General features: G+C 37.3%; 1 protein-coding gene across 1 annotated transcript; it reads left to right on the top strand.

Moving 5' to 3' along the window:
• The first annotated feature begins 27,174 nt into the window (after positions 1 to 27,174).
• Positions 27,175 to 65,280, top strand: SLC27A6 (solute carrier family 27 member 6). The gene is made up of 10 exons (XM_027714437.2): positions 27,175 to 28,189; positions 36,880 to 37,086; positions 38,722 to 38,880; positions 39,883 to 40,007; positions 50,532 to 50,726; positions 56,632 to 56,722; positions 58,310 to 58,508; positions 59,075 to 59,172; positions 61,158 to 61,288; positions 64,164 to 65,280. The coding sequence occupies exons 1-10, from the start codon at positions 27,676 to 27,678 to the stop codon at positions 64,338 to 64,340; spliced, it is 1,896 nt and encodes a 631-aa protein (XP_027570238.1). The 5' UTR covers positions 27,175 to 27,675; the 3' UTR covers positions 64,341 to 65,280.
• The last annotated feature ends 1,572 nt before the right edge of the window (positions 65,281 to 66,852 follow it).

Below are 66,852 nucleotides of genomic sequence, written 5' to 3'. Positions count from 1 at the left end.
CTTTGCTAGTGGTTTAACTTCATGAGCGTGATGCTATGCAAACAGCCAGTGGGCCAGAGTACCAGTAAATATGTCATTTCAGAGTTATTGGAAACTGCTAAGGAAGGGTTTGGAAGATACAGGAGCGATCATGGCTGAGGACTAGTGGAGAGATTACTTATACAGGACATAGTGTCGACATTCACTGTGGATGTTGTGAAAGGATGAAATATTTCTCTTGTGTTTTAGCAATCAAATGTAATCTAAGTAGTAAAAGGTTATAAAAATTCAGGGAGAATTTGTCCATGGAAGGGGCTTTTAAACACTGGAATGGACTGCTCAGGGAGCTGGTGGAGTCACCATCTCTGAAGTGTTCAAGAAGTGACTAGATGTGGCACTTAGTGCCAGCTGATCATCAGCCAAAGGTTGGACTTGATGATCTTAGAGGCTTTTTCCAACCTTAATGATCCTCTGGTTCTGTAATGGAAAAATTTCAGCACTATCCATTGGAAGAGTTGAGTGGATTATGTCTGATGCACTTGAAGCAGGGTGGAATCTGTAAAGAGTGATGTTTCCTACTGAAATTAGGTTTTAGTTCTTGACTCTGTTTTTTTTTTGTGCTAGCAGTTGTTACCTTTTTCCTTGGTAAGTAAACTACAGCTTCCTCCCCCTTAACAAAACTCTAAAGCAGCTGTTGTAATCCCTGTGTACAGCATACACTTACCCCCATTGTGGAACTCTTGCAAACAATTTAGAAGCTTAACTCTCTTCTGGCCAGTACTGGTAAATTCGTAAATGGTGATGCTAAAGTAGACAACTTTTTCATCAGAGATTTCTTGTGGATTCCTTTAACTGAAATAAAACAAACTTAGTTGGGAAGATGAACTAGAAATTTTAGCATACTTATGTATGACAGCTTAATATCACTCAGCTTTTGATTCTCATGTGATTTATTTTACTGGAGGTGTTAGACAAAAGGGACACTTTGTAACCCATTCTGAAACAGTTTTTGAGAGCAATTCGAGAAAGCTTGAAATAATTATTGAATGAATTGGAAAGGAAACAATCTAAACTTCACTGTATTAGTGGACATTTAAGTAGCAATTAGCCTTGCCAAATTGTAGCTGAAGGGAAAGTTGGAAAGAAAACTTTTATTTTGTGCGTGGTAATTCTTTTAAGACTAATGTATGATAAACTACAGAGAATGAAAATTTGAAAATTACTTTTCACATGTGTATTTCAGAGACTTATTTTGTACTTTTAATTTTTTTTGTCAATTAAATGAAACTGTAAACTGCAAAATTATTGCTAAGAAGTTAGAATTCTTTGCTACTGATTGCCTTTATAATAGTAACCAGAAGTGTTTCCTTGGCTACTGAGCAATATGCAGTGAATAACATTCACTGTGATTTGCAAATAGCCTTCAGTTTGTTTAATGCATGAAGTGCTAGAAATTATTTTTGTGAGCCTAACTGAGGTAAAAGAAAACACTGAAAACCTTACTAGGCTAAAATTATTTTTTTATGCAACTGATTGCTCTCTAGAATATTCTCCAGAATTAAATGCGTCTCCATTTATTTTGCTGTTGCATCCTGAGAATGCTTTTGAAAAGTATCATTAGGAAATATAAGCCTTTCTTGATTGGGATTAGACTCTTAAATTTTATAATGAATCAAGGAGTTGCCATGTACTTCTCAGCACAACGTTTTCTGTAGTCCTTGATAGAGTTAACATAATTAAAATCCCCCACCCTTCACTGTACTTCTGGTGGGGTTTTTATTGCTTTGTTGTTTGTTGTTTGTTTTTTTTTTTAATGAGACTCGTGATGCGTTAAACTCTGGAAGTCTCTTTTTTTTTTTTTAATATAAATTGTGTTTAGATTTGATACTCCTGGGGTTTTTATTGTCTTAGGTGAGTGTATTTTGAAATGAAATCATCACAGTTTTATTACTTTCATTTTTCATTGAGCTACACTTTTTCTTGGGATTTCAGATATTGATTATGCAAGCCATACATGTGCTGAAAAACCTACCTGTGACACAACTGGTGTTATTTAAATGCCAGTGAAAATTAGGCATTTTGGCATGAGATATCATCAGTGTATTAATACCTATCTAATTGTTGTAGCTGACCTACCAGACTTACTAGAAATCTTGTGTCCCAATCTTGATTGATTCATGATTCTTAGAAGTGGTGAAGTCCCTGGAGTATCCGAAGAAGACATCTGTTAGCACAAGATCCTCAGTAAGGGGGACTGGAGGCAATTTTGCTGAGGAATCATACACAGTGTTGGGTAAGTTGAACTTTTTCAGTTCTGTTAGAGGTGTAATGCTGTGGAAGGGCAGATTAGGCAAGGATTTGAGGGAAAACTTGTGATTTCCCTCTGTGTTCCAGACCGTGTGCTTGACACTGTCCTTCCCAGAGGTAGTTTTGTGCATATAACACCAGAATTTCATCCTGCAGCATCTTCAAGTCTGCTTCTGAAGCTCTTTATTACAAAGCTCTTAGTGACTGACATTCACTGCTGTTAAATGAGAGTTGATGTTAAATGAGAATCAATGTTAAATAAGTCTTGTGTCAAAAAGCATAAGTAAAACCTGTCTTATCTGAATATATTTTATATTTATATTCTGTTTTCTTGTACAGAAATGTTTCTTTCTTATAGTTCTGATTTTTATATTTCTAAGCCTTCAGCTTAAAATAAAAAGGTGCCTGTAAGGAAACAAGCATTGTAGGGTACACTTAGTTATAGTAATTAAATGTATTTCTTTTGGTAGGAGATACTGCTGTTGAATGTGGACAGCAGTACTGGGAGGCGAGAGCCTGAAGGACTGCAGATCCTACAGTGTGGGAGTAAGAAGTAGAAAACTGGGGAAATTTGACTGGGAAAGACTTAATTCAAACTGGTGCATCCATATCAACAACAGCCTGCAAACCACATTTTCAGCAAAACACAAGTCCAAGACTCTTGATATACCTGTTCCAGGCAGAATGGGAGTATACTGCACCTTTGATGGAGGTAAATTACAATCTTAGCTAAAAACCTAGCTAGCTGTCTGTGTCAAGTTGGAGCAGCGCAAGGCTAAAGTATCGTATCACTTCCGAATTGATACAGGCCCTCGGGTCCCACCCGCCCCTCCGCAGGGAGAGCAGCGGCTCGGTTCCCAGGGAGCTCCGGCAAAGGCAATGCTGCCCTCTGGAGTTCCCCGGCAGGAGAACCAGCTGCCCAAGCTGGTTCCCAGAGCTCGCCCGAGCCGGGGATGCGAACACCGCGGTGCTTCCCGCACGGGTCTTCGCACAGGCGCGGGTCTCTGACCGGCATCGCACGGCTCTGCCCCTGAGAATCATGGAATCATAGAATCATAGAATCATAGAATCATAAAATCAGCTGGGTTGGAAGGGACCTCCGAGATCATCAAGTCCAACCCTTGATCCAACACCACTGCGGTTCCCAGCCCATGGCACTGATGCCACATCCAGTCTCATCTTAAAAACCTCCAGGGATGGAGAATCCACCACTTCCCTGGGCAGCCCATTCCAATGGCTGAGCACCCTCTCTGCAAAGAATTTCTTCCTAATGTCCAACCTAAACCTCCCCTGGCACAGCTTCAGACCCAGCCCTCTTGTCTTGCTGATTGTTGCCTGGGAGAAGAGACCAACCCCCCCTGGCTACAACCTCCCTTCAGGGAGTTGTAGAGAGACACAACGCCCCGGGCTCTCGAAAACAGGACACGAGAAAGAGGTGACCAACCATGCTGGCTGTCCCGTTCCCTCTCCCCGCTAAAACAGACCCCCCTCAGCATCGAAATCCTTTAAAGGCGCGCAGCAAGTTGGGAGGTGGGGTGGGATTGTGCTCACGCTTGTCCGTACAGACCACAGAACTGTTTTCCTTCCCTCCTCCTGACTTCTTTTCAGCTGCTTTCAGTGTAAATTCCCTCATTTATCTCTAAGCAGAAGCAATTCATGTAGTTTTAAGAGAAATGGGGGAAGGAGCTGGCTCTGTCAAGTACTTTTTTTGCACGACGGGGACACACGGAGACTTCAGAGCAGCGTTTGTTGGTCCTTCACGCTTGATTAATTCACGTTTACAATGCTTTGCTTCATTTGAATGGAGCTTGTTGTGATTTATTTCTAACGTATTTTCAGAGATGTAGCCCTGGCCTGCCAGCACAGACAGGAATTGCACTAAAATGGGCTGTGGTTTGGTTACCAGCATTTATTTACTATTCTTGAAGTAAACAGCTGGCTACGTTTTGAATAAATCCGCTTTTCGTTGTGTGTGTGCTGGTATGTAAGGAGGAGTCACGGGAACTGCCGATCACACCGATTCCCCTTCCTGAAGCACTGTCTGCCGGGCAGATTCCCGTATCCCAGGGTTTATCGGGAAGACCACGCCGGGGGGCTACTTGAAGGCTATAAGTACTAATTAATGAATATTTACACATGTGTAAATTCTCATTAAAGGAGATAAACCCAATTTAATTACAAAAAAAAAATCAAAATCATAAAAACGTGTTGCTACTTTAAAAAACATCTTAGGGGAGTATAATAGGATGAAAGTTGAACTTAAAACTGATACAGATACAAAATTAAGTCCCTTCTGGAAAAAAAAAAAAAAGGAAAACTTCTCTTGAGAAACAATTAACCCTAATCAAATGTGACAAACAAAAATATTAAATTCTCATGCAAAATTGGATATGAGATAAAATCAATCTTGAAAAGCTTCCAACAGTCCATAAGTAGGCTCTTGCTAATATGACTTGCAACCGTGGTTAACTGGGTTTGTGAAAACCAGACACACTGAAAGTCATTCTTCTCAGCCTCTGACTGGACTCTGTAAGAAATGCAGAGGCCCAGGCATGAGGACACAAAGAGGCTCTTAGATAGTTGTTTTTTCACTTGATTTTGGCTAACTTACTTTCTTCTTTCCAGAAAGACATTAGGAAGAGGTTTCTAAGAGTATGCATGGAGCAATTTCAGCTTCACATTATTTATGCTCTGTTATGTCAAGCAGTTTTTGGGGTTGTTTTGACTTCACCTGTCCGTCCCCCCCCCCAGCCAAGCTTGTATTTCTGCGTAAAAAGACCTGACTTTATTAAAATAACACAAGGGAATAATTTAAACATAAAAATCTCAGCAACCTGTATTCATAATACACACTCACAATAATTAATAACTTTTTATTAACTTTTAATCTTATTATGGCAAGTTTTTAGATCATTACCGAGAAAAATTCGTGCTAGCTATTCAGTTTGCAATGATCTTACTTGGCAATGATAGAACATTATCACCATCTGGCAGCTATTCAGGGTCTGAATGAAATGACTTGGTGGTCTGAGTGTGCTTTGTATCACAAGTGTTGCCAAAAGAGAGGATGAACTGGCAAACCTAACAGCAGCCTCATCTCAGAAGCCAAAACCTAAATGATCTGAGAGCTGTGGAAATCAGTGTGAAGAGGAAATCAGGCACATTACAGATCAAGAGAGAAAAAACATGTAAGAGCTAAACTGTGGCCCGTTTCAGCATGAGAACAAAAAGAAATAGTTTGCTACATTGAAAACACTGTACAAATGATAATAATGCTTGAGAACATTGTGTTTCAAACTTGTCCCTTAATGTAAGCCACATTTTAGATTACCTTATGCCACTTCTGCTCCAAAACACTGACTTTTGGGTGCAGACCAACTTGCTCATGAGTTGGCACTTGAAAAACTGCTGTACAGCAATTGCTTACATACACAAATAACACACGATAGCATTTAACATTTTTGGGTTTAATGTCTTCAGTGAGGTTTAGCACCTGGAAATCAGAAGAGAGTCAGAAGCACAAAATCAGCCAGCTCTCTGCAGAGCATCTCCAAGTGTCCCAATGAACTACAGATTTTGCAGTCAGCTGACCTAATGAGAGTTAAAGAAAACATATATTTCAAAACTTGCAAGGTTATATGTGCCTCTGACAGACAAATGAATAAATAAAAGCTTCATTTAGATTTAGATTTCCCTGAACCTGTGAATCAGATAATTCTGACTAACTGAAGACATTGTACAGTAAAATTGTGATCTATTTTATTCAGTAATTGCGTAATATTTTCACTGATAAAGGCTGAAATAGAATACTGCACTTTACTTGAATGATTTCTTTTTTAGGATGTTATGCAAATTACTGCATCTTTAAAGCATCAGAAAATGCATCTGGTGAATTAAGGATTGCATCCAGAAATTGGATCTGAACCTATGTATTTCCTGCAAGAACCTGCACATTCCTGTTGCATTCCTATATTACAGTGTTGGTGGATGGGGGAAGAGCGACTGATGCAATCTGCCTGGATTTGTGCAAAACATGACACTGTCCTGCACAACATCCTTGTCTCTAAAGTGAAGAGACACAGATCTGGTGGATGGAGCACCAGTCGATAGAGGATTGGCTGGATGGTCACACTCAAAGAGTTGCAGGTGATGGTTCGATGTCCAAGTGGAGACCAACGACAAGTGGTGTCCCTCAGGGGTCGGTGCTGGAACAGGTGTGGTTTAACATCTTTGCTGGTGACAGGGACAGTGGGATCAAGGGCACCCCCAGCAAGTTTGTTGGTGACACCAAGCTCTGTGATGCAGTTGACACAGCGGAGGGAAGGGATGCCATCCACAGGGACCTGGACAGGCTGGAGAGGTGGGTCTGTGTGAACCTCACGAAGTTCAACAAGGCCAAGTGCAAGGTCCTGCACCTGGGCTGGGGCAACCCAAAGCACAGATACAGGCTGGGAGGAGAATAGATTGAGACTAGCCCTGAGGAGAAGGAGTTGGGGGTGTTGGTGGATGAGAAATTCAACGTGATCTGGCAATTTGCATTTGCAACCCAGAAGGCCAACCATATCCTGGGCTGTATCAAAACAAGTGTGAGGGAGTTGCAGCAGGGAGAGTCACCTTCCTGTGAATTGACAAATGTGATTCTCCTACTCTACTCTGCCCTCATGAGACCCCACCTGGAGTACTTTGTCCAGCTCTGGGGCCCCCAACACAGGAAGGACATGGACCTTTTGGAGTGAGTCCACAGGAGACCGCAAAGATGATCCAAAAGTCAGAGCTCCTCTCCTATGAAGACAGGCTGAGAGAGGTGGGGCTGTTCAGCCTGGAGAAGAGAAGGCTCCAGGAAGATCTTATAGCACCTTCCAGCACCTGAAGGGGGCCTACAAGAGAGCTGGAGAGGAACTTTTTACAAGAGCATGTAGTGACAGGACAAGGCAAAATGGCTAAAACTGAGGGTAGATTTATATTAGATACAAAGAAGAAATTCTTTACTCAGAGGGTAGTGAGGCACTGGAACAGGCTGCCCAGGGAGGTTGTGGGTGCCCCATCCCTGGAAGTGTTCCAGGTCAGGATGGCTGGGGCTTGGAGCAGCCCGGTCTAGTGGAAGGTGTCCCTGCCCATGGCAGGGGGCTTGGAACCAAATGATCTGTAAGATCCCTTCTAACCAGAACCAAACTGTTGTATTCCTTTAACAATACAGATGTACAGGAACAAGGCTTCTGCTGAAAAAAACCCCACACAAATACAATTACTCTACAACAGGGAAAGTAAATTTCAAATATGCTACTGCAACTGTTTAAACAAGAGTAGCGTGCAATATTTGTTCTAAAACCATAAAGTAATCGAATTAAGTCTTACTGTGATAGAACTTGTATCTTCATAAGACAGAGCCACAATAGTTACGTGCATTGTGTAAGTGGCACTGCATCCTCTCATATTACCTCCAGGGCTCACACATGCAAATCCTTGTTTTACATTTCTCACTGATTCAAATTATGTTTGTCTACGACACCAGTATCTTAAGTTTGTTGAATATTTTGCTCCTTTAGATCGTAATAATAATACTGATTCTGCTTTCAGAACTGCACAAATTATTAGATTAATAATGTCTTAGGAATTACTAAAATACAAAACGAGCAGTCAAAATATATATATATATAGTATACACATCAGTTGTATATATATATAGTATAGCATATCAGTTGTAGGCTCTCCACAGCAAAGAATAATTTTTATTCTGCTTTGAGGGTCTTTCTGAGGGTCATAGAACCCTTCAAAACAGCCTTTAGTTTCATTTAAAAAAATTATTTTGTGACGCTAAGCCATAGATCATTTATTATAGAGTAGAGTCACTGAATGGAATATTTCAGTTTGGAAGAGACCCATAAGGACTATTGAGTCCAACTCCCTGCTCCTTGCAGGACTATCTAAACCATATGTCTAAGAGCATAATCCAGATGCTTTTCCAACAATTTGCTGCAAGGTGATCGAAAGTAATTATATCAAAGAAACCTAATCTACCAAAAGAAATTACTACAATAGTAGTAAGGAATCACAGAAGTACTTTGAAAGCTTGTTTCAGAATGCCTGTAGACACTGCACATACTACTTGGATAGGGACTTTCAGAGTGCTATCAGTATGTTCAGTCATTTCAGTCACCACAAGATGGTAGCATTTCTGAACATTGCTGATACTTGATTTCTTTCTCTAGTGCTTCCATGCCCAGAATTCTATGAAACAGCAGTAGCCTGATTTTTAATCACAGAATGGTTGAGGTTGGAAGGCTCTGGGCATTTTCTGGTCCAACCCCTTGAATGCAGCAGAAACACCTAGAGCCAGCTACCCAGATGGCTTTTGATTATCTATCAACACCACCTTGAGCAACCTGCACCAGTGTGTGGTCACCCTGAGGGTAAAAAAAGACTTTTTCCCTGATGTTAAAACCTTTTCTTAATGGTCAGGAGGAAGCTCCTGTGTTTCAATATGTGCCCACAGCCTCTTGTCCTGTCACTGAGCACCACTGATAATAATCTAGCTCCACCTTCTTCACACACTGCCTTCAGGTATTTGTACCTAGTGATGAGATTCCCCTTGAGCCTTTTCTTCTCCAGACTAAATAGTCCCAGTTTACTCAGCTTTTCCTCGAAGGAGACACACTCCAATCCCATAAAGACCTTCACGTTGTCCTGAACTCTCTACAGTACACACAGCTCTCTCCATGTGCCTACAGCTGGACACAAGCACTACAGATGTGGCATCCACAGTGCTGAGGGAAGGGGAACTTCCCTTGACCTCCTGGCAACACTCGTCCTAAAGCAGCCCAGGACATAATTATTTTCTAATAATAAGCATAATATTAGAGAGGTCCCAGAAGCCCAGAGAAAAGTCTGGTCACCTGTCTGACTTTATTCTCACTATGGAGATATATTACAGAACACTGTCTGCAGTTGCTGCCTCTGTTCTTCCTCATTCTTTTCCTCTCTGTATGCAATTCTTTCCCAACATTCAGTCTTCATAAAAAGTTAAAATAAAGAGGAGAACAAGACAATTCTATCCCTGGCTGCACAATTAAAAGTCAGTAGCTCATTCATTTGCACATGTTTACAGATAGCAAATTATATCCCACCTCACTTCACCTAAAAGTGTTTATCCTTAATGTTTTCTAAATGCCCTGGAAAAGAAATTACATCTATTTTGTTTACAGTTCAGTTCAAAATTGTAATTTAATTTCTGGTTTAAGGAACAAAAGATATGCTAATAAATTTCTCTCCATCAGTGATGGAGCTACCAAATACTTTTATTAAGGTACCAGTACCTTTTTTAGCTACCAGTACAAATGGAATGTGAAATAGTCTTGATAAACTAGGAAAGCAATAACATGGAAAGCATGTAAAGAATTAAATGCAAGAAGGAATTAATTTTACCTACACAAAAAGGAAAATAATTAATCAGCAACTCTGTAAAGAGAAGGCTTTGATTAAAGTGATCAAACCAAAGGGCGTCTTCCAAAGTAGGCACAGGCAGACCAAGTCTGCTTATAGTCTCCAGCAGACCACATAAAGCAAGCTCCAAACACAAAACCATTGAGGCTACCCTGGGTACAAAGCACAGTGGCCAAGATAACTTGTCCTGCACAAAAGCTGGTTCTTTCTGAAAGATTAAGAGCTTCCAGAGCAGCTTAGAGAGCAGAGAGAGGGAATCCAGCTGTGTTTGCATTCCTCCATGAAGATACAACCAAAAGTGCTAAAGGGCAATTTTAATGACCTCTAGCAGCAACAGCACATGCCAACCACATAATTAAGCACGGAAGCTGCCTCTGAAAGTGCCTGTCTCTTCCTACTAATGATAAAGATTTCCAACCTGGGTGCTTTGAGTTGCACCTAAATTTGATGTACAGAAAGCAGCGAAGCACAAGTCCTCAAAGACAACTTCACTTTTACATAGGTCTCCCTCCACTCTCCCCTCTTACTCTGCAAAGCCAGTGCAAGAACACACATTTTCATGAGCAGTAGAGACTGCTGCAGCATAGAGGTATCTCTGGGTGAAGAGCTGGCAATGCCTGAACACTGAACCGAACGCCACTTTCAAGGTGACCAAAGAGAACAAGGCAGCTGGGTACTGTGAAACCCTTCCACACACTAATAGAGATTCTTAGGCTGCTGAGGAAGCTGTAAAAATATTTTGAGTAGAAATGCTTTTAAAAAAATTAGGCTCAGATGTGCCCTAAGCTTCTGGCTGGTATATTTCCAAAAGCCTGCTATGGACTTATTTGAGAACATTATACTTTAGTTCAAAAAAGCAGTCATCCACTTGTGACTAGCATTCACAGGAGATCACATATTTTCACAGGGGCACAGGGATTGGTTGTACATTTGTTCTCGTAAGTGTATGTGTTGGTGAAATAAATATCAGTATACTTTATTTACTTTGTTGACTTCTATAGTGAAGATGTCCTAGATGACTTCTTTTGGCCTCTCCCCACCCTATGCTTTGTATTTTTGTTCAGAAGCAGAACTAAAATTATCCCTTCTGTATGCAACAGCAAGGTCTAGGTGACCTGCCAAAATTCAAGATACGTAAGGTTATTGTGGTAAGAACAGAAACAGATGGTGGAGTCAGGTATTTTTCCATACATTTTCATCTGCTTCACAGTTCAAAGCCTTCAGTCACGTCCCAGTGTTAATCTTTCTTTCATGTTTTTTTGTTTCTCCTTGGGTACTTTCCATAATGATATCAGGCTTCAACATCTTGTCTGGTCTTTTGCATTGTTTCTTTCTCGTATCAGCAAAACAGTATCAATAACATCTCTCCACTTGTTATTTCAAATTCCTGTATAGATGACTTTGCTTTGTTTTGGAGGAAGACATGCACTCAGTTTTGGAAAAATATATTACCTAGGAAATTTACTTTCATAAAGGAATACCACCAGGGATTGTACAACAGCCTTAAAATAATTACAATAGTTGAAACTTAGTGTTTAAACCAGAGTCAAATTACTATTATAAAAATTAATTTAAAATATTATGATAAGAATTTTTAGTACTGAAAAGCTTTTAAATATGTAATTTATTGACCCCTGTCACAGATGGGTGTGAAACAACAGTGACCTATCAAATAAGAAAGCACTTAAAGAAACTGAGGGACTGAATAGTTCATATGCAGACCATGATATTTCTGGCAATAGGAAAAAAAGCCCTATAGAATACAAAAAAAAATCCTTAACACATTAACTATTTCAATAAAGATGGCAATAATTTCTTCAAAACCTGGAAGCCTTATAGCTACAAGGATACCAGGACTTTCATTTGCTGATAATGCTGCCTCTTTTTTTTTAAGATTTGAAGAAAGAGAGTGATACTTACAGGAACACAAAGAAATAACCTCTGGAAAGACATTCAAAAGTAAGTTTGCTAATATCTGAACACATGTGCTACAGCTGTATTTACACAGAAATGTATATGTACATACTACAAGTGATTCAGCCTATTTTGGCTTGATGCTGCCTTGGGTTAAGAGCTTGTTATTGTCACTGATCACTTTTTAAAATATAACACCTCGGTGTTGATCAGTTCTGCAGTCTGTTCCACTCAGCAGCTGAATACATTTCCTACTTGGTTCTTGCCCAAGTTGGTGTCATGCACAGAACAGCCCTGCAGCCTCCAGAGAATCCTTGTGTTTGGGCTGATGTGTAGCACCACAAGTTCATCATTCCACTTTTCCAGTACATGATTTAACTTGAACATGAATCATCCCTACCTATGAATAAATCTGCTCTTTTTTTTTTTTTTTTTTTTGAGTTGAAAAAGCAAGTTAAATATTCAAAATATTCTCTGGGAGATCAACTCAAAGAGAGAATATTACATAAGGGAGCGAGGGCATTAAAAGCAAAACCAGACCTCTCCCTTATTCTTCTAGAAGAAATTGAGTTTCTTAATATCCAGCCACAAATGCCTGGAGTATTGACAGCTAGGCAGTGCAGGAACCTGAAGACCTTGAACATCCAGAAACCTGAGATGATTTTAACCTGTGGAGATATCAGGCAGTGCAGGAGCTCCAAGCCTCAAGCAGGGAAACAAACTGCCAGATAGCAGACAAACGTCATAGAGGTTCAGGGGCAACTGAATTGGAATTGGCATTCCAATTCCCACTCTACATGCTGATTTTAAAATATCCCGTTGGTTTAATGTGGCACTGCTAATTTTATCTGGTGTTGCCAGTGCCCCCTTAGGCCTAAAAGCACTTGTTTGTCTGTTTTCTTCACTAGGACTAGATTGAATTTTTACACATGTCAACCAACTTCGACATCTTCTAAAGTTTTCCACAGATAGGAGTTTTGATTAAAAGAACAGTCACGGAAATCAAACGACAGGATTCTGTAACTGCTGGTGCATTATACAAAATACACTATTTTAAGTCAAAACCAAAACACATGCAAGATGATTTCAAAAGCGTAAAAAGAAAACTCGTATTTTAGAAGTAGAAAAATATATTTATATTAGGAAGAAAAACCTAAAAGATTCCTCTTCATCTTATTATGTTAAAAAATATAACTGCTGTTTTGAAACTAATAAGGCACATTTTACCACATGCATCATGATTAAACTTCAGCAGTTTAATCAAAGGGAAAAACCAAAGGAAACTCAAGAGTTGCTGGACATATGTTAATGTGCTTCACATATAGGGGAGAGGAATAGGGGTGGGCAAATTTCAGTCCTAGTATTCTGACCTGTTGATACCTAAACATACCAAAATAGTACAAACAAGAGAAATAAAAGTTCTAAGACAAGGGATCATCTTTCTTTAAGATGATAGCAAAAATGGGCTAATCCCAAATGGACATACAGGAAAATTTTTCAAAGTAAAGTGTTCAGTACTGCTTTCCTTTACTATAAATTCTATTCAAGAATCATAGTTATATTGTCTTCAGAGGTCCTACAGATAAATCAAAATTCGGAAACCCATAAAGTCAAAGGGAAGGATAAATGTGAGTTTTAGACTGTTCCATGTTTCTTGGTAGGTGGACTTAGCACCTCTCTCAGTAATTGAAAACCATGGCAGTATTTTAAACATTACAGTGTGTTTACTGTTGGATAATGCTTGCTTTAGTGTTTGTTTTAACAACTTTTTTGGTTGTTTTTGCTTGAGTTTTCTGGTTTTGCTTTGAGCATTTGATTGACTTTTATGAAATTCAATGTAGCTCACCAAAGATTTCTATCAAAAGCCTTGAAGGAGTATCTTTAAACAAACAATGTTGGCATGCTGTATTGTAAATAACTACATATACAGTCATTTTTAACATAGATCCCCCTTGAATGTGGACTAATGAGTGAAGCAAAGTGTTTATAAAGTAATTCACAGTGTTTTAAATACCAGAATTTTGATAACAATCTGCCCTCTATTACTTTTTTACCACACAGGTATATTCTCATATTCATTTATCCTTCACATTGGAATTAAAAAGTTTCCCCAAAACAGTGATTTTCTGAAAGCGACGCTGTCATCAAGTTTAAAAATTCTTCAATTTATTTCAATATTTGTCTTGACCATTATCTTAATAACGATTGCCATATGAAGTTATGGACCCATTTATTAACAGACATTGATACTTTTCTTTTGTCTGCACCTTAGAGCTCTTTCATTTCTGCATATGGTGACACTTGTAGCTCCTGAAATAGAAGTGGTGAAGAAATGTAGATTATATTCTAAAACAATCTCCAGCATAGACTTCTTCTTACTCTAAGACATATAATGTGCTGCAGTCCACTAAATTATAAATGGAACCTGCAAGAATTAGAAGTACAAAACTTACTACGTTGACAAAAACTGCTGTTATTTACTCATACAAAGCAGATGATATAAAATCCTCACTTTGTATGGAAGCTTACTTTTCTACATCTTGTTACTTCCTGTTAAGTGGACATCTACACCACCACATAAATATTAACAATACGTATGCATTTTATGTGAATTAGAGTATAGATAACCCGTATCCAAACATTTCTGTACTTTTACCTCAGGACATAAAGAAAAAGAAAGCCAAAGCTATAGGACAGATCTACTTACCTCAATAAGAAGATCACGAAAACAAGAAAATAATAATGAAGAAAAATATCGATATCAATAGACGAGGAGTCTCTCCACCTTGAGTTAAAAATTATAGATATATAATTATGATATAGATAAAATATAATATAGATATATAATACTTAAGACAAGGACACAGTAAAAATTAACTGAGTTGGATAATCTTAACACAAGTACTACTTCCATTACAAAAAACCCTAATCATTCTATAGTGTGCCTTGAAGATTGAGATATTTTTCAGAAAGAAGAGCAACAATGTGGCAAAGATATTAAGGGCTTTCAGAGAGAGAGAGATACATACACAACCCTACAGTGGGATTTGTGAGAGACCTGAAAGGGATGACGATACGTGGAATATGCTCCTTCTAAACGTTAGAGACAGTAAATGAACTTTTGGAGTCTGTTGAGTGGAGGAATGGAAAATGGTGTTGTTAGCAATAGGTCCTTATATTGTCTTCTGCCAGGCCTGTCAAGTGGCTCTTCCACACAAGCAGCAGTATTTTGATCAACAATAATTTTTAAAAATTGTTTATGCTCTGTGTTGAAAAACAGTTTAAAAGTAACAGAACTCTTGATTGTGGAATCCTTAATAGAGAAGTTTATTAAATGGCTGATCCTTTTCCTAGGTTATTTTTAGCAATACCTCACCCATAATTTTTCTGATCGGTTTTTGAAACTACAATGAGACTATTCTCGAATTTTTACTAAATTTACTATGGAAGCCTTTCTCAAAATAGTTTACTAACCACTAGTTTCTGAATATGGTGTTTGAAAGCATGCAGACTAAATAATTTTGTTATAAAATAAACAGAAAGAAGGACGGAGTAACCAAATTGTGAGTACACTCAGCACTCCTTTACAAAAGGATTTTTAGCAACTTCCAGACACAACCTTTTTCACTTTCCAAAGTAAGAGCCCAGTAATAACAAGGCTCTAAAACCCTTTAGAAAAAGTGATACAAACAAACACTTTATTTCTGCAGTATACAGGCAGTATACAGTGGCAAAGACTTCTGAACTTTAGCTTCAGGAAAACAATCATTCAGTATGAATGTCAGAATAACTAGCAGGTCTCATGACATAACTTGCTTCTCTCCTTACCACCACTGCATTTCCTTGACTTCTCACAATACAGAGAGGATATACCCAACCTTTGGACAGCATTGTAATGCTGAGGGACAGAGCTCAGGAAAGGTGATGGAATGTGCAGCATGTCATTGGCCTCTCTGCTCTTCCTACTGCCCCTTCCCCAATGTTTATCTTCATCCTTTCTTGCCCCATTGTCAGAAGAAGTCTGAAAAAAATAAAAAAAAGGCAACAAGACCCCAACTCTTGCTGTTTTAACAGAGTGAGAGGTCTTCATTGAACTACTTAGAGTAGAGAGGACATGAGAGAAGGGACTGATTGCCCGTGGCCGAGCCAGTGCTCTGTAGGCAGAGTGCTGCAGTCACTGCTATCACAGATGGGAAACTTTTCTGCAGTTTGTGGTTTTCTCTTGCTCCAGCTAGGCAGTTCTCTGCTTTGCTTATTACACAAGCTAATCAGGCAAAAACTCTCCTGCCTTGGCATTCTGTAGCAATTGCAAAAGCAACTCATTTCCCCAAGCTGTTAGTTTTCAGTTATCATGGTTTACAGAGAGGTGGAAACGTAGGAGGACGCGCTAACGGCAAGTTACTGCAGTCAGAACGTGTTGGCTGGTCACCTCTGTACACCGTTCCATGGTCAGCTGACCTTGTCAAAGCTTCCAGAATTCCTTTTGCTTTCAGGGGAAAGTGGAGCTGACTACCTCACGTGAAAGCCATTTGCAGTGCTGTCAACGCAGCGACACCTGAGCAGGCAGTGTGCTAGCTGACAAAAGACGACTGTGATTACCTTGGCATGCATCAGTACTTCACTGACCGCTAACACTCATGCTACAGGGGTTCTGTTAACACCGTTGAGACAGGACTGTGAAGCTGCAAATAGCCAATAGGCCAATTATTAGGTGACTGATGGACTGGAGTACAACACAGGTTACTAAAGTAGATTTCAGCAAGTCCTTTAAAAAAAAAAACAAACGGCCCCTGCACACAGACAGGTCCTTGAAATTTTTTTTTCAACACCGTGGTATGAAAGCGACATTTTGCAACAAGATCATTCATATAGATATGAAAAGTTATTAAACTCTATACAGATGAAGTTTTTGGCAAGAGAATCTCTCCCAGAAGCAAAAACATAGCTGTTTACTCACATAATGCTGGTTTTAAGTTGTCTATACTTGCCTTGTGGTTACCACTTTCTCTCTTTTATTACCAGGCTAGTATTTGAAGATATGTACATACTTACCTCCTCATTTTTTAGATAACCACTTAATAATATAGACACACCCCAGGCAGTTAGAAACTAAGAAAATGGCCAATTTGTCTGAAGTGTTCATGGCTTTCAGCTTACAAACACCATAAAATGACACATACAAAAGATATTTTCCTCACATGTAATAGTGACTATATAAAATAAATGTAAAGTTAATGATATTACAGTATCCAATTGAGTCACCTTATTTGTTCCTCATTAACTTTTTTCCATGTCTGTTCTGTCTTAACCTCATGAGGTTTATCAATCAAGGTGATTGAATATGACAGATCTCATTCTGCAGTTCATATGACAAGTTACCTGAATGAACATAAAAGAATTTTTTTTCAGGAAAAGTTTTCAGAAAACTGCTAAAGACATGAGACTCCAGCTGGAGTCAGAGGGTGCCATAGCTTCTTAGAGAATCTGTGAAAGTCAGGTACCATGCAGTGACATAAATTCATCCTGGTGGCCCTGACCAACAGTCACTTGGGACCTCCTCCCCTCTACCCAAAGGCTCCAAAAGGTCTGTTTAAGCTAAGGGCTAGGAGCCACTCTTACCTGAACTGACTTGTCCTGCCCTGGGGATGGACATTGCCGTATTCTTGTCTCTAGTCCTGCCTCTGGCCTCGTCTCCCACCTGGAGTGACTGGATGAATCCTCAACCTGATTCATTACTGTGCCTTGTCTGGGACTGCAGCCCCTATATTGAAGTACCCCAGACCTGGGTGTGCTCACATGCAGCAGGACTGCCCTCTGTTCAGGGAAAGTACTACTGCCTGTGTTGGGAGCATCCTCAGCACCTGTTTTGTCCCCCACCTTGTTGAGTAGTTCTGCTGTTGCTGCTTGGTGACACTGACTATGTGAAATGGAGCCACGGGAAGATGAAGTGAGAGTTTTCCCCCCCGTCACCTCTTAAAGTAAGCTGCTTTGGGAAGGGGAGGAGGGGAATACCAGATAAAAAAGGGAGTACAAAGAGCATGTCAAACATTGCTTCAAGCAAGCAAAATTCAAATGTGCCAGAAACTGTTATTAGCTGCACATCAACTCAATCCAGGAGACTTAATACAAAAACAATTTAGTTTACAATCACACTCACCAGGATCCAGATAGAAGATGTTTGAGGAATGAGTCTCTTGCACCACAAAATGACTGCGGTTTCAGGATTCACTAATGTCCAAACATGTACTGTACTTGTAACTCTCAAGTACCTAAAATTATTTTCTGCCTAGCCTGGTGTAAGTTGCTTCTTGGACTTTCAAGAGAGTAATTTCCTTTCTTCATTTCCATACAAAAGAAAAGGAGCATGTGAGGAGAAAGCTAAGAAAATGAGCAAAAATTTTTGCTACTGAATTTAAAGAAGTCAGTATTTTACAATATAGCTCAGTTATACCAGATGACAAAGTATTTCTGAAAGTGTTGTTCTATACAGAAGACATATAGAAGAATTTTTTTTAAACATACTTAGTATCAGAAATGGAATACAAGCACAGACAAGTATGTCTAGCAAGCAGAGGTGACAGGAATGATCTGTTATATCAGCTAATATCAATAATACTATCATCACAGTCATCAAATAAAATTGCTAATGCAATCAAAGCACAAAATTAAAGCACAAATAAGGGTCAGATGTTCTCTGGCATACGGTTTGATTCTGTGATGAAAACATGAAAGCTTGGAAAACAGGCAAGTTGAAAACTATCTTATGCATGCCCGAAGGCACAGAAGGCAAACACCCTGTTCTAATCCTTTGAAGGATGATTACGGCAGCCCTTTCACCTAGAAATTCACCGGGATAATAAAAACACTAAACACTTCCAACTGGTAGTTTTTCAAAACACCCTGATCTGAAAGACACTTTTAAAAAAAAAAAAAAAAATCTTCTTTTAAGTTAAAATATGTCTCCCCAGCATATAACAACAAAGCAGAAGCAAATGTTGGAAATGGTAGTCATCTAGTTCAGATATGAGCCAGTTTGTCACATTTAAGCATTGCTGAAGTTTTGCTCAAGATCTTCATGCCTCATCTGCTCCATGCTGCTTTCACACAGGCAAACATGCCAGCAAATTTCCCTGACAATCACTGGAAGATTTCTGGTAGACTCCTATATTATCCTATTCCAAGTCAAGATAAGATTATATAAAAGTATGCTTTATTATTTGACGTCTCTTAAAAACCTGATTTGAATACTATGCTCTGCAGTGGTAATTTAAAGCAACAATAACAAGAATAGCCAAAAGTTAAGGCGTAAAACTTTCAAGAAAAGTTTAGGTGCTTCCAAAGCACCCACAACGTGAGTCAAGTTAAACTAGGGGTCAAGAAAATACCTTAAAGGTTGTGAAAATGATGGCACTTCATACTAAGAAGTCTGTTTCCTTCTCTATTGAATTCATGTCCTGCCTGGGGTTTCCATATGCTTTAGTCTTCTAAAGAAGATTTAGTCTTCTTGTTTACCTTACACCTGAGACTGCACCAGAATATCCTCTATAAAGGATTGATATTCAGATTCAAATCTTCATCTGACTCTTATTTCAGAGGTTATTTTGTTCTTTGTCTGCAAACAATTATGTATCTCAAGAGCCAAGTAAAGTATGCCCCCATTTGACAGGTCAGTGCCATGTCCTGTACTTGATAAGCAAGGCAGGAGCTGTGTAATGAGCAAAATCAAAAATATTGGTTTGAGTCTATCAGACGAAAATGTGAAATTCTTCCATACAATCATTTCATCTCAAATGCATAAACTTGTAGGTTACTATTGGATCTTAATTCAGATCACTTCTGGATGACAGTAAGACTGAACCACAGCTCTATCTTTTCAGCACCAAAAGACTCACTGTTATGAGCTTATTCCATCTACTGTCAATAAAGTTGTTATAGGAGTGCAAAAATCTGAATATTTCAATATGATTTTCTGGAAGCTTATGGCTAAATTTTATTGTATTACTAATGCATTGGCATCATATACAGGGCATATGGCTCCCAGTATTAACACAGTTTCATGAATTCAGGCAAAACTACGTATTTACCCCTAGAGCTTATTCAAAGCTGACTAAAAGAAACAATAAATTGTAATGGTGGTGGTGGTTTAATGACCTATTACATTAATAGTAAAGCCATCTGTTAATAAAATTCCATCTACCAGAGATTATATATTTCTCTACATCTTTGAAAGGCTGACAAAAGTCTGTAGTGTTGACATGATGTGATGAATGATATGAGACAAGATGCTTCATACAATGTAAGTATTTCAAAGTAACATCCTCACAGAACTACAGAATAAAGAAGCATCCCAAAATATTATAAAAATTAATTTTCATTTCCTATGGATTTGAATACTAAATGCTTTCTGATGATGAAAAGCTTCCATAATGTCCAGTCCATGCCACGACAACTTTAGACTTTGCCTCTTCAGGTTCCTGCAATACCTCTAGTATGTCTACACCATTCATTCCCCAGATCCCCATGGGACATTTTTAGTCAAGAGTTAGTTTTGTGCAGCTTTTTCAGCATTATGACTTTCTTACTGGCCACTAAGACATCAAATCCTCGTTTGCTTATTACTTGTCTGTTTCCAGATTTAGGATTTTAGACTTTGCTAGACATAAGTTCCACAGCTAACCTGTGGAAATCAATAGGCACAATTACTTAGAAATTACTATTTTACTTCAGTGGGAATGGAATTGAAGAGTGAGATGTGAAGAGCTGAAAAATGCATTTTCAAGGTATGTTTATTTTTACATAGTCTAGATTATAAGTTTCTATTTTTTTGAATATGAAAAAGGCAGAATTCAATAGTGGGGGACAACCTGCAAGCTGATATTCAGAATATGATGTTGTTTTCTTCTTTTTCCATATTACAGCATTCTGACAACCTGAAAAACCAGCTCTCTATGTTTAAGTCATAGACTTTTTTTTCTTCTAGGAATGCTTGTTTCACCTCTTTCTGTTGCAAAATTAAAAAATTCTATTCCAGAAGAAAATCCACTGCTTTAAAATTACTTCAATAAACAATTGGAAAATAGCTGACACTTCAGAATTTATGCTATTATTTTCCCTGAGGGAAAGAAACCCCAAAACCTAAACCAAAACCTAAAAGCTCCATACATCTAAAATACCTTACTTAAAACAACTTTCCTCCCCCACCAAAAAATTCAAGTAGTTCGCTTTGTTGATGGTTATGCCACTAAAATAGCACAAGTAAATTCCCTTAGGCATATTAGCCAGGTTCGGATTTAATAAAAATACACATTCAGCACCATGCTGTGTTATCTGGATATTAAAAGGCATAAGGTATCAAAGTGATAGCATCAAAACTACAACTTTTTTACATTACAGAAGCATTTCTATAATTGATGTGTATTTTCCTGCTATACTGAGATGTTGTTACAGGGAAATATTTCAGTTTTATCTAACCACATTAAAAAAAATTCTTACATTTGAGTTCCACTAGTAGAAAATTAAACTCCTTTATATTTTGTTATTGGGTCACAGCATACTCTGAGGCATTAAAATGTTCTCTGTTGAAGGGAAATTGAGCAGAATAATTACAGTGTACTGAATAATTCAGGGCTCAGTGGTTTGTCTGCAGTATGAGTTTATGAGTTCTACATAATGTCAAAAGTAAAATAGATTCCACCTCATGACATTTAACAAGAAACTGATGAACAGGTACATTTCTTGCTATTCTTTTGGGAGTTTATTTACTTAAAAACAAATATCACTAAATTTAAATATGAGAATTATCTAGAGGTTTTTAAGATCTGACCTTTGGAATAGCTTTAATCAAGGTTTCTTTCCAATATGGATTTAGTATTTGCAAGTATGCACTACGTTAGTAATTCTAATCTCGTCATAACATATATTTTTTTCCCCAGACAACTATTGCCTTATTCAATGTAATTCATATTCACTTACCAACAGTTCAGTAGTTTGTGTTACACTCAACGACGCATGCATGCAGATAATTGTATCTTCATTAGTGATATTAACTAGTTAGCAAGAAAAAAATTTATTAATTTCTTTGTGAGCCATTCAAATTCTATGTTGTTTACTTTAAAAAATATTAATAAATGTGCATGTATTTCCATTGGATTAAAAAACTGAAACTGCAGAGAGCAAAAATATTGAAGGTAAATTTAACCAATTCCTGACCCATGTCCTTACTTTAGGAGCTAGACCAGCTACCTAAACTGAAACATGCAAGGGCTACTTGGGACTGGTAACTGTTAATCAAAAGTTCAGCACCTTCTGCATAAGTCACCTAAAAGTCAGATAGGCACATATATTGCCAAGGAATCTAGAATAGAATTAGATCCCTAATCCTAGGCAACTGATTCAAGCCTGAGGTACAGACAGTGCCTGAGTATAAGCCACATTCTTATGCTGCTATTACAGCTGAGACCCTGCAAGGTAATTCAAGCAAACAATCCACCTCATCCCTAATTAGACAGCAGCATTTGATCAGACGAGTGACTCTAGATTTCCTCAGTCACACTCAGACTTCTTTGGTGCAAGCTCCCATTATAACCAACATTCTCATCTATGTCACAGATACCTGTGAGATGAATCTGACTCAGAAAAATTAGTCAAATGTGTCTGATGATTTTTAAGTGTTTGATTTTTCGCCATTCCACTTAGCATAGTATACAAACTGCAGATCCCCATGTCTTGATCTAGAGCTGTTTGTGTAACCACCAAATCAGGAGTCCAAGAGGGCCTTTAAGATTAGGCACATAGCTTGACTAAATCATCCAGTTTGAGGAGGGTGTAAGAGATTAATCCAATATCCCAGAAGAATTCTGACACAGTCAGGGTTTAAAAGCAATTTTGCAATGGCTTCACCCAAATTCTGCAAATCTTTTCTGTAAATTCGTTGCCTATTGAAATTTTTTGCCTCATCCATTTTTATAAAAAATCAGAAAATTACTGAAAAACAACTCATACATCAGAGACATTTCCTGCCTCCCTTCAGGAGGATACAAGAAGTAAATTAATGTTTACTTTTTAAAGAAACTTGGATACTGAGTAGAGAGGATTGATATAATTTCTGCACAGAGCTAAGAGGAACAAGGACAATTCAGAGATCACAGACCCACAATTTCCCTTGAAAACTAAGTATTTCATAATACTGGAGTCTTTATATTAGAATTTTGCTCATTGTTTCAGTTCTTGGGTATTAGCAGCACAGATAAAATCTAAAGCACAAAATTATTCCTCTCTATTCTCACAACATGTCTTTGGTGACATGCTAATCACTAGTCCCCTCAGTAAATGCAATTTTGCCTGACTGATTTTTAACTCACAGCACAGTATATTTAAAATGCATCTCTGTCATCCATTGGCAATTCAGTACTTCCCTTCCTTTTGTACTCTGTCAATCACCTATTGCTTTTCCTTTCACTCACATCCATACACCCAGAGCCTTTCATAGACCTCATCTACCTTCCCTTCTCCTGTCTTTCTGCCTTCTTCAAAACAATCTTTGCAAACAAGAGTATCCTTCAACCTCTATCTTCTTTCAAATCAGCATGTAAGTATAAATCTTCCTTAAGGTCACAGCCTTTCCCTTTGTTCATTATTTATGCACATTTACGTAGCAGTTAACAACACCAAAGTCTAGCAAACCAAATAATTACAATGGGGTTTTTTACGTTAAGCACAGGTTCATGCAGCACTTAATTTACTTATTTATTTTTTACAAATTTAAAACAGTGGACCATTAAGTTACCTTACCCTAAGGAAAGCAAGCTAGAACTCTGTATTCTCACAGAATGTCTCTCTGGAAGAAGTGATTCTCACTTCTTAGTGGAAGAACTAAATGCTTTTGTCTTCCTGTAAAGTATCTCCTACCTCGCTAGCAGAGAACATATACAGGTGCCTCCACTGCACTTTTCAAGTAAGCAGCACTACAGTATCAATAAAAACTGTCAACCCAACAGTATTACCTATAAAGAGCCATGAAATCCACTCTTAATCTAGTTTTGCACTATTTAATACCCTGGAATTTGTTTCCAGTGGTTGTTCAGTCAGCATTCACGTAACAAAGCTGTGTCTGTATATTTTTGATCTAGTCAGGCCACTGTCTTAGTGCTAAAACAGAAAATAACACTACTAGAGACCGTTGGGAATGCAATTCAACTCTTCGAGTGTCTGCTCTGCTCCATTTCTTTGGGGCAAAGCCAAATGAGTTAACTTAGCTTAAAAACTTTACAAAAATCAGTGATTAGTGGCAAAAAATAGCCAAAGACATAGGGTTTTGAGGTAAACTGATTGTGTCTGCACTTTAGTTTGACTAAAGGAGAGATGTCCCAGTAGCAAGGAGCGCTCCTAGAAACGAAAAGCAGTGTGAGAAGCTGTTGCCTGCCACTTCTCAATGTGTTTGTCGATGCCTCACCCACTGCCCTCCCAATCCTCCCATTCAATTCTTAGTGCACATGGAGTCACGGGAAAAACAGGTCACGTGATCCTCAGGGTTCCAAGCTAAGGGTTACGAAGTTTTTTCAAGTGACATGAAGGAGTGAGCGTGAAGCTGGGCTTTGGCTTGAGTCAAATGGCCAGAACTGAATTTCTATTATTCCTTATTGTCATGGTTTAATCCCAGCCAGCAACACAGCTGCTCGCTCACTCCCCCGCTAATGGGACTGGGGAGAGAATCAGAAGGGTAAAAGCTGGAAAACTCATAAGGTGAGATAAAGAGGATTTAATAGGAAAAGCAAAAGCCAAGCAAAGCAAAACAAGGAATTAGTTCACTACTTCCCCTGGGCAGGCAGTGTTCCTGAGTCTCAAGGGCAGAAAAAAAAACCTGAATAAACTGAGCTTTTCCTCTTTTTGTGGTGGAAATCTATCTTCAAAAGGTCTAGTTGAATCAAGTCTTTCTCTTACTAATAAACTACCAATTATCTAACTGCAGGAAGCAGATGTCAAGATTCAAAGATTCCTTGACTTTTGTTACTGTCCTTCCGCAGTAATTTTTTTCAAACATTGAGGAAGGCAATGTGCACTGTGATTTAGAATAATTTATAAATTTTTGAGTTTCTGGAGCGAAAGTATGTATCACATCTGATGTGGAGGGAAAAGTCTCCTTGTAATAACGTGGAAATCTGAGAAATCCTTTTGCAGCATTTGAATTACATCTCTTGAAAATTTTATCAGGTCCTTGTTTTCCTGTCGCCTATTGGGTAACAGGAGAGCAATGACATACATGACATGCTGCAACCTTGTTGTCATCCCCCTCTGGTGAGAGGGTAGATTTGTCCCTTAATTAGTCATTTGTGCTGTGTCAGAGTATGAGCCTCCCGGGCTTGCCAGCAACAATACATTCCTCAATCTGATTGCCTGGAAAGTGCATGCATTCTGCACTGTCTTCATTAGTTCATTTTGTGCATTCTTTATGATCAGTACAGAGCATCCTTCCAGTTCTTTTGCAGCTCTTGCTTCCTCATCTATCAATGTTCCATTCACACCTCAATGATACCGATATTCTTGTCACAAGGCTCTAGAAGAGGCTAAGAAGATCCTTGGACATAAAGAAGACTTGGGAAGAAGCTGACAAGAGGTTTTTGCTGAAGTGAGCTGTGTTAGCTAAGAAACCCACCAAATTTACACAAAGCAAAATGGCATATAAGTTTTGTAAGGAGGACTCTGGACAAATTTAGGCCATTTGCTTACTGTATGAAATCATAGCTCTGACATATTATTTCTAATATTTAAACTTTTGAATTGTCATACGCAAACTGTCTCTGCCCTAAAAAGGAAAGCTATACAGTATAGGTTGGTTCATGGGCTGAAAGAGTGACTGACAAACAGAGCAGGGGAGAAGAAGGTGAGGGGGGGAGGAGGAGAGTATATCACAGAATCACAGAATATTCTGAGTTGGAAGGGACCCACAAGGATCATGAGTACCGGTGGGGATTGCCCTTGAGACCCCGGTGTTATTAACACAGTGCTCTAATCAACTTAGCTAAGGAGAGAAAAAGAGAGAGGAAAAGGGAGAGGGAAAAGAAGCTATAGACTGGTAGCAAAGGAGAATGGCTGGAGATTTAGCAGAACTGGACACAAGGCCAATAGACTAGGTGGAGACTGGTTGAACAGAATATCAGATAGCTGTTCTGAAGAAGCAAGGATCTCTCAAGTCTGTTCCATTCTGATGGGAAAAGCACAAGCAGAGTCTGGAAGACTTGAAGAGCAGAAATTGTGAGGCATTGTCGGATGTAGTAAAGGGGGATTCCAGAAAGAACTGACTGAGAAGTTGATTTAACTGTTCAGGCTTTACTATTCTGTTTGGGGTTCTACAAACCCTTGTGCTAGACAATCTCAAGGAGTTTAGCATATCCTTCCAGACAGAATGGGATTCTCTCCCCACAATCCACAAAATTCAAAATTCAAGACGAGTCTGGAAGAAGCATGCTCTGGTATATGAATTTCTTCTTTGTCCAAAGAAGGAAGACATCCCTCATTGACTCCTAAGTGCACAAATGACACAGAGGGCTGGCTTGACAGTGGAAACAAAGTCTACACTGTCAGCTTTCAGACCTCACAGTTAAGACATACTATCTTGTGGACCAAAAAGATTTGAATATCAAGTGCCAACTGGATTAACAAGTAGTACATCCTTGCAGATATTTCAGTAACATCCTGGAGCACAAAATAACAATCTAAACTGCTACCTCAGTATGTGAGACATGCCATAGGATGGGATGTGGAACGTGACAAGAGGCTAGATTGTTCTAGTGAGATACTGACAAAAAGCAGACAGCAGAGTTCATGCTGGAAACTACCAGTACTTGCAGTCTTACTTTAGAAAATTCCTAACTATTCAACAGTGCACTCATATCCAGTAAAAAAAAATAAAATAAAATAATAATAAAAAAATTTACCACAGGCTACAGTTTTAAACTAAGTAAGTATCTTCTGATTTTATTTTTTTTTTGTGATGCACTGGAGTCATGAATTCAAATTCCTTGTGATCAACATAAGGGCAGAAAATGTGTCACTCGTAATATAACCTCAGTTTATCGGGGTCCACATAACTCCAGACTCAGCTGCAACGAACCACTTCAGCACCACTTTACGTGTCTCACCAAGGGCAAGGCAGGGCATACCCCGGGATGGCGGGGGGGGGGGGTTGAAGTAGCGGCGGTCACAGGCCTTAGCAGCAGCAGCAGGACCAGCACCCAGGTGTGCCTACTTCTTGCCAGCGGCACACGGAATCCCTTTAGCGCAAAGAATCAACTGGCAGAGTCCACGGACCCACGGCCCTGGCCCAGCCCTCCTTTCCCTGGCGGGCAGAACCGCTGCCGAAGGCATGTTGCGGCCCCGGGCTCGGTGCAGCACCGGCCTCCTCAGCCTCAGCCTCAGGCAGAGGAGCGGTGTGAGCGCGGGCGGGGCCGAGCCCCGGGCACCGGCGCGGTCACCGCGTCCCGGGGCGGAACGGGACCCACCTGCCCCCCACCCCGGCACCTCCCACCGCCCTCCCCGGGCCGCGGCCCCCGCGCCCGCTCCGTCCCGGGGCGAGGCTTCCTGCGCTCCCGGGAGCCGCCCCCGGGCTGCGGCCGCCGGGCGGGGTGAGGGGAGATCGCGCCTTATGCAACCGGCTCAGGGAGCGGCGGCCGCCGCCCCGCCGGCAGCAGCAGCTCGGCGCTGTCCGTGAGTGCCGGGGCGGAGGGGGAGAAGGGCTCCGGCCGCGGCAGTGCCCGGGCAGCGCAGGAGCTCCCGCCCCGCCTGCCCGCGCCGCTCCCCCGGGCCGTGCCCAGGTGCCGGCGGCTGAGGCGGGCGGGCGGCTCCGGGCGGCGGCCGCGCCGTGCCCGCCTCTGCCGGGGCTGAGGGAGGGCGGCGGTCGCCGTCGGAACTCGGCTCCCCCTGCCCCGAGCGGGTGTTGGCGCGGCTGGGGGAGGAGAGGGCGGGGAGAGCCTCAGCCCGTGCCGGCCCTCGCCTCCGCGCCCCGGCCGGCCGTGTGCCCGGCGGCCCGGCTGCGGGGAGATGCGTGCCTGGGACGACCTTTACCCGCTCCCAGTGCCGCCCTCCTGGGTGCCGGGGGCTGCCGTCGGGATTCTCTCCTTGCACTTCATCCAGAAACTCCTCTTCCCGTACTTCTGGGCCGACCTGAGGTACCTGCTCAAAGTGGTGACCTATGGGCTGAGAGTGGAGATGTACCGGCTGCAAGGGAGGGTTGTCACCGTCCTGGACAAGTTTGTGAAGCTGGCAGAGAAGCAGCCCCACAAGCCGTTCCTCATCTACGAAGGGACAGTTCACTCCTACCAGGATGTGGACCGGAGGAGTAACAGGATAGCACAGGTCTTCCTGCAGCACGAGACTCTGAAGAAGGGAGACACCGTGGCCTTGCTGATGGGCAACGAGCCGGACTTCATCCACGTGTGGTTCGGACTGGCCAAGCTGGGCTGTGTGGTGGCATTCCTCAACTTCAATGTCCGCCTCAGATCTCTCCTGCACTGTGTCAGTAGCTGTGAGCCCAAGATACTGGTTGTGGGAGCAGGTAGGGTGTATGCCTCATTCCTACATCCAAAGCTTTTAATGCCACGTCTCCTATGTATCTGTCTCTCCAGCTCCTTTATTGAAAACCTGATTTTCAGATGTTCACAGAATGAAAGAAACCCAGGGCTGGAAGGAGCTTCAAGAAATTTTCAAGTTTCAGCCTCTCAGGCAGAATCAAGCATATCCATGCCTTGGGGACACCCATTTAACCTTTTCTTAAAAAATGTGCATTACAGGAGAGTTTTCAACATCTAAGTACAGCCTGTTCCAAGTGTTTAATTGCTTAATTGTAGTTGCTTAGTGTGTCTCTAGAAATATTAAAATTAGCTATTATGAATAATTTTTCATTCCTCCTCAAACAGTCAGATTTAATCCTAGTTAGGTCCTGGAATTTATTCTCTTATACCATCTCCCCCGTCTTCCTGCTGATCAAAACCACTGCAAAACTAGAAGGTCTAAGCTCAGACTGTACAACCTCTGCTGTTCAACTGTTTGCAGAGGTATGATAGTTTTCCAGGAACTAAAGTTTTGAGAGTAGAGCACATAGAAGGTTGATTCATAATAACCAACTTACTGCTGGTGTTGGATTGTAGAAGAAATTACTGTGTTTGAATAGGGATAGAAGTGTGTGTTGTGTAGGTTTCCAGAGTATTACATTTTTATTAAATGCTTCAAAAGAATTTCAGATCTCAAGGTAGGCATACTGGGCATTATATGCTCAAATTTGGCTTCAGTTATAGAAATGTATGAACTTAAGACAGATCCAAAACATAAACTTACCACAGCGTTTATGATCAAGTGCAAGTGAGCCTGCAATGCTGAAAGATCACATAGAGCCTTGACATTTGGTTGGAGGAAAATATTTCCAAATATTTCATATTAATATTTTCCTGCCTCTCCAAAATCATTGTTTCAAGTCTTCTTTGCCTTATTCTGTTTTTCAACTTCTTGCCTTACTCCTGTTACATGGGTCATGGGATTTTGCATCCATGACAGCCAAATGGTGGAATTTCCTTCCATCTGTTCTCTGCTGCTACAAATATATGCTTTCAAAAATTCATTTAAGATTTTTCCCTTTCATGTTTTTAATTATAAATCTTATTATTCTGAATCTATATGATAGGCTGATTTAAAATGCTTGGTAATTAAAACAAGCTCTTGAAACAAAAATGAATTTAAATATAATCCCAACACATGATAACAAGGCTTCTGAAATGAAAGGTTTTTATTTTGCCCTCTTAATCAAAAAAAAATCAAACTTGTTTAGCTACCTCTCATGAATATGTGTTTTTGAGTGTATGGATTGAGGACTGGAATTAATGTTCAGGAACTTCTTGCTCATTGACTGTAGTGAAGGAAAAACTTTTGATCAAGGCTTATATCTAAGAGAAGTTTTTTATGTAAATGAGAGGTTACCTGATGAATGAAAGCACCATTTGCAAAGCAGGATCAGGACCTGTGTTTCTTCACTCTTAATTTGCTACCAGCAGCTGACAGTGAGAGCAACTGTGTCGAACGAGGTTGTTCTGGGAGTCTTCCTTTGCTCACAAAAAGAAAAGCTGTATGCAGACAGATAATAAAGCAGAGACACCAACAAATTACTCTTCTTGAGAACTTTGACACTCTTTTATTTGTATCTGTGAAAGAAGTTAAAGTTGCTAGGTCCTTGGTTATTGTCCACATCATATGGAAACCTCTCCAGAGGAGTCCAGGTTTAGCAACTTAAGGTTTATACACTGTCCAGTGACTTTGGGGATGAACTCACATCACTCTTGAAAGAAACATATCGTACCTAATTATTATAGATAATAATTTCCCACTAATGTTTATAAAAATTGCAGAGCAGCATTGAACATTGAGGTTACACAATCAGTTACGTAATTCTCAGAGGTCTATTCATGCCTCCAGTGTTAGTGTGTGTTTCAAGGGATTCTTCCTTATCAAAAGGCATGACTTTCTTGTGCATTTTGCCCTTGTGGCCCCATTTTCACAGGAATGTGGGTAGCTTGAACAAAATATTTACACTAAAACCAATCAACCTGTGGTCTAATATCTATCACTGCCATAGTCAGGCATCAATTTTGTCAACTAAGATTGTTTTTTAAATCAGACATTTTTATGTAATGGCAGTATTTCTGCACAGTGAAGTTCTAAATTTCAAAAATATGTAGGGTTTTCACCCTCCACAAACAGATACAGACCTCACTTAGCAATTCTATTTTTTGGAATAGTTACAAAACTATATTTTCAATATTATGGATGATTTTTGATCTTATGTATAGACTGCAGCACAGCAGAAATCATCCTCTTAACAATTTGACTGCTAACTGCTCAGCAAGATCAAATTTGCTCTAGAAATTCTTGTCTGTAATGGCACATTCAAATCTACTTAATATTCAGGTTCCATTTGTGCTGAGGGGAACCTTCCACCTTTGCCTGCTATCTGAAACAGTTCCCACAGACAACTGTTCTTTGCTAAATCTTCCCTGCTCAGAATGGTGATGTACCCTCCCTTGGTGTGAGATGATTGCACCTTGCAGCTTTCTTCAGCACCTCTTGTAATTTTCAAAAATGCTTTTATTTTTTTTACAAATGTGATATTTCTGTACAAATAGGCTGGATACTATTTATGGTGGCATTTTCTTCCGATGCCCTGGCCTGTTTTTCATGGTTGCCTCTTGCAAGGTCATTCTCTTTAACCAAATTTGTGCACTTCACTATTGCTATGTGCCTGCATATTTTTCAGGCATTCCAGTTTGGTAACCCCATCCAGTTAGTATCATCTTGTCTTTGCTTCAGCACTTGGAATCAGACTTTCTTCTGATTTGGTCTGACAATTTTCTGACATTTTGATTGCTGTTTCTATCTTTAGATGTGAGTGTTCCAGTAGTATTTGAGTTTTGTGGGTTTGATTTTGATTTAATGTATTCTGTGAACCCTGCAATTGAATGCTTTATTCTTAAGCCTCAGATATATTATAAAAACTTCAAAATTTCTGTCTTGTTGTTTCTTATATGAAATGGCTATCTCTAAAAGGCTGATTTTTTTCTATGACAGCAATATTCTTTTAATTAATTTAGCACAATCTAGTAAACTTTTTTTTCCTTCTCATCCAGCCTCTGACTAAAAAGTGAATACAGATCTTGTGATTTGCCAATATTTAGTCTTTCTGTTCCTTTCCATTATTTCCATTTGCCTTTGTGTCAGAGAGTTTTTTTCTTTAACTACTCTCCTTTGTCTGCTGTGTTCCCAGAGCATTTAGCTCTTGCTTTAATTTGTTACTAAACATTGTCAAACTCCGTTCCCAGAAACACTCTCTACCACCACTCCCATTCTGGGGAATGTTTCTTGAAAGAGATTGAGAAGCTGGACTTTAAAATGGCATTTTTAAATAAAACAGTAGTTAACTAACTTCAAAATAAATGAGGAACTTGTAAAAGAGAAAGAAACAAGCTGAATACTCCTCTCTTTACCAGCCAGCCAGCATTAGCTTACTCTAACAGAAATCTGACCTGTTCAAAAGGTATTTGTCCTTATTATGGTTGTTACCAGACCATGCCACCCTTAATTTTTTAAAAGCTGCTGCTTAAACAGAGGAGTAAGGTGCTGCTTAAAAAGAAGACACCTTCTGAGTCACTGGGTCCTTTCTGGGGACTATTTCTATTGATTGAAGTCTTGCTTGAAGAAGGAATTACATTGTGTCTTTTGTACCGTTGTCTTTACTGCAGAGTAACAGAAATACTATTAAACAACACTTACAATCTAGTGACCCATCAGAAATGCACAAGTGGAATTTATTTGCTAGCACTTTTCTAGCCTGTTCCTACTTGGAAGAGTTCAGCCTGGAGTAGGACACCCCACATCACCATCACGACTTCCTGTGCAAGGATTCAGCTGTTAAAGGATTGCATTCTAAACTCCATGAGATTGATTTGTATCAGTCCTGATAACAAAGGCTGTTTAGGGAGTGTACATGGACGTGGACACGTGTGGGCAGCGTGGTCTACGTGGGTCTGCTTTTGGTGGGGGGGGGGGACTGGACCAAGACGACCTCCAGAGGTACCTTCTATCCACAGCCATCCTGTGATTTTTGCAGTTCTGTACAGAAGCACATCTCCCAGCTGTACAGCATTTTCCTGGCCAGGATTCCTTACTCTTGAGGCACTAGCAGTGCTTTCTGCTGCGGCTGAACTAGGCAAAAGCACGCCTACATCCTCAAGAAAGAGACTAAACAAAATATTTTTTTGGTATTTGTAAGTTAAGGTCATATAGTGTTACATACAAGTAGAAGTATCACCTCTCATGTTAGTCACTGAGTGAAAAAAAGAATGGATTTCATCAAAGCCACCTTTTCTTATCTATATGAAATAAGAAACTATTAGGACCTAAGCATTTAGGACAAGGGAACTACAGAAGGCCTGTGGGAGACATGCTTACCCCCCTCTGTTAGACATCATATCTCTCTGATTACTTGTTCCTGGTTTATGTCTTGTCCCAGATGGTCTTTGAGCGGAAAAAATGGGCCAATTGTGATTCACAAGGTGTTTTATGTTTTATTACCTTTACTGCTTTCGGTGGCATTTCAAGATACCAACACTGATCCTGAGCCACAGCTGACTTTTCTGTTATTATGACTTTGTGAAAAGCTGTGCCGAGTGTAACAAGTCACTTGGGGGATCAAGTACAAGTAAAAATTATTTTCCAAGGCCGGACCGTGTGGGGAAGAGTTTGGACTTGCCACAGCTTCCTGAGCACATCAGCCAGGGCACACATCAAAGTTTTGTAAGAACCATTTCATCCAGCTTTCTTTCTGAGTAACTTTCTGTTCAGTACAAGTTGATCTCATAATCTGATGTATTCCTTTCATCAGTGTGGGACTGCGTCCTTGCCAAAAGCCTGCATTGTTTCTTTGCTAGAAAATAACATAAAAAACCTTTGTGCAACTTGAAGCCTAGGTTGCTAGTTGAAAACGTATTTTCCTTGCTTTCTCAAAAGATGTAACTGAGTTATGTATTCATGTGAGTAAAATGTAACAGTTTCTCAAACTTTTGTTGAATAATGAACTGCTTTAAAAGCAAGAGGAAAAGAAAAGCAAAAAAAGTGGAGAAGCATTCAAGATCAATTCCAGGTATTTTTGTCCCAGAGGAGCCAAATAATTAGCAAAGGGTGAATATTTGTAAACAAATATGTAACTAACACAGAGAGAACTTTACATGCTTCATATAAGCAGCCATTTCTTCCAAATCAAGTAACCCAAACCCTGAATATACTCTCATAGTATAAAAAGTAAACAAGTACTGGAGAGAAACCACAAGTTTAAATAGCTGGATTGCTTTACTGTAATTACTTTTGTATATGACAAAGTGCACATACCAGGTACTTCTAGAAATAATTGAATTATAGTTCTTCCAAGAGAGCTATTTCTTCCTGACAAGTGAACAGGACGATATGCAAAGACTGGAGAGATCTTCACAATGTCTGGCACAGAAGCTTTTTTGTGGAACTAAACACTCATGGAACAAAATGTTAGTTGACTATCATTAGAATTATTATTTGGAAATATGTTAGCACAACTGAGAGTTATCTTCAAACACCCCATTTCCTCTGTGTTCCAGAAGTAACTTTCAGCTTCTGGCACTTTGAATATAGCTGTTTTGAATTGCCTTTTTTATTCAGGATATAATTTATTGTTTCTGCTGTTCTCTGCTATCTACCAAGAAATTTCTTTCAAGGCAACATTCAGTTACAAGCTGTTCACATATTGTTCCACATACTAGATTCCTAAGCACAGAAGAAAAATCCTGCTGTGTAATCATTTAATAGTTCAATAGTAGTAAAAAAAATCAAAACCCTTGGGTTCTAGGAGTGAATGTTTAGAGAAAAAATAAGCAATGTGCATGTTTAATTTGAAGATTGATCTTAACTATTTTGGGTAAATATGTTTCAGTCTACTAAAAGAGAGCTGTGTCCTCATGTCATTCTTGAATCTTAAATTATCGTGTCTGTAGGGTTGCAATTAATAGTTGCCATCTTTCTCCCTTTGAACCAAGAAAACGAGGAAAAAGAAAAAGAAGGTCCTCTTCTTTTTGACAGACTTGCACTTCATGTTACTCAAATACAAAAAGAACTTGGTGCACATGTTATCTAGAACTTATTAGTACTAAAACATTGGAAAAGTTTTTGATTTCATGTCATGCAGCACTAAAAAAAATATTTTCTGTAGACAAGTTAGGAGTTGGTAGGTGATACATCTTTATCTTCACTTTCAAAAATGCTGAAAGCAAAACAATTAAGGAATTGAAAGAAGGAATGAATTTAGCCATCAAAAATAAGGAAATGCTGCAATGATCCCTTTGGTTTCTGTGGTACTTAAAAGGATGTTATTCACTGATGTTTGGTTTTTTTGGCTGTGTCTTTTGTGATTAAATGATAGGTGAAATTTCATTTACAAGTACACTTTAGTTAATGGAATAATTCTTCACGATGAGTTTTACTGGGCAGTTTTTCCTCAATATTTGTACATCACGTCTGTTACCTGGTAAGGACACTACACAGGATAAACAGCCAAGTCCAGTTCAAATAATTACAGAAAGCTGGAAGAGCTGAGAAGTTCTTAGCAGTCCTGAGCACCTTTGCTGGTATTGTAGCTGGAGCCAGTGCACTAATGAGGAATGACAGAGAATGCTGTATTCTTTTACTGTTTTTGAGAACAGAAATGGAGAGTTCAGCCACTTCTAACACTTGTGTTTCTTTTGCTAGGTTCTCAGCCTAACTTGCACCTACATAAACTATCCTAAATATATTTAAGAGACACATTAGAAGGTCATAAGTATATAGTTATTCTGTCACACTTAGTTTATGAATAGCTGTTTAGAAATAGTACTGTTGTATTTTCATATTTATTGGTTGAACAATATACTGTAATTCTATTATAAGACAACAAGACAGAATTAATATGCCAATGAACTTTGACATTCAGTACATCAGGTTTCCTGCAGTTAATACTATTGTCTTTAACATTATTTTTTATTCACATTTTTTCATTTCATTGCCATGTATAATAGAAGGAAACTGTGCTCCAATGATTCAAACAGGAGATCATCTGTATTTTAGACTTTTAAAATTATTTGTGTGATTCCTTCTTGAAGCCATTCTGCAGTACAAGGAAGTTAGAACATAAAAATTTTAATGTTGCACTGTGTCAGATCTATTTGTTCAACGTTCATAGGATGTTTAGAATGTTTAAAACCTGTCCTCTGTAGGCTTTAGGTTTGTAAGACATGTTTAGTTAATGATAGTAGGCTCTACCTTGTAATAGAAATACAGATTATTATGTTATTAATTAAAATATATACAGCAGTCTGCCATTAGGAAAGTAGTTCTCTGAAAGTTTAAATATCTTCAGTTATTCTGCTGTAAAATAGATGCATTCCATTTTTGGTATCCATATTTAATATTAGTGAAATGAACTTGGAGTTGACATCAGGCTTTCAAATGCTGGCACTGGCAATGCCACATTGTGAGACCTGTCAGCTTTATTTGTTTATTCATCTATAAAAACTGAGATAATAACACAAATTTATACCCACAGGAATATTTGCAAGATTAATTGGATTGACTGAGATGTATCAAGGCAGTTAAGTGTAAATGAGTTCTACTGAGAGCAGTGTTACTCCTACTCTTGCTATGTTTCCTGGATTAGTACTTTAAAGACTGTGCAGTCTTCTGAGAAAGTGACATTATAAAAATGCTTCAAAATATAAATAGCAGATGTATTAAGGATCTGTCTTTCTATATATTTCCTCTTTTTTTTTTAAATCTGGGAATCTCTCTCATTTCTTTCCTGGTAAGGCAACAAAATAAATCTTAGTTAGACTGCTGGTTTTATTTTATAAAGATAAGTGTGTATTCATATATAGATAAAGGCTAGTAGAAGGAGTGGCTTTCAGTAAATTAACATGATATTTTAAGAAAATAACATTGTCTGATGTGCCCAAAATCAAATTCATTAAGGTTTTTAAAACATTCAAAGTGCTACATAAATAGCCACATGGCTCTTTAGCACTGAATTAGCACTCTTTAGCACTCTATTAGTCTGAATAAGCCACGGGCCTGTATCATATTTCTATTCTGTGAAATTCAGGCATGATATAGTAAATTATGTTCGTAAACTAATTTGTAAATTAGTTTCTGTGTGTGTGTCATTTGTTTTCAAATTAGTCACTTCTGTCTGCACTTTTGAAAAAAAATAATGGGAGATTGCTGTTGATGGCATCCAAGGAAACCTGCACTGTAATTACCAGTTTGAATATAATTGCCTTGCATCTTTAATGGATTTCTTCATGGTTTATTTGAAGTTGAAGCTCAACCACACTTCATTCTGGTCTTAGCAATGACTGAGGGTTATCTAATATCATGTGGGAAGCAGGAGTTAGTAATCAAGGCTCACAATTTTGCCTTGAGGGCTAGTTGGCAATTAGACTATGTGGGGTCAGCAGTATTTTCAGCACATTATACCCTTTTTTCACTGCATTCTCATTCTAGTTCATAATTATTTTATTGCATCTGTTTATATCCATGGAGGTTACTTTAATTTCTCTTTCTACTACCAAAACTCTAAGGAAAAATACTTTTTTCTCTAGTTTTGTGAAGACATAATGTAAGTAAGATTATTTCATGTTGATTTTTAAGATTTGCTTGGGACACTGGAGGAAATTCTTCCTAACCTTCAAAAAGATGTCAGCGTCTGGATAATGACCAAAGACTCCACTCTTCCAAGTGTGCACACCCTTTTAGACAAAATAGAAGCTGCATCTGAAGACCCTGTTCCAGTTAATCAATGCTCTGCCAACAACCTCAAATCAGCTGTTTTGTATATATTTACTTCGGGAACAACAGGTACATGTCTGCTGAAAAGGTCTATGTTTTCCTTCAGCTTTCATCCAGAAACTTGATTTTTTTTTTGAAAGTGTATCTTTTAATAGCAGAATGTCATATTTCTCATCTAGAAGCTTTATTATAGAAAACAAGACTGTTTCTTGTCAGTAACTCTATTCAGTGGTGTATTTAGCCCTGCCTAGCCAAAACACCTAAGATTTTATCTAGGACTTTAAAAAACAATCTTGAAACAAGCAAAAAGACATTTGTTTTTCCTTCGTTAAGTCATGTCTTATGCAAGTCACTGTAGAGACAGAAAATAGGATTAAGTTATAGCCTTTTAGTTTAGAAACAGATGTCTGAATTTGTAACCAGTGCTCCAGCAGCTAAGAAGCTAAGACTTAAAAACACCTGATCACTGAAAAGCAGAGCGATGTTGTTAAGCTGGGCAGATAGACTTTCCCATTCAGTTGAACACAACAGTTTTAGCAACAAGAAGATTTTAAATGAATATGCGATTTATAGCTTGGTTCCTTCATACAAACAATAATTCAGTTTATTTGCTTTTTTTTGGGGAAAAAATAGTAAATAGGAACACCAGTCCAAAACAATATTAGGATGTTATAAATATTGTCAAGAGGTGAGGTTATGTTTGTAATACCACTAATATAAATACGGTTGAGCTTGCTGGTCAAAAGTAAGGAGTTAAAATTAGCTAAAAAATAATACAGAATTATCCAGGTAGTATGTTTTTGTTGTTAGGACTGCATTCAGAATATCTGTGTGAAGTCTCAAATTTCAGTTATGTAGGATTTAATATATTTTTGAATCCTTGTATGCATCACATTAATTTACATTGAATTTCTACTATGTACCATGTAACTAAACAGTAGCTTTGCTAGAATAGGTGAGAAAACTTTATGAACCATTAAATTTTTTTGAAAAATTGAACAGCTCTCACTGTTCATCATCAGCCTGACACAGCCTGAAATCTGTGAATGTGAGTAGCACAAGAAGCCTTTTCAGGAGAGTCTGCATGTTGCTGAACAAAAATGCTGGGCTGAAAACTCAAAAAGAAGAACCTAACTGGAGTGGACTTTTCACTGGATTTTTTTGTTTGTTTGTTTTTAATTCTACATAGTCTTAATAGAGTTCTAAAACAAATGGGAAGATATGGATGCACGATTCTTGGATAAGCACCCACTACTTCATGTAGATCCCATATCATTCTAATTTACCTTACAATCACTATGATTCGTGCCTGAACAAGATCTGGTGTGATGCCTCTTTATGTTAAAGGAAGTCCATATGCAGAGTAAATAGTTTTGCCACTTTGTTGGCCCTATATAATTCGATAGCAGACAAACCATGGAGTTTCTTTGTGTTTCCACCTGTTTGAATTGACTTGACATCCAACTAAATAGTAAACAGATGGGGTTACAAACTGGCTTATCTTTATGTGTAGAGAACAAACATGCAATACTGTATTAAACAGGCAGTTGTCTGTTCATGGCCTTCTAAACAGATGGCTGAAAATTTGGTTGCAGAACAAAGAATTGATTCTTTTATGATTTTAGAGACTTGAACACAGGAGAAAAAAACAACTGAGTTCTCTTTAAGAGAAATCTTATGCATTGTTTTGTGTTTTTATTACAGGTCTTCCAAAGGCTGCAGTCATCAGTCACATGCAGGTTCTTAAAGGAGCTGCTGGACTGTGGGCTTTTGGTGCTACTGCAGAAGACATAATTTATATTACTCTGCCTCTTTATCACAGTGCAGCATCTCTTCTTGGCATCGGTGGATGCATTGAACTGGGTACATCTTGTTTAATTTAATTGTGTTGTCAATATAAAATTAGTTAATATAAAAGTGTATAAAACCGCTTAGGTTCATTGCCACTAGGAAAACTGATGCTTTGCTGAAATTAAATGAATAGTCTTTTTTTTGGAATAGCTATATATTTATTTTGGGGAGAGGGAGAATGTTATAATAACAAAGGATCTCTACAAGAAGGTCTCTTCATGGAGAAGAACTAGTTAGAGTGATTTGTGTCATGAATGCTTATACTTTCTTTTATATTTTGGTAAAAATGAAGTTAAGGACATCTGCAATATTTTGACAGTGTGTACAGTGCATTGGTATCTGTACAGACTAAGCATTGTACAGTAGAATAGAAATAAAATGTATTTTTGTGAACTTAAAAACCTGACAAATACATTTTGAGTACACATTCATCTTTTCCATATACCATTAGATGAAGTATAACTCTTTTTCATTTAATTTGTGTACTGTTTTGTCATGGAGAATAAAGTACATGTTTTACTGAGACAATGTATCCTCAATGACTCTCTTATAAGAGATTTCTTTGGAACTTCATGGCAAGTATTTCTTGTTTCCTTATGCATCAAGGACAAGTCAGAGCAAAGGAAAGATCGTTGTAATATGGATTAACTCTGTCTGAATCTGCATTGCTGAATACTTTCTTTAAAAGTGAGGTTTCAGTGATATCCAAATGATTTGTTAATCAGGCTGAATTTTCTGAGTATTTTCAGTTAAACTCTTTTAAATAATGTTACAACACTGACAATGAGAAGCTCTCTTCTTGTGTTCAAGCTCTTGTCTATTTTGTTACTGTCTTAGCCAGGAGGCTGGTTTCCTTCTTTGTCTACCAGGTTTCAAATAAAACAGCTTAAGTACCACATAATTCTCTAAACAAGGCTGTTCGTAGTTCCTCCAATGTTCTATTTTGTAGAACCAGTGAACAGAACTACCACACAGAGAAATTGCTTCATTTCCTTTTCTACTGTTTCCATAAAGGTGCAACCTGTGTGTTGAAAAAGAAGTTTTCAGCCAGTCAGTTTTGGAGTGACTGCAGAAAGTACAACGTGACTGTCATCCAGTACATTGGAGAACTTTGCCGTTACCTTTGCAATCAGCCAGTGGTAAGTGAAATCAAAGTGATGGCTATTTGTCTGTAAGTGATATGTACATTTATCGTTCTTCATGTGGGTATGTTAAAAGGGGAACAAAATTGTATTGGAAATGTCCCTCTGCCCTTCTTTTTGTGTGATGTTCTTCAAAAATTTGGGGATCTGTAGGGGGCTTAATAAAAATAATGGCTTGAATCACGAAGATTTACTAAAAGAAAAGATTTTGAGATTAAAAACTGATTCAGTATCATTTGGGGAAAAAATATTATTTTACAGAGTTTCACAAGGTAAGTTCAGAAAACCAGGATTACTGTCCAGTGTCTTTTCTGAAACTTTGTTTCTTGGCACCTGAGTGTATCAGAGGTCTCACATTTTGCAGTTCATGTTTTAGCACTGTGGAATGTGCATGTTTTGAGACTGTCTAAATCATATTTTAAAATTTGGAAGGGACTTGGTCTAGGTTAGCAGCTTTTGGTTCCAATGCAAAAATGTTTGCCTTTTGTTCCAGTGAGAAAGCTATTCTAGACAGCAAATCCAGTTTTGTTACAGTGACATTCCTCCCTGAAATACTTCTTTTCCCTTGGCAGTTAGTGGTGTGATGGTTTACTGACATGATACCAAGTACAAAGTGTGCTGAACCTGTTGCAATTACCACGTAGAGCTGACTCAGGCTAACTGAATTAGCTTTTGATCTGGCTATTTTCTGGTATATTTCTGTACCTACTGGTTGATGATAGAGAGAGCCCAAGATGTTTAGGCTAAACCAAATGCCGAAAATTTGTTGGGATTAACTCAAGATATACAGAAAAATATAGATGGAATGAATATAACTTGTTGCGTAGCAAATCCAACTGGCTTTCTATCCTAAGTGTGTCAAAATGAATATGCAAAAAACATTAATCATCCAGTATAAACTAAAATTCCTCTTGCTGGCAACTTCCATCCATTTATGAACTGTGGGTTGTCCTGTTGTTTTTCAGTAATAAATCCCAAATGTTACCTCTTACATTATCCTACCGAGTTAAACATTTTAATAAATTACTTTACCCAATTATTATTTAAATAGATTTTATTTTGAATATTAAGTAAAAATAAATAACACCCTACAAATGCCTGTAGAACATTGAGCAAAAGGAACCGTGTCCTCTTAATTTAACCAAATGTTTAAGAGAACATAAAGCAATTTATGAAAATGTACAGAAGTTAGATGCAATGCAGCTGTTACCTCATTGATCAGCCTCCCTTTGCCTCTACCCTGATTTCATTTTGTTATTTCAAAAAAAAAATAATCAGTCATTTATTTCCTTTTCAGTGAATTTTATTAAAGTGACTCATGTCTTAGGAAAACGCGCCAGTAATTCAAATTACTTAATCTGAAAATTATTTTCTAATCCAAGCCCTCATTTTACAGTTTTCCAGAATAACATCCTCCTTAAGCAGTATTCTAAAATAAGAGAATGCAAATCAGTCTTGTTTTCCAGTAGAATAATAATTTGCATTAATATTTCAAGTTGCTGACCAAAGAATGGAAAAGGTCATTGGATTTCTTTTCCCTCTGGAAATTTTTCAGAAGAATGTTTAAGCAATGTAGGAGTGGGTCATAGACCCTACTGCACTGTACACACATGCCTCAGTGAAGTGGAAGTTCTTGAATTAAAGAGAGCATGGCTAATGTCTCAGTGACCACCACTGACTGCAATGGAAAACCAGGATAGTAATACCTTTCACTCTCTGGGTTTTTTTTGTTGTTGTTGTTGTGGGTTTTTTTTGTTATGCTGTGGTTTTGGTTTTTTTTGTGGTGGCTTTTTATTATTATTGTTATTATTATTTTATTATTTTATTTTATTTTTATTTGTTTTGGTTTTGAAGTTTATAGGAAAATAAACAAAAAATTACAGAATAACAAAAAATCAAGTTAAAGACCATAAGGAAAATCAAGACATATGAGAGATATGTGTTTTTGTTTTTGCACTCCTATTTATCCAGTTCAGTATCTTAAAGCAAGAATGATAGATTAATATACTTCATTTCTGAAACAAACTCTCTCGTTTTTAAATCCTTACCAAGCCATCGTGAAGTTAAAGCAGTTTTAAGTTTTTCCAATAAAGTTATTTATACCATCATTAACTATTTATATACTACATACTGTGGTTATACAGTCCTTAACTCTCTATTAACTATATAACTATTATATTTGTTATTTTATGTGCATACTTCCTAGGAGCTGGCATGTCCAAACTCTTTCTTCTGTGAGGCTACAGGTTTGGTTTTTTTTTTGGTTTGCTAGCTTGCTAAACCTTCTCAAGAAAAATTAAAATTATAAAATGAATCCGTTTAAGAGCTAGATACTTGAAGATTCATGACTGGGCTTCACGAACGAAGATTTGGGATACTTGAAGAAAAATAGTAAGTATTTGCCATGGTAAAACCGGAAGAGAAGTATGTTCGCTCAAATAAGCAGAAGGTTGTAAAATATGTTTGTGCAATCCATTCTTAGTTTTCAAGTAGGTAAAATAATTTGCCAAGTTGGATTCTCTCTTTAAGTCTCATTAATGTAGAAGTACTGTATAGGCTAGCAGCATGAGAAAGATATGACAAGTACAAGTTCCAAAGTTCTGTGAAAATGTGGGCAACGTTCTCACGGTTAGAGCACTATAAAGCCCTTCTAATCAACATAGATTAAACCATAGCAATTACCCTATGTTCCTTATTTGGTTTTTTAACACTAAACTTGAAATAAATAGTATATTTCTTACAGCTGGAGTCCAGACTGTGGCTTCTTATTTCGTAGATTTTGAATTAAACTTTGGGCAAGTCTGTGTGGTAGCATATAGACTCCTGGCTGAGCTTCGTTATTGGTTTTGTCTTGTTTGATCATTCTGCCTCCCACTCACATCTGCAACAGCTCTTGAACACTCTTGCAGTAGAATTTTTCTGAAGCTGTTCTGCATGCAGTTTGGTTTAGTAATCTGATGTCTGGAAAGAACATTTGTTAGAAAAGGAAGTTGTCTTTCTTCTTTAAGTACAAGTACAAAGACATTGCATTATATGACCTTTATAGATTTTTCTGGGCTCCTAAGTGAGTAATCCTCATGCCTGCCCTCATCCAAACTCTTCTGCAGTATTTTGGTCATAGTGAAAGTACAAGAACCAGCATTGATGGCTAATAGCCATAAGTAGCTACAAAATGAGTCCTGCTCTAAGATACTAGCATGACTACTCCAGTGAAAAAGAATATTCAGAAAATGAATAACTTGGTCTTGCTGGATGACATTGCTCAAAGTCTCTATTAAAAATGATTAAAAAAATTACAGAAGTATGGCATAGCAGAGCTCCCTATATCCTCTCTCAGCAAAAGCCTTGGAAATACTTCTCTACTACTCTGTGGATATATTTTCCTCAGAGGCTTGCACCTAATTTAAAATTTAACATTTCAAGTGTAAACAAAATCTTCTAAAGGCACTTGCAGATATATTTCATGTCACGATCTATTTAAATAATGCATTACATCCTGAAGCTTTTGGACAGATAGAAATGGTAATTCAGCATCTCTTTCCTTCTTTTCTGGGTTAACTCTCTATTTAAAACCGGAGTGTGCTTCTCCTTGTATACAAAGTCCGTTTCACAAATAATTATATCATTGCTTAGAATTTCCCACCCAGCATCCGTCCTGCTTTACGTCCACTTGGAACTGAGCCAGTGTTATCCTTCGTCATCAGTAACATTTTCTATTTCCCTGGGGTAACCTTGAGTGTATAAAACTGCATATATCAGCTTTCAGACTAAGTTTTGATAAGCTGAAGCAAGGCAGTCTCTCTACTAGATACAGTTCAGCCAAGGGTTCTTTGGATGGGATTAAGCTCTCTGAAGTGACTTTAGAAAAGATGCTTAAGGATTTATTTTGTTAAAACTCTTCTGTGTTAGAACAATAGTAATTCCCAGGGAATTACTACGAGGAACGCAGTGCTACCGGGATAAGGAAACAGAATGAACATTTGTTTTCCTGCAGTTGACTCAAGTGCTGTGGGAAGGAGTGTAAGAATGGGGTTTATGCATGTTGGATAGCACTGCCTGTCACCCAGAAACAGGCTTCTTTGAAGGAAGGATATTTGACAGTCACGTATACAAGGAAAAATTAGTTCGCCTGCGCTTCTCTACAATGGAGGTTTGACTTGAAATCGCATTTTATTCCCCATTAAAGTTTAGCTCAAATTATGTTCAATACTGGAAATCATTCTTTATGATATCCTTAAAATATAGACTGGAAATTTGTCAACACCATTGCAGGTTTTCAGCATAAACATTTTATTGAATATCCCAAACCAGTAATGTTACACATTTACAGACAACCACATTTGTATCTTCCATTAATAATCTCTACATGTCATTACAATTTAATTTACTGGGGGGAATTTTGCAATTTATTTATTCGTCTAGTAAACTGTCCCTTAAAAAAATTAGCAACCATTTGCATATGTTGTAAACAGACATAATTCTTAATCCAAGTTGTTACAGAATTAACAGTGCCTTAAATGAGAATTGAACACTGTTTGTACATTCTGTCAGAGAAAACGGAACTTTTAAATTAAGAGCATATTCAGCACATCCGAAATTGAAGCTTAGAAATGGACCCGAGATTTGGAAACTTGCATTTACTTCAATCCAGACTACATCAGTTGATCAATTGATCTTATAAAACCAACAAACTTCGTCTGTGCTTTCAGCCTTAACTACAACAACAGCATTGTTTTTTAAAAGTGGCTTTAAAAAGAGATTATAAACCTGCCTAGTTTGACTACTCCCTAGTGATACTTAAATGTACTGGCATACTTCTCTTGGACTCCATCCACATGATGACCCTGTGTCTGTTTTCTCATTCTTCTCCCTAATAATGGTAAAGGTTTTCAGATGTTTTTTGTGAAAAAGTCTTCTGTAATGTTTGTAGAGTTTCTTTGGCCTTAGGAAGCATTAGTTTTTCCTATCCAAAACACCCCTGAAGGCTAGATGCAATGTCAACTACTGGTTGTAGCATGGTGGCTCAAGACTTTCCTGAGTCTTTAAGACTCTTTGGTCACACAACTTTGACCAATTTCCTTCCTTCCACCTTCCAGTTTTTCCTAGATACTCATCTTTTGGGTTAAACTAGGGGTGTCATGCAGAAAATGTCCTGGTAATCACAACCATACTTCAACAAAGGGAAGCTTCATATTGCTCACAGAATACTGTGTGCAATATGACATGCAAGAAATAATCAGCGCACGCTTTAGTTCTCTGAATTGACCTTTGAAAAGTTTTGTGTAATTTGTTTTGACTAGTGTGCTCCAGGGACAATAACCAAAAGTACAAAAATCTACTTCATATTAATGGGTGGAACACAAGACAAAGGTGACTTTTTTTTGTTGGTAGATATTTTCTGAGGAAATGGAAGCTAAATAAAACCTTTCTATGAGAAGAGCTAAAGGAAGAAAGCTTCTTTTAGAGTCTAATCCCATTAGATTATCAGGAGATTGATTAATAGAAATGTGGTGAGAGTGAGCTGTGCTAAATAGCAAGCAACCACTTTCAGATTTAGAAGGATGTGTCCTGTTCCTACAATTCCTGTTCCTTTCTTATGGTACATCTCTTCTCTACACTTCCTGTTTTCTGCTATTTGTATTTTTAAGTTTGGGTATATGTTTTGCTCAAAAAATCTAGTTGCAGTTTATAATTAGGCATTACTGAAAAGTGAAGGTAGAGATGCATCTTGAAGAATTTATTACACCTGTAACAGTGGGATATCTCCCATATATCTAATAAACTACCTAATGCCCCTTTTTCAAGGCTAACGTGTCAACAGAGGACTGGTGAACATGTTGTTACATCCATTTTTTGTAAATACATGAATGCAAATCCTGTGTCATCAGTCTTATCATATTTTATATTTAACACCTGTTTATATTTCTCAGGCCCTGAGATTGCTTTCAGTTTCATCAAGGCCATGGTACAGACATTTCATGCCTCCTTTTCTTGAATTGTCTTTGCTTCTCTCCATTTGGCTTTTCCTTTGGCAGAAACAGTAAAAGTAGGACAATGAACACATCTTCTTGTATTATTTTAAAGCAGCTGCTAAGCACATTTTTATACAGCTGCAGTCATGAATCCTTCCTGGACCAGTAGTACACTGTTGATAGCACTCTAAAAGGCTTTTATCAACAACTTAATCGCATAGATAGTGCAAATAGTTTACAAAGAGCACTTATGGAGGAAAGACTGGCAGATGAAAAATTCCAAGTATGTGGTATTTAATGTGATAAGGCAGATCCTGACTTGTCAATTAATTAATATACAAAAGAAACAAGCACACAGAATGGAGACATACGGTGTCAGAAATGATTTATGATGCATGCAGATGTTTGGCACATAGTTCAAAGAACTTAGCGGAATGAATGGAAGAGAAATCCAGGTGTACTGTAGGAACAGTTCTTGCTTATTGATGGATTGATTTCAATGCAAAAAAGGCATTGAAACAATGTTTCACCTTTACTGTTAGAAATAAGTGAATGTAGACTGAACCCCCATTTTATTTCAGAATCACCCTGTAAGAAAACAAAATCATAGTGCAGGAAAATAAATAAATGGACATTTTAAAAAACCTTGGAAAGATGTTACCATGTTCTGTTATTCTAAAATCCATTGTCCTAGTTATCTGTAGAGAGCTATTAATTGCATTCAGAAACACAAATCATGGTCGAATTATCACAGGACACACACTGTTAACTTATTGGTGATAGCCTACCAGGGCAAGGCACTGAGTCCTTTGTAAATGAGGTATTGTGAGGAAACACAGCTTTTAGTGTAGGAAGTGTTAACTTGGTACTGTGCTTTTGCAGCAGGTTAAGAATATGCATGCAGACAATTGCTGCAGACCAGCTGTTGCTGAGTGTCTGGCTGATGTGCCACAGCTCCTTCAGGTATCCAGAATGGCACAGGGATAGCAAAACTTATCTCCCAGGAGACATGTGTTCTAGGTGACCCCTTGGAATTCCTCCTACTCCTCTAATTCTATCAATTGTACCAAAAAGAAGCTAGATGATGAAATGCCATCTGAACATGGCAGAACTTCAAAGCATGACTATTTGGTCTAGTCAGTTTAAAGCATAAGTGCCTGCGTAGTTATTTTATTTCTTTTTCCATTAGGACAGCCTAAGCCTGCATCACTCAACCATGTTTCTACAGTTTGTTGGAATTGTCATCCCTTTTCCTTCCCTTCCCTTCCCTGTAGCATTTTATTTACTGCCTAAAATACTCAGCCACAGTGCCCATGGATACCAACATGCCTGCCCTAGATCTGGACTCTGGCAGTAATCTGGACAATAATACATGTGAAGATGCAGTTCACTTTCCATTGAAAGATAGTTATGTGTAAAGCTAATATGAATTAATGTCATATATTAGTTGTGAAAAATTTTAGATAAAAATAGGTAAAATATAGCTGTACTGATTTAGTTACAGGTAAAACTAATGTAAGTAAAACTCACTGCTTAAAGTTTCCCTCATCGTAACAATTTTCTTCATACTTATTAAACCTGCTCGGAGATTAAATTACATATAATTTCCATTCTTACAGCTGAAAGACTGCTAAATGAGTGACAGTTTTAATGTCTTCTCCAGAAATCCCTGAAGTACTCTTCAGGGAGTCTTATATCAACAGATAGGTACAACTGTGTGAAGCTGACTAAGTCAGAACTTTGGCAGTTGCAGCAATGGCTGTGAAAAAGGAAATTACTGCCCTCCCTTTTAGGAAAATTTGCCTTCTGTGATCAAGTTCTTGGTGACATCATATACCTTCTCTGTATTTTTGCAAAAGGAATGAGCATCCCTGTCTAAAGTGAGGCAGTGGTCATACGTTGTGTTGTTGATGTTGTTGATAGGTGTTAACACTGCAAGCAAAGCAGGATGCTGACCTGTCAGGTCTACTCTGCATGTTTTCCACTAGAGAAACTACTTTGTACTGTATTAATATAAACCAGACAAGGCAACATGAAGAATTGAAATTACTGCACTTATAAATAATGAGGTATTTGTTCTTTTGGGGAGAAAAACAAATTTCTAGTTCATCCTAGTTTGTTTTCCAGCAAACAGCTGTCTTTTATTTTTCTTAAAATAATAGAAGAAAAATCACCTTTTTATTAGCTTCATCTCTAGAGGTTTTGAATGTTCCTAGCCTGGTGAAAGTCTCAATTACTGCGTGTGTGTATAAGCACATGTTTGTCTCATCTGTTCATTGTGGAACAAAGGATTTCCCCGAAAGTATCTTTTGAGCTATTTTTTATATTTTAGTAGAATCAGTATATTTGAATAATATAGTGGCATCAGCAAGGGATAACTGCAGTTCAGCTATAGTCATGTTCATTTCAGTTTAGCATTGAAACTGTAAGGAAAATTCAAAAGTTTTAAGTTCAGCTGACAGAATACCCTAAAAATGATGGACAATTTTTTGGGGGAAAAAAAAGAGTCAAAAGCTTTCCACATTAAGTTCAAAGTAACACTGAAATACTTTCTCTTAAAAAACAGGAATACCTTTGTTGTTCAGTGACAGTATAATGACTTTGAATGTGTAATGTAACAGAGGTTTTCAAGCGAATGAAAACCTACATTGTTGCACTGTGATATCGTATCTGAAGAGAAAAACAAACAAACAAACAAACAAACCACTTTGTTCCAGGCTATGTCCATGTCAGATTCATTTTGCTGTGTAATGCAGCACTTGTTAATAACTATTTAGCAGGAAGTCAGTGAAGTCTGTGCTTCTGTGTTTAGAAATTACTTTCACATCTAAAATAAGATGGAAGAGGGGAAGGGAAAAAGGTAGAAATGTGTTATTGTAAAAACAGAATGGTTAGTGACTGACGGAGGCTGGTGAGTGATGTAGTTTTGAGGTAAAAGTGCAGGATAGTGTCTCAGATTGTAATGTGCCAACAGCTATCTGCATCTAGTGAAATAGGTGCATTCTTTGCTGAATTCCAGCAAGAGGACTTAATTTGCAGAAGGAAGATTCTGAAGTTCAACAAAGAAATTGTTTCTCTTTCTATGAGTTACTGGTTTTGAAGAGGAAAGAAAAAAACTCAGTTGGTCTTTGTGATTTTTTTCTGTTGGTCTTTGTGCTTCTAGTTTTTGTTATAGAAGTCAAAATTTACATTCTCTTAAAAAATTTGATTTGTCCAAGACATAATCCTCTGAGGACTGTCTATGTACTCAGAAGAAGCTTTACTGCTTTTAACAGCCAAAATACTTAAAAGATTCCTGTTTCACTCAGCTGACCAGATCTCTTCACAAAAATAATTAGCTGTGCTTCTGTGTGAGACTACAGATGCTAAAATGGATTTTTACTATAGAGACATAACTAATTCATACTGGACTAGAGTTGGGGAGGGGAGGGAAACTAGAAATAGAAGAACAGAAAATAGTGACTCTTTTCTGTGATATATATATGTGAACATGTATATATCTATAGAAACATATATGTAAAGAATGTGAATATGTGCATATGTGTGCATTTGTATACAGAGGGGTATTTGCATACATATATACATAAGTGTACATAGATAGATATATATGTGTGCATAGATAGAGCTATATACATACAGTGATGCAGTACCAGAGTGCTATGCAGTTCTAAAGTTGTGTGGTAACAAACTGTACCCTATATTTATTTTGTGCCATCTCACTTCTAGACCATTCCGTATTGCCACTTGCAATAATTACAAAGGGAGTCTTATTTTAAAATAGGTGTAAATAAAAACCCCCAAACAAACAAAAGCAACAGTTTAGATGTTTTGCCTTCTGGTACTTCATCTTAAATCTGATTGTATTTTAAAGGTGGCCCATGCAATCTGAATGTTTGGAAATGTATTAATAAAATTAGAGCATTTTACTGAACTGGGCGCATTCTGTTATGTTTGTTGTGATAAACATGGGAGCTGACAAAAAGTCTCAAGGTCACTAGGAAATAATGTATTCCCAGTAACACAGAACAAAATTTTGCAAGTCTTAATATTGAAAAAAATACAGAAGATGACTCATACACAATGTGTGGGAAGGAACAAGTGTGTGAAATCTGATTGTTTCTCATAATCAGTCTGAAGACAGAAGAAAGTAACTATTCATCTCTTCTGACTTTAATCCCACGACAGAAATAATTCCTGCCTTTCTCTGTTCTTCCCAGTTTTCTAATTCCTCTGGGTAGAAATAGACTGAGACAAGACAATTTTGAAAATATGGAAGCATTTATATAAATCATTGTAGCTATTATTCAGGAAATAATTTGTTTGCTCAACGAGATAATAGGTTTTTGATTGCAGCTTGCTACGTTGTAGCTGTATGCCAGCCATGCCAGCTTTATTTAACTTCTTGGTTGTTGTTTTCTTTTCTTTTTGTTGTTTATACTTGATGTATTCTAAAGAAGGTACACTTTCCCAACAACACATGCAACAATTAAATGCAGTTATCAGTATGCTATATTTTAATTTTATTTCTTTTTTTTTTTTTTTTTTACAGAAGGAAGGAGAAAAAAATCACAAAGTCCGACTAGCAGTTGGAAATGGAGTAAGAAATGATGTATGGAGGGAATTTTTAGACAGATTTGGTGCTGTTAAGATCTGTGAGTTTTATGGTGCTACTGAAGGAAACATTTGTTTCATGAACCACACCGGAAAAATCGGATCTGTTGGACGCACCAATTTCTTTTATAAGGTGACTCTTTATTTACATTTTACTTGGTTAAAAGTAGTGCTGAAAAATTGTGTTTCTCAGTTTGATGCTGGGACATGGGACTACAGTCATAAATCCAAGGGAAATTTTTTAAGACAGTTATTGCAAGTTTAGTTGACTCTCCATAATATCTGAATGCCTACCCCAGTTATATTTTCAGCAGTAACATTTTTTCTTAGAGTTCACCAGGGTCAAAAAGGCCTTGGTCTCTTCTGACAGTTCTGAGTAGGTTCCAAGTTATAATTTCAAATCTCTACTACATTAGAGGACAAAAGAGAAAGTTGAATTTGTTTCAGTACCTAAGAACTCATCACCTGTAAAATAAGCATACAAATGTCCTATTCTGACTTGTTTTTCTACAGATTATATTTAAAGATGTTTTCAGATAGAATATCTATATCGCATATTGCTATGTAAATATTTGTCATAATTGGAAAATAATAGTAATTAAAATACAGTAGCATATAGATATAACTTTAATAGATATTTTATACCTAGGTGTAATTAAAAACAAGTAACTCAAACTACATCTATGCTGTATCATTATACAGAAATGTCAAAGATAATACAATACATATATTATTGAGTAATTGTGACATAGTCGTCAAGATTATAAATTTTAAAATGTTGTGCCCCTTCATTTACCATCTGCTAAATGTGTTTGGTGTGTTCTAGGGTACTAAAACTAGAAAAAAAAGCCCTTCTGTATTTCATTAGCCTTGAAAACAGCAGTCATATGTCTTGGAGAGAAGGATTATGTATTATTTATACTACACATGGTGACTTTTCCTTCATCCCTCTGAGTAAATGCAGAAATTATTTCAACTTTAAGTTCACAGATAGATTTTTTTCTTTTTGGTCCTATTAGTACAATCTTTTAAACGGTTTGAGAAGTCTCTAAGTAATGTGTGTCCCAAGCTTTAGCTAATAATATGAAAGAATATTTAGCAAGGCTTTTTTGCAAGGAGACTACATATTTAACATTTTGTTGTTGTTTATGCCAGTTTTTACTCTTCTTGAAATGGATAGTACTACATGCATTGCCTAGAATTTTAAATTGACTGAGATACCTATCCATATATACAAGTCCTGCTGACTTAAGTGACATTTGTGCTCCTGAGGAGAACTGATAGCAAAATGTCCTGACAACATTATTTTCAGAGAATATTGTAAAACCATTGTTTGCAAATACATCAGAGGTACCTTCTCGAGATGTGCAGATAGGTTCCTAGGCAGCCTGTGTTTCAGGGTCCACAACTTCACTACAGCATCACCACACGACAATCACCACAGACTGCTTCACGAGCTGGGGCCAGAGCAATTCTTCACTTCTGGTCTGGGAACTCAGACTGCAGGGAGGAACATGGAAACACTCAGAAAAGCACCACAGGAGCCAGTGGATTTTTCAGAAACCATTGAGAGCTCAGGAATTTAAGCAGATGACTCCACTGACTCTGTGCCCCACACGCCTGATGCTCTGTAGCATGCATGGTGACCCTCTGATGCTGATGGGTATCTCTAGAAGGGTACAGATCCACTACAGGAAATCAGGAGTCCGGAATTTAGGGAGTAGTAGGTGAGCCAGGAACCTTAGAGTTGATGTTAATTTTTGTTACAGAGTTTTCTAAATCACATGCCTTATAATATTATGAAATTTCTTATGTTCTGAGTAAACTTGTTTTTGGTATCGCAGAACTTTTGGCAGAGTTTTGTCATAAGTCATTAACCTTTTGGAAATACCATGTAAAGGTTACAGCAGATAAAGGATTAGACTTGAAACTACCTATATATTTATTTAATTATCTGTATTTTTAATCAAGTAGTATGTGGGTTTTCCACGTGACACAAACTAAATATGTATTTTGATGCTATAGGTAAGTTAGTTTTTACCTATTCAAGGTATTTGTGTTTTTTGTTGAATACATTTTATGTGTTGCAGATTATTAAACAATGCATTCTGGAGTGTAGCTGTTCTCTTTCTTTTACTGCCAAAGGTTGGGGACAAATAAATGTGATAAAATTAAGGTTCTACAGAACACTTTTATTTTCATAAAAAAATTGAGAGACATAAGTTAATAGGAAGAAAGAGATGAATGCTATAGCAGTTGCCAGACATCCAATAAGTCACTGTGTTTATAACTAGAAGCAGTGCTCTTGTTTGCACTTGTTTATTTTCACACTATGTTCTTTATATAAGAGGGATTGGTTCATGTGCTTGAAAGCTTCCCTTGGTATATGAATAAATCAATGTTTATATAGAGTCAGCAAAAAGAAAAGTAGAAGCCTCTGAGTAGCTTTTTATCTTGTAAAACTTAAAATGTTTTGCAAAGAAGATAGTGCATAGATTAACATCATAATGCAATAAACTACTGTTTAATCTTAACATCTGACATATTTAGTTAATATTAATCAATTTTGTTATGTGTGACATACCTTATATGTGTACTTTTAAAAATGTGATATGGAAAAAATATCTAAGACCCTCAGTCATGTCCATCACATGTATATATAAATCTCTTTCTTATACTAAACTAAATTCTGAGTGATGGCAGACAACAAGGGAGCGTGAGATTAATGAGATCTGAGGAAGCTTAAAAGAAGGGCTAAAAATAAACCATGGCAAGTACACCTGAATATCAGCATGTAAAAAAAAAAAGTAGTAATAAACTGTATTTGTAAATGTAATTTTTCATTAACTTAAGCGTATTCAAACTATCACAGCAATCTAAATCTCTTATTCAAAACTCTATAGATCAAAATCAGCTTTGAGCTGAGAAACATTTAAATCTTATAACAAATTTTAAATAACTTCAACATACAAAATGTCATTCCCACAGCAATGCAGAATTAGTATCATGCAATTTCTTCATGCAGTCATAGAAGTGGCAGAAGAGATACTTTTTTGTTTAAATGTTTACTGTTTAGTTTAAATGTAAACAAAGTCAGCTTTAAAAAAAATTTAAGACCCTGGAAAACTGGATTCACAGCAAGAATATTGGCAGGTGTGAATCTAAGCACCGGCAGCTCCTAATTGCTTTGGCCAATGAAAATTAATGTTTCTGCTCTTTTGACTAGTTTTGAGCTAAAATAGTCTAAGATACTATAAGTGTATTACAATACATATTATATGTGGTGATTCAGTTAATATGAATCATAACTTAAAAGGGTTTTTTCCTTACTTTTGTTTACATTGGCTAACAAAACTATGTGGGGGACATATGGATCTACTCTTTACAGCATACATAAGGCATTACAAGTATAATTAAAAAAAACATCTCTAAGATATTATGCTCCAGATTTTTTTTTCTTAAATTTGAGTTTTTAAAGATGCTTGAAACTAAATCTAGTATACGTAATGCTTTGTTTTATAAACAGATATTCTTCCAGAGAATTCAACAATATTTAATCTCTAAAACAAATAAGTAATAAAAAGCAGTAGCTTGTGATCTTTATTTTCTGAAAAAGGCTCTGTGAGCATTCACTGTAAATTGAAGCTTTAGGAATTTCAAAATTATTTTCAAATCATTATTTAAACTCACATATTTCCAGTCAATTAAAAAAAAAAAAAGGAGGGGGAGAAAGCTGTTATTAGGTAACATCCAGACAGCACAGTAATAGACAATAATGTTGCAGATTAACTCATTTTAAATTTCCACTAGCTAAATTATGCTTTTTGTTTGCTACATTTATGTGGTGCTTCAGGCAGTAAAATGGAGATTAAAATGATGAATATTGCATGCAGTAGTCTGTGAAAATAATATGGTAATGCTTCTACAGCTCAGGTCTTCTTCCCTATTAAATTTTAAATAATGAGGTGAACCAAATGTAAGTCTGTGCACAGACTAAATACTTTGCAGTGGAGCTTTCATTTTCTAATATTTAATATGAAAAGCAAGCTTAGAATCATAGAATGATTTAGCTTGGAAAAGACCTTTGCACAGACACAGTTGTTTGCACAGAGTTTATATGATCTCATTATGCATATCTAATACAATACATGGTATTTTCTTTCAATTATGTATTTGCACAAGTATTATTTTGAAAACCTAACTGGAATAGGCGTAGTTAATATTCTAAAGTTGTAGGCACTGAAAGTTGTATACATCAACACAGTATAGTCATATATAGTAAAAGTCTTAACAGTTTTTAGATGATCTTAGATAATAAATTACAGTTTCTAAGTGTTTATAGCAACTTAAAATAATTCTTTATTCCTTCAGAGCTCAATTGCTGTATCTTGTCAACATACTATTCTGTATGATGCATTATTTTCAGCTATTCTAATAAAACACAAAAACAAAATAACACTTCATTTTATACAATTTCACTTTTATTTTTTATATTATTCATTGCATTTGGCCTGTCATATGAAATGTATTAAAGTAATGTCAATGTAAAAAAAAAAGAAAGCAAAAAAGAGCAGCATTTAAATGTAGGCATCCATAAGAAAAGATCATAAGAAAAAAATTACTCTTATTCTGATCCTCAAGGATAACACAACTATTTTCCAATTGAGGCAAACTTTCTGGTTCTCAGATTCTTGACTTTGGTAAATGCCTATAGTCTGAGGTTAATTAAAAAAATTACCATTCACTTCATGGAAATTGTGTCCCATTCTTGAATCATTACTTTATTTTGCAAGCTATGACCTTTTTCCTTTGATCAACTGTTAAAAATATCTTTTTGATTCAGGCTTAGAGTGGAAGGAAAACACATTAAAGAGACTCAGAGAAACAATTTTTTCCAGATGAGACTGAATTTGTGGGATTAATGTTTGATTCAAGTTGCTATTTATTCAGACTTTCTTGAAAACAAAAGTATTTGATATAGTTACGACAACATTTCAAATTAGGGTAAAGCAAATACGCGACTCTTCTTCTGAATAAGTTGCAGAAAAGCAAAGAGATTTATATTTCAGCATCCTACCCTTTACTTCATTCACTTTCATAAAACTGTCCTTAAATTATACTGCATTTCTTTATTGTGAAGACTGCAGGTGTATATTCATATGTTTTATAAAATTGTTTCCCTGGTGGCCGAGATTTCTCCAGGAGAAGATAATTACATACCTTTGGTTTGACTAGGTGTTAAATATTGCTGATACATTCCTTTATGAAAAAGGAAAACAGAATCCCAAACTGGGCAAACTATTTCCTTAGAATAATAACTGCAAACACAGTGGTCCAAATAGTATCAAGCATATGGTATCAGTCAGTGTCTCTTAAAGATCCAGCTTGGATTTTTATCACAGTAGAAAAAATGAAGCAAAATAAGAGTCAAATGCTGTATATTTGAGGAAAAAAACCCCAATTGCGATTTCTAGTTTTGATTAGAGTATCTTGTCCTCTCCTTCAGCTTCCTGGGAGCCACAGGAGTATAAATCCTTCTGCTGGTCTTCACTTTCCACCACTATACACCCGCCTGAGAAAGCATGAGGGAAGAACTGAGGCTAGCTAAGTAAGGGTAAAGCCCAGTGGGAAGCAGGTTTCCCTTTGTGAGGAGATTTAGGCCTTTGCTTTGTCAGCTGTTTTCAGTGCCAGAGGATCCCAAAAACATATCAGTCACCACCACTAAATTCACTTAAGTACCAGATATGCATCTATTATCCTGACTAGTGTAGGCTTTTCCACTGATAATGTGGATCCCACAACTTACTTGTAAGAAAATTGACAAAAGGACAGTTCTTGTCTTCATTTATTAAAATGTTTTGATTTTGCTTAACTCCAGGAAATGGCATAAGTTTATATACAGAGTATTTTTAGTTTTAAATGAAACTGCATTCTCCTTTTAGATGAGGAAGACTGGAGTACAGGTTTCCCAGCTTATATTTGCTGCCACCAGATGTCACTGTGTAGATAAATAACCGATGACTTTTTCCCTTTTTTAGCTTTTTTTCCCATTTGATTTAATCAAGTATGATTTCCAAAAAGATGAACCAATTAGAAATAAGCATGGTTGGTGTGAAAAAGTTAAGAAAGGTAAGTGTTTATATTAACAGGATATTATGGCCTATTGATTTTAATAGAAACACTCCAGAGAATTTTTAAAGGAGTCTTGCTATCATGTTAATGCAATATGCCAACAACAACTATTACTCTTTGCTCTGAAAATAAAAGCAATATGATTTTTGATCTAAGACAAAACATCATTAAACATACCAGTGCTGATACCAGAAGAACCCAGGAGGTCTTTGTATACATTCACAGAACAGTGATGTTCAAAAGTGATGGTATGATATTATTATCTTTGTATACATAGATAGTGACATCTGTGTTTTTAAAAGGAGTTTAGCATAGGGAGATGGTTGCCAAAGAGATCTACAGGAAACACTGGTGGATTAGAGCAAATGTTTTAGATGAGAGATTGTTTCTGACTAAGTGATGTGATTCAGCTTAATAATTTAAAAAAAAAAAAAGGCAAAATAGCAACAAAATTATTTGATTATAGATGTCTTCAAAATGCTTATCAAATATATGATACGTCACGGTTATACCATTTTTCAAAGTGTTTATTAGATACTGAAGCATCTCTTGAACTATAGGAAGGTAATAGCTGAAACTGAAGCAAGAAGAAGTCATATTAAAGGTCAGGCAGACAGTTTTAACAGGGAGTTGAAGCAGATTTTTCAAAGGAGAAGAAAATAAGTCTCTGAAATATGAAATTTTATAGGAATTTATCTCTAGGGATGTCAGACTGAGCTGTTAAGGGAACACATACCACTCAGACTAATAAAAAGCATTATCCCTGTCTATAGTCTTTGTCTCACCCATGCCCTGTGCCTTCAGAGCACCAGTGACACTGCAGTGACACTGCAGTGACACTGCCAGTGAACTAAATACTTCTGCTTTAACCACTACCAATTTTTGGAAAACAGGCACAGGTATTTTATGAGGAAGAAGTCTTAAAAGTTATGCATATTTCCAGAAGCATTTTTTTTTATATTTTCATTTTTTGTCTCTGATACAAAGTAATGTAACTCTCAAGCTTTACTCTTCACAACTTGCTCCCAAAAGGTTATTTCCTACAATTATTCCACTTTCAGCAAACTAATACCTTGATACACTACATGCCTAATAGGATGTTCCTTTTCCTGTCTGTCCTTATTTTTTGAGGAAAAAAAAATTGTATTAAAACTTTCATATTTTACTCCAAAAAGTAAAATGATGATGCTTTATCACTTTAATGAATATTTTAAAGAAGTGTTCTCAGAACTTCTGAAAGGAGACTAAATAGGGACTTAATGTCTGGGTCGAGCACCTACTTTTTATTAACACTAGTTTTTCAGTAGGAAGCTGATGAAACTGAGACTCATCATTGGAAACTCAGTAAGATGTGGGGAGTGAGACATAATATTAACTTGAATTGTGCACTTTGGGAGGACAATAAACCTATTAGTGAGCTTACAATTGATAGGTGACAGTTCTGGGAGAAAACTGATGAGTCGTTAGGAAGAAGTACAAATGACTCAGAATTTCAGTGAACAATATTGTAAGTAATATTAATGTTAAATACAGGAAATTTCCAGTGATACCTTAGGTTTATATTCTTTTAACTTCTCCGTATAGGTGAGGCTGGTCTTCTCATTTCCAAAGTCAATGCGAAGAACCCCTTCTTTGGTTACGCTGGCAATAAGAGACACACAGAAAAGAAATTACTCTGTGATGTATTTAAGAAGGGAGATCTTTATTTTAATACTGGAGATCTAATGGTTCAAGATCATGACAATTTTCTATATTTTTGGGACAGGATTGGAGATACCTTCAGGTATAATTATTGTTTCTTTTCACATTTCATTAAAAATATACAGAATAGAATAATACTGTTATATTTGGTTTTGACCACAAGTGTTCAGTTTATTATATTGTGATGTAGTTTATAATGATCCTGAAGTGGATGATAGGGGCTTAATTTGGTCACAAGTGTTCCTCTGTATTTGAATAGCTCATTTTCAGAAGGTTTTGTAGGACTTCCAGCTCTTTGGACACTCCTTTCCATAAGCATATAACTAGGGATGGTTTTGCTGTGACCAAGCAAGTTGGATACTGATGTGGAGAAAAATGTATCAAATAGTAGAGATGACACATTTAAATACATGTAAAACTTTTGGAAATAATTGTTTTAAACTTTCAATGTCCTGTATAGTGATTCTAATACCCAGTAACATTTGAATTGCAACATGATCTGGTGATCAGATCAATACAACAATGTGACAAGTGTGAAAAATCTAAGGTGGTGTTAGTCTGAAATGAATGGAGCTTCTACTAAAGTTAATGCTTTTTACAGAGGAGGTGTCCATATGTTTCCACGGGATTATTTTTTTCACATTTCAGGTGGAAAGGGGAGAACGTTGCAACTACAGAAGTTTCCGATGTCCTTGTAATGCTGGACTTCATACAAGAAGCAAATGTGTATGGTGTGTCTGTGCCAGGTAAAAGCTTTAGTTGTATGTGTTTCTTCTCCTAGGTTAGTTGTTAACCCTCATAACTTGGGTTATGATTTCATATTTTGATTTCATATCTTAAACCCATGAATCACTTTTGATTGAGTCATCTGTTTAATACCTAGTTAAAGTGTAAATGCAGGTAATGAAATACCACCAGATTGTGAATGAGCCAGTGAATCATGCATTTTTATTTGTATGCAGTTATGTGTATTTTTGAAAAGCTATCATGCATGAATTTGTGAGAGCTACATAACCTAAATTTAAGATTTATTAAATTCACATCTGTGGAAAATCCAGACATCCCTGTGACTAAATAAAATGTCAACAAGGTAAGAATAAAGTAACTCTAAAAGAAAATGTATGAAGACATTATTCTGTCTTATTTTACCTTTCACTTAGCCTCATAAAATAACTGTAAACAATTAATATTACAAAACCAAGGACAAAGTGAAAAAGAATACAAAGAGTAAAGTAAATAAATTATTAAGAAAAAACCCATTAATTTATTTTTAATAATTATTGCTTTGTTTTGTTATTTTTCATGAGATCTTATGGGCTCGATTCTTATTCATGTTAAATCTTTTTAAAAAATGTATACTAGGTTCTTGCTGGCATAAAAATAAGTTTCTGTATAGGAGTCTGTATGGTGCTGTGCTTTGCACTGGTGGCTAAAACAGTGTTGATAACTTACCAGTGCTTGGCTACCACTGACCAAAACTTGCATTGTACCAGACTTTCTCCCTGCAGCAAGTATACTGGGGATTGGCAAGGACTTTTGGGAGCAGATGTAGATGGGAGAGTGGGCTGAAACTAACCAAAAGGATATTCCATATCATACAATGCCATGCTTAGTTATAAAAACTGGAGGAAAGGAAGTGGACATTTGTGGCTGTGGCATTTGTCTTCCCAAACAGCCACTGAGGCCCTGCCCTATAGGAAGTAGCAGGACATCTGCCTGATGAGAAACGTTGAATGACGTCCTGGTTTTGCTTTGCTTGTGCCTGTAACTCTTGCTTTCCCTATTAAACTGCCATTATCTTGATAGCCACGTCTTGCTTTCCCTTCTGCTGCCTTCCCATCCCATGGGAGAAGAGAGTGAGAAGCTGGCTGGATGTTTGGTTGTTGGCATGGGTAAACACAAGGAGTTCAAAATGTGAAAAAGGTGCAATTTACTTGTATTTTAAAGCCATACAACAAGAAAGATTGTAGTAAAGAAGACTGTCTGAAAATCAGACTCCAAAATATGAGAGCTGCTCGTTTCCTGTAAAATATTTATCTGCTTACCTACACAGTTTATGTGAGTGTCTTGATAATTGCACTTAAAAGATAAACAAACCAAGTTTCATTACAGATTTTGTAGTATTAGCAACCAACCAACCAAACCAAAAAAAATAAGGCAGAACATCTCTGCTGTTACTACTAGCTGATGGTTGAAGTGTGCAGTTAGTTTTGACTGCTAAAGTTCATTGCTTTTATATTTTATCCATTTTTTTCTTTCCCAAAGACACAAAGTGCTCTCTCTTTCCAGACAATTAAGAACTTTTAATCTCTCTCTCTCTGTTAACAATCTGCAGATCTACAGTTTTATGAAAAGATACTGGCAAGAGAGAGAGAGACTAAAACTGAAGCATAATTGGCTAATCCAGGAAAGAGGCTCATCACTCTTGTTTCTGAGAGAGGAATGGTGTTGACGTTTATCCCCCTTTATTGATTAATATCAAGCATGGGACTCCATTTGCTCTTACCCACCACACTCATTTACAGCATTATTGCTTAATTGATCACCTGAATGATCTCCAAATATGTGTAATACTACATAAAATATGAATATTGCATCTTTATTGAAACTCAGAAGATGAAACATGACTACCAGTTTGCTAATGCACTACAGTATTTTTTTGTAAGGTTCATCCCTAAAATGTCAACTTCGTTCATTTCTCAAAATTCTCATCTCACTTCTTTTTCCCCAGATCATGAAGGAAAAGCAGGAATGGCCTCTGTTATTTTAAAGCAGAATACATCATTAGACTTGGAGCAAACGTATAAGCAAGTAGTGACTTATCTACCGAGTTATGCTTGTCCCCTTTTCTTAAGAGTCCAGGTAAGCTGCATTATTGCATTGTACATACAAACATCTACATCATTTAAACGCAGAGGTGGCTAAGTGAATAACAGAAAGTGCTTGTTCATGTATCACTTGACCCAGTTTTAGACCCAGTCCTATTCTCTGTCTTCATTAATGGAGTTCTGGGAAAGGGATTACACAAAAAGTCAATAAATTTGTAGATTATGTTTAAACAGGAGAAACTGTACAAATGAGGAAGGACGGAGATCATACAAAAGGATTTAGGGAGATTAGAATCATGAGCATTGTAAAACAAAGAGATCCAGATTAAAAAATGTGAACAATTGCATCAAGAGAAAATAATCTAAAATCCATTTTATTCAATAGAATAGAGAGAATAAAGAAGTACAGCTAAAGCAGGAGACATCGATCATGCACAATAAAACAAATGCTATTTTCTGTGTAAGCTAACGACAAATGTTAAAAGAAAAGATACTAGGTAAATTGAAAAGGTGAATTAAAAATGTACGTTATTGTCGTCACCACGGTAATCATCAGTCATCCCTATTTCTGTACTACTTCCCTCTAGTAACTGTCCAGTTTGGGGAAAAAAATACTCCCTCCCCCAAAGAGTTAAAAATATGAATACAATACAGGGGATTACATAGGGCTAGGAAAAAATGGAGCGTAGAAAACATAAAATACTGATAATCACAATAATTGAAGTCTGATGAGCATCTTCAGTTCTGGTTAGTGTTTTGAAAACATCATGATAAAGATGAACAGAAAAATGTTTTTGAGGATGCTTGTGAAGGAGTCTCCTAAGTCTGAGGAGCAGATGAAAAAAGTAATCATCATTTAAAGAGAGAAGCTAAATTATGGAAGTTGGTTCCCTAGGCCAACCAGAGACTGAATACTGATTCAGAATAAAGAATGGAAAGAAAAAGACTGTGAAAGACCTTGAAATTGAAATATATGTATTTCTATCTATAAGTCCAGGAAGATATCTTTTGCAGCAGCATTCTGATATGAACAAGCAAGATTAGACTTGAGAATGTTGCAGTAGTCAGTTTATGAAATTATGATAACCTAGTCTAGATTTACTCCTGTATAGATGCACAAAAAAGCCTTTATGCTGGACAGAAGGAATCTGAATCTTGGATGTAGCATTGATATCAAGTATCTGGAATTTCAACAAAAATTTAAATGCCTACACTACAGATGAATTGCTGTTAGTAAAGCTGTTATTAATTGAGAAAAAAGGTAGTGGGTGAAACTTCAAGGGAAGAAATTAAAAATGTATTAAGCTTGATCTGACATATAATCATACTTTAGAAGATGTCAGAACGTTTCTTAGACCAACCAGAGCAGGTACATACAATACTTAATTTTTCTTTTTCAGAGATTGCTTGCATATATAATATATATATATAAGATATATATATATATATGTATGTATGTATGTATATAAATATAAAGACAGAAGAGAATCATAGAATCACAGAATTAACTGGGTTGGAAGGGACCTCCGAGATCATCAAGTCCAACCCTTGATCCAACCCTGCCGTGGTTCCCAGACCATGGCACTGATGCCACATCCAGTCTCATCTTAAACACCTCCAGCTCCCTCAGCCTCTCCTCACAGCACTTGTGCTCCAGACCCTTCCCCGGCCTCGTTGCTCTTCTCTGGACCTGCTCCAGCCCCTCCATGTCCTTCCTGAACTGAGGGGCCCAGAACTGGACACAGCACTCCAGGGGTGGCCTCACCAGTGCTGAGTCCAGGGGAAGAATCACTTCCCTACTCCTGTTGGCCACACTGTTCCTGATCCAGGCCAGGATCCATTGGCCTTCTTGGCCACCTGGGCACACTCTGGCTCATGTTCAGCTCCCTGTCCATCCCCACTCCCAGCTCCCTTCCTGCCTGGCTGCTCTCCAGCCACTCTGTCCCAGCCCGTGGGGCTGCCGGGGGTTGTTGTGGCCAAAGGGCAGGACCCAGTCCTTGGCCTGCTTGAACCTCATCCCCTTGGAATCAGCCCATGGATCCAGCCTGTCCAGGTCCCTCTGCAGAGCCCTCCTGCCTTCCAGCTCATTGACACTCCCCCCCAGCTTGGTGTCATCTGCAAATTTGCTGATGATGGACTCAATCCCCTCACCCAGATCATCAATAAAGATATTAAACAGGACTAGGCCCAACATTGATCCCTGGTGTGCTCCCAGCAGCCGTTTAAATCCCTCGTGGATGGGCTGGGTTCTGGCCCCTAGTCAGCTGACTGGCCTCCCAGGAGACCTCCAGAAGATGATAAAGAGAGGTCATAAAGCTGGGCTGAGTAGAGGTAGGGAGAATAGAGAAGAGAGTCTCACTAGAGGTGCCTCCCACTACTTTTCCAAGGTACACTGTGGCAGTGCAGCAGCCTGAAAACACAAAACGTATGGTCAAGGTCTGTCTTCCTTTGGACTTGCTGAATATAAGTATGGCTAATTTAGTATGTGACTCTTTCAACCCCTCTTTTAAGGTGACAACAAATGATTATATAGAGAATTTCCTGAGTTTTATCATTAAAGAGCTCTTGATAGTGATGGTTTTTACTCACACGTTCTTTATGATGTGTAGTTTAGCACATTTTATAATGTGCACGGTGAAGGAGATTGATTGTCTCAGGCAGGCTGGGGCTGCACCACATGTGACACTAATGAGACACTGCACAGGGATGCAGAAAGAAATGAGCTCTAGCTTTTGTCCACCACACCTCCTGGTGTTGGTCTGTAGCAGCACACAAGTTCTAGATTTCCAGCACAATGAGAATAAACAGTATTGATCTTATGTCAAGTAAGATTTTGAAACGCACATGTGAATGTGAGCAAAAGAGAAGAAGCTTCCCTTCTGAATAATGTATCTTTCTCTCTTCTACAGGAAAAAATGGAAATGACTGGAACATTCAAACAACAAAAATTTCGCCTTGTGGATGAAGGTTTTAATCCATCTACAATTACTGATCCTCTTTATTTTTTAGATAATTCTAAGAAAGCATATGTCTCGTTAACCAAAGAAGTACATGAGATGATCTTATCTGGGAAAATGAAGCTTTAATTAACCAAATAATAGGCTCTTAAGGATCAGTCTATAGGACCTATTGTATGAGAAAACAATAAAAGTAATTACCAGTATTTATACGTAGTTATCTCCAGAATAATGTTTTATATATTTGGTATTTACATTCAGATATGTCTTATATCTTTACTTACTTTATCATTATTTTTATTGATCACTTTTTACCTCTTGAGACAAATTTCTAAGTAAATAACCTGTAAAACATGATTGAAATCTATTTTATCTTAACTTTGGAATATAAGTGCTGAATCTGATACTTTTTCTTAGTATTATATGAACATGAATGATAAAAAATCGTAAAAAAATATTCAATATATAAAGATATTGTGTCACACATTGTGTCTAAAAAGAAAAAATACGCGAGTAACATCTTTTTTTATGCAGTTTATATTTTATATGTACTTCCCAATATGTATTTCAAGAAGTAAAGATTTGACAGTGGCTGGAAGAAAAAAAAAAAATTCTTCTGCAGAGACTTTTCTGATGGAACATAAGATGAAAGAAACTGAAGCAGAAGAAAGCTCTCCAAACAAAGCCAAATACTAACATCACTGCTGAGGTTTTTTATTTTTTTTTTGTCATAATCCACCCTCTTTTATTTGTTAAACTGGCTGTTTGGACTGTCAAATTCTGAAGACAAAGCAAACTTTTGCAAAATGTTTATCAGCTGATGAACAATAGGCAGAGAAAATCTGCCTGCTTAATGGGGAAAATTGTTCATATAGCGTAAAAAGAATTATTGCAGGACTTTGTCATGCATACTGACTAAGAAATAGCTTCCTTACTCTTATTAATGACTGTTATAGATCATTATTTAATAAATATAAAATATAGTAGAAAATTTAAAATTCTAAATTCTGTGTCCTAATAATTGCTTTTTATGACTTTTACAATAAAATATAAGATAATTTAAACCAAATACCCTATGGTCTCAGTTTGATTTAAGTCTGATTGCATAAAGTCTGTTTTCTAGCCTCTCTTGATACACTGCGTGCTCAGTGTCATGTTCTAATGGATCGTGATGATCTTGAAATCAGCCAGAAGCAATATCAGGGAATACTGAAAGGGTGACTTTCTTCAACACGGGGCACCATATTTCTCTCTTCTGTCATAACAGTGGTATGAAACCAGGTTCTCATAAAAGAGTAGGATGTAAGACATTTTAAAAATAACTATATTTGCTTGTGTCTTCCTAATTTTTACACCTAACAAGACACTAGAACCTGTGTCAACTCTCGAATCTCTGATTATCACTTTCACTGACTCTCCTTAAAAACCCAAACCAAGGTTGCAGTAAAAAATATATATAATATATAAGCTTCCTTATATTTTTTAACATATGTTCTTTATGGGACTGCCAGTATAAATAAGCGAGTTTACAATTTGGCAATTTACGAAGCAGTGAGACCTTACAGTACTTACACCAACGTCATGCTTTATGGTAGATGTTAATAAGAAGTTCATAATGGGGGCTGGAGAGAAGTGCTGCATAAGGATGGTGGGGGTCACTATGGCCCAGCACTGCCTGAGCAGTCCCACTTTGTCTGTTTCTGTAGGCAGTGCCCACATGGCTGTCTAAGGCAGAAAGCTGTGGTGGGGTGTGCTTGTTCAAACAGATGGAAGTATTGTTGCTCTGTTCTGCAGAGGCACTTTCCTAGTCAGCTGCAAATTTAAGAATGAGCTATTTACTACAAAGTTAAACCCAACTTTCCAAGTTAGCCTGCAATCTTTAGTAAAGTGTTGATTGTTGAAATCACAGCTTTTGTATCTCTTACATAAGTGTGTGTTGAATATAATTCAGGATCCCTTTTCTTTTGTTGCAACAGTAAACTTTACATTCTTTCTATGGAAAATAATTGTTTGGGTTTTTTTTAAATATTTGCCCCCAAAAAAACGGTACCTTGAGATCCACAGTAGCACATTTAATCTTGTAATAGAATATAAAAGAATATAATGAAATCAAATACTTAGCTTTGGTGTCATATTTAGCACTTCTAAAATTTATTTTGCTCTGCAATATTTGATAGCACATATGACTAGTTCTACCACTTAAATGCAACAGAAATGGGAGGGGAAAAAAGTGAAAAAAAAAAAGAAGAAAACACTCTCCCATAAAGAAAGAAAAAAAAAAAAAAGAAAAAAAGAAAAGAAGCAAAAACCTGTTCATGAATGTCACCATTTGGTCACTTGTTTTGTAAAGTATCTAATATTGTTTTTGTGAAGAGTAGTTGGGTCAGAGAAACATCAAAGACCAGCGTATGCATGCTAACTTTCATGCTCTGTCCAGTACTGGTTCAGTAGATGTTTCTGAGCTCTGGAGCACATTTTCAGCAGCTATGGGACTCTACTAACTTAGCTGGGTTGGGCAGCCTACAGGTATTTGTTTCCCAGCTGGGACCACTAGTGAAATACAGAATTCCAGCTACTCTCCTGTTTTCCTTTGTGCGACCAAGACAGCCTGGGCAATCTGCCTGTTATCAAAGGCTAGTAA

Source organism: Pipra filicauda, unplaced genomic scaffold, assembly GCF_003945595.2.
Source record: "Pipra filicauda isolate LSUMZ 115617 unplaced genomic scaffold, ASM394559v2 scaffold441_size551697_pilon, whole genome shotgun sequence".
NCBI classification, from domain to species: Eukaryota; Metazoa; Chordata; class Aves; order Passeriformes; family Pipridae; genus Pipra; species Pipra filicauda.
The sequence above is the reverse complement of the archived record's forward strand: the minus strand, read 5'-3'. Positions and strand labels throughout refer to the sequence as shown.

What these genes read in the sequence shown, in the direction of transcription:
- SLC27A6 (XM_027714437.2), top strand. Translation starts at nt 27,676, where the DNA reads ATGCGTGCCTGGGACGACCTTTACCCGCTCCCAGTGCCGCCCTCCTGG. An exon ending in ATTTACTTCGGGAACAACAG is followed by an intron (nt 37,087 to 38,721) that starts GTACATGTCTGC and finishes TTTTTATTACAG; the next exon opens with GTCTTCCAAAGGCTGCAGTC. An exon ending in GTGTGAAAAAGTTAAGAAAG is followed by an intron (nt 56,723 to 58,309) that starts GTAAGTGTTTAT and finishes TTCTCCGTATAG; the next exon opens with GTGAGGCTGGTCTTCTCATT.